Genomic DNA, 72089 nt, shown 5'->3' with positions numbered 1-72089 from the left:
ATAAAGAGTACATTTTTTTATCTATCCAATTTTATAATCAAATTTACATTTTGTGTATTTATTTTATCAATCTATCATTATTAAATACAGTAATTACGTATTTTTTAAACAAATTATTCTGTTAAAATATTCATTAATTAGGATAAAATGAAAATTTATTTGCCAATAAATTTTTTTGATTTGTGTAAAAACACGTACAAATCTAAATACATAGGACGATATCCTTAGGCAGCGTTTGGTAGGTGGGTTTAGGTGAGGATTAGGTAATGACTCAAGCGTTTGACTCGTTTTTAGCCCAAAAGTAGAAACCAACGGGCCCGGTATTGGACACTGTGCACGCTGGAAAACAAGGGGAAATAAATCCCATGTGGACGAAGGTATTCGAGTCCCATTCAGCACAGTAGAAGTGACAATGAAATCTCTTTTCATTTCTACCCTTTTCCCTACATCGTGAGGGTATCATTTAAACACAAAATTTTTATCTCGTCTGTTTTAAGATGGGCGTCGTAGTGGGTTGGGCGGAGGTCTACCGATGTCGCTGTGAATTCCGAACATGAAGAAAGTGTTGGTCCCAGGTGCGGCATCACGAGATAGAAACTATGGAAATTGAAGAATAAAATAGACACCAAGATTTACGTGGAAAACCCCTAAAAATTATTAGGGTAAAAACCACGGGCAAGATCAAAAGATTCCACTATAATATTTTGAGAATTACAACCTCTCTCTGTGTTTCCAAAGAGACACTCACTCTCTTAAAACCTATCTCATAAATATATATAGAAATATAGGAGATGAAATGCACTCAAAAAAACAGAAGAATGCTTGAGGCTGTGATGATTCTGAAATGCCGAGGGAAGAGCTCTATTTATAGAGCTGATCCCTCGTTTGAACATGCAATTTGAACACAAGCAGCAAATTCAAGAATGAATTTGCCACGTTTATTGCACCTGCCAAGTTAGACTTTTCAAACAACATGTGCACATTTGCCGACATTTCTCCCACTTGGAGATTTGATTGAGAATCAAACACATCTTCACGCATCCTTTCAATCTTGCCATTCCCGCTGCTTACGTTCCTGCGAGGCCACTTGAGAATCTACATCATTCAAACTTCTCCGTGTTCACTGGCTTGGTCAGAATATCAACAATGTTATCCTTCGTATGGATTTTCTGCATATCCACATTTTCTTCCTCTACTACCTCTCGTACAAAGTGAAATTGAACTCCAATGTGTTTAGTCCTGGAATAAAAGACTGGATTCCTTGCAATGTGCAAGGCACTCTGACTGTCACAAAACAAAGGAATTTTCTCTTGTTTGTCTCCAAGCTCCTCCAATAACCTTTTAATCTATATTGCTTCCTTGCAAGCTTGAGTACTGCCATGTATTCTTCCTCCGTTGTAGATAACGCCACAACTATTTGCAGTTTTGAAACTCAGCTGACTGCACCTCCTGCAACTGTAAACACATAACCAGTAGTAGATTTTCTTTTATCTGGATCACCCGCATAGTCTGAATCCACATAGCCCCTGAGTGTAAAATCTGATCCTCCAAAACATAATGCAGCATCCGAGGTACCCTTAATGTATCTAAGGATCCTCTTAATCGTGCTCCAATGCTCTTGTCTAGGATTCGCCATATACCGACTGACTGCTCCCACTGCTTGTGCAATGTCTGGTCTTGTACAGATCATAGCGAACATTAAACTCCCCACTACTGATGCATACGGTACTCGAGACATCTCCATCTTCTCTGCTTCACTGGTAGGACATATCTCAGAAGATAACTTGAAGTTAATAGGAAGAGGGGTTGAAACTGGCTTACTATCTTGCATGTTGAAGCGTTGCAAGACTTTCTTCAAATAATTTTTCTGGGAAAGCCAAATCTTCCTATTGCTTCTGTCTCGATGAACTTGCATCCCTAGAATCTTGTTTGATGGTCCAAAGTCCTTCATATCAAATTCCCTAGCCAACTGTGCCTTCAATTCTTGGACCCGATCTTTGTTGAGGCCCGCTACCAACATGTCGTCCACGTACAACAGCAAAATAATATAATCATCATAACCAGACCTCTTGAAATACGCACAAGGGTCTGCACTGAGTCTGTTGTACCCAAGGCTCGTGATATAGAAATCAAATCTCTTGTACCAACACCTCGGCGCCTGTTTGAGACCGTACAGAGATTTGTTCAACCTGCAAACCAAGTTCTCTTTGCCTTTTTCTGCAAAACCTTCTGGCTGGAGCATATAGATTTCTTCTTCAAGATCGCCATGAAGAAATTCCGTTTTCACATCTAGTTGTTTTAGATGTAGGTTAAATACTGCACACAATGCCAATACTACCCTGACTGTTGAAAGTCAAACCACAGGAGAAAATATCTCATTGAAGTCAATACCTTCTTTCTGAGCGTACCCTTTGACAAACAATTTTGCATGATACCGCTCCACTTGGTTATTGTCATCACGCTTGATTTTATAGACCCATCTGTTACCGATAGCTTTCCTCCCTCGTGGTAGTGTAACAAGATCCCAAGTTTTGTTCCTGTCCAATGCTTCCAATTCTTCCTGCATTGCTGTCATCCACAGGGATACATCCGAGCTTTGAGTAGCCTCATGAAAACTCGATGGCTCACCATCCTCTGTTAATAGACAATATGCAATGTTGCTTTCAGTTACATAATCTGAAAGCCAACCTGGTGGTCTTCTCTCTCGAGTTGACTGCATCACTTTGGAAGCCTATGACTCAACTGGTTCTTGTACCTTGTGCTCTGGTACTGCTTCACAAGAAACTTGATATTCGTCTGTCTTATTTTTCACCTGAATGATAGTAGTTTCTGAATTCAGTGTGCCTTTGTCTCCCTTCACTTTATCTTCCTCGAAGATAACATCTCTGCTGATGATAAGCTTGTGGACAGTAGGATCCCACAAGCGAAACCCCTTTACTCCATCAACATAGCCCAAGAAGATACACTTTCTGGATTTAGAATCCAACTTCGATCTTTATTATTCATTGTACAACACGTACACCGAACTTCCAAATGTATGTAACCGAGAATAATTAATCAGCTGGCTTGCCAGTACACACCTCCATCGGAGTCTTCAAATCAATCGCCACTGAAGGAGAACGATTGATGATATAAGAAGCGGTTTTGACTGCTTCTGCTCAAAATGACTTGGCTAGACCCGCAGTACTCAACATGACCCTTTTTCTGTCCAACAAAGTTCTGTTCATCCGCTCCGCCACTCCATTCTGCTGAGGCGTGTAAGCCATCGTGAACTGTCTTTTGATGCCCTCGTGCTGACAAAATGCATCAAATTCATCACTGGTATATTCTCCTCCATTGTCAGTCCTCAAACACTTGATTTTCTTGTCAGAATCAAGTTCAACCCGCGCTTTGAAAACTTTGAAGACTTCAAAAACATCTGATTTCTTCTTGATTGGATACACCCAACATCTCCTAGAGAAATCATCAATAAACGAGACAAAATATCTCGCTCCTCCTAGGGATACCACCGGTGCTTGCCAAACATTAGAATGAACCAGCTCCAATATGCCTTTGCTTTTGGCAGTAGATGTGCCAAACTTTAATCTGTGTTGTTTACTGGTAACACAATGCTCACAAAAGGGTAGAGTCACTTTTGTAAGCCCCAGCAACAACTTCCGTTCTGAGAGAATCTTCATTCCTCGTTCTGATATATGCCCAAGCTTTCTATGCCACAACACTGTTGATTCTTCTCCCGAACCAATTGATGCAACAGCTAGTTCCGCCTCTTTGTGTGTTTTCCCCAACAATACATACAGATTTGCAGCAACCTTTTCCGCCTTCATAACCACAAGCGCGCCTTTCACAATCTTCATGATCCCTTTCTTGATACGGATTTTGCACCCAATACCATCCAATTGCCCCAAAGACAAAAGATTTTTTGTCAGGCCCTTCACATGTCGTACCTCCTGTATGGTGCGAATAGTGCCATCAAACATTTTGATTTTGATGGTACCGACCCCAGCGATTTCCAAGGCATGATCATTTTCCATGAATACAGATCCTCCTGAGACTGGTTCATATTGATCGAACCATTCTCTCCTTGACGTCATGTGCCACGTCGCTCCTGAATCCATAATCCATGCATCACAAAATTTGTGTCTGCCTTCCGCAACTGTTGCTGCTTCGCTGAATAGTATTTCACCACTTCCTGAAGTACTGGCCACATTTCCTTGAGATCCCTTCTCGATGCTCTTCGTACACTCTCTCTTAAAGTGTCCTTTACCGCCACATTTAAAGCAGTAAATATTCTTCTTCTTACTTCTTGACTTGGATCTACCATATCTGTGGCTCCCACTGGAGTCACGCTCCGTCAATCTTCCTCTCGTCATCGGTAAAGCCTCTGCTTGCTTTGACGTTGCCAACCTATCTTCTTTATTCCTTCGACGACTCTCTTCTCCAAAAACCGCAGTTAATACGTTGTCAAAATTTAAATTATCCGAAAGAACATTGTTGGTAACATTGATGATGAGCTGATCGTATGAATCTGGTAGACTCTGAAGTAGAAGCTCCGCACGTTCTTTTTCCTCTATTTTATGCCCCATAGAGGTGAGCCGGGAAAATAGAGTATTCAGTGTGTTGATATGGTCGGTCATCGATGAGGATTCCGCCATTCGAAGAGTATAAAGTTTTCTCTTTAAGAAAATCTTGTTGTGTAGTGACTTGACCTCGTACAATTTTGTCAGAGTATCCCAAATAAATTTTGCGCTTTTTATTTCAGACATACTTGACAAAACTTCATCCGCTATAGCCAAGTGCAAATTGGCAACAACATTGTGATTCATCTCATTCCACTTTTGATCGTCCGCGACGTCCGCCGTTCTATCTCCAATAGCTTCCAAGCAATGCTCCTTTATTAGAATTGCTTGCACCTTCAATTTCCACAGCAAAAAATTGCTCCCATTGAACTTTTCTATCTCGTATTTTTCCGTCATCTTGACTACAAGAATCCTGTCTTATAAAATCTTCAAAAAATCTTTTCTGATGTGGAAGATCAGTCACAGCTGAAACCACAGAGCATACTTAGAATTTTAAGAAATTTTATGCCAAGGCTTTGATACAACTTGTTGGTCCCAGGTGCGACATCACGAGATAGAAACTATGAAAATTGAAGAATAAAATAGACACCAAGATTTACGTGGAAAACCCCTAAAAATTATTAGGGTAAAAATCACGGGCATGATCAAAATATTTCACTATAATATTTGGAGAATTACAACTTCTCTCTGTGTTTCCAAAGAGACACTCACTCTCTTAATACATGAGAAAACCTATCTCACAAATATATATAGAAATATAGGAGATGAAATGCACTCAAAAAACAGAAGAGTACTTGAGGCTGGGATGATTCTGAAATGTCGAGGGAAGAACTCTATTTATAGAGCTGATCCCTCGTCTGAACATGCAATTTGAACACAAGCATCAAATTCAAGAATGAATTTGCCACATTTATTGCACCTGCTAAGTTAGACTTTTCAAACAACATGTGCACATTTGCCGACAGAAAGTGTGAGAAATCTACTTAAGCAGGTGTAGTAATCAATATTTGGTAAATTTGTTTTCAGAAATTTCGTCACTACCTCACTTATTTACGAAGATTGCGGTCGATGAACCACAAATTAATGTATCCAAGAACCGAAAAGGTTGTATTTGGATATTTTCACAAATAACTAATTTTCCTCCGTCTTTTTGGAGGCATATTATTTACATTTGGGAGAGTAGTGATAAATATAATTTTTTGGTTCGTACAGATCTGGGGAAATCTGTAAACGGCAGCAATAAGTTGGTATTTTGTTGCTTTTCTCCGACGGTGAAACAGAGTGTGTAGTTTGGATGTCGTAAGAGAAGGAATAGGAGAAGGAGTTTTGTGATTAGGTTTTGCTCACGGTTGTACACGTATGGGCACAACGTCTAGGGTTAATTTGGGTATAAAATTATTGTCCAACTTTTAATCTTAACATAAAAAACCAACCAAACAAATTAATGTTTTTATTTTTGTATTTAAAATATCATTAAGAAAATATACCTATCACATTACTTATCTTTACACAAATAATTAGAGATGTCAAAACGGACCAGCGGGACGGGCCGGCCCACAACCCGTCGCAACCCACCATTAGGCGGGGCGGGGCGGCCCACCTTTTAGGCAGGTTGGGAAAACATCAACCCAACCCACCTAATTTAGGTGGCGTGGCGGGCCAACCCGGCGGGTTCACGTGTAAATTGGCGGGTTTTTACGGGCCAACCCATAACCCACCACAATCCACCTTTAGGAGGGGCGGGGCGGGCCGGGCCGGGCCGGCCCACCTTTTAGGCGGGTTGGAAAATTATCAACCCAATCCACCAATTTTGTATGGCGGGGCGGACCAACCCGACGGGCCTAACCCATTTTGACACATCTACAAATAATCCCATCACACATACCAAGGCATAAACAAAGCCTTACTATATTATAATAGCTAAACTCATTAGAAAAACTACTTTTGATCAATTCAATAGATTTCTAAATTTACCCTTATCATTATTTTAACATATTCAATAATTAATTGACAAAAAAAGTAATTTATGATTCAAAAACTTCCAACCACCTCTCCCCACTATTCCATTATCCTAATTTATAATTACCACCATCCTTTTACCTATTATTTTAATTTATAAATTTATAAATATATTTAAATTTATAAAACCTAACCAAATTGGCCACATGATATGATAATTAATATCCACATAATTTTACAATTAATTAACTCGAAAGAACTATGATTATATAAAATTGAGGTCAATAATAAAGCAGATTCGGATGTTCAGATGTATCATGTGCTCGTCCACCAAACCAACATTTTTTGAAAACTAAAAATAATACCTATATTAACTTATAACTAATGCCACTAATCACATACAGATTCTCAGTGAGTTGAGTGGGTTTGGGTCGGACTGCCATAATGTACTATTTTAAAATTTATTAATCAAATACGAACGTCTAATCAGATCAATCCAAACTAATCTGGTTTGATTTTTTTTTTCTTTATAACATATAATTACATAAAAAGTTAAAACACTCAATAATAATAATAATATTTTTTAATATAAACGCATAATAATGATAATAATAATTATTATTATAATAAAATATCGCTTAAATATGATCAAATTGTATAAAATTTAAATTATAGCTACTACACAAAATAAACAATGGTTTTAAAAAAATCAATATTTTATAAAATAAATATTTCATGATGAAAATTTGTGATATTAATATATAATTTTTTTCAAATTTACAATATATTAAAATGTATCAAATATTTCTTAATTATTTTTAGAAATAAGTTTTTGAAAAATATTGGGTTATCTAGGTCGATCCGAACCCGATATTTTTTTTTGGGGTCGTATTTTGAGTCCAACATGTAGTGACCCTGTATGGTATCACCTACTAACTGGCAACTAATAGCATGCATTAAACTTAATACAGCAAAATAACTTAACAGAGTAAAACATGCGGAAACAAAACCATAAAATACATATCAGCTTAGTAATAAAATCCAGGCTTAAATCTGTAGTGATACAACCAAATCGAAAACTTAAACAGTAAACATTATACAGCTATATCGAATCCTGCTGTATAATAAAATCCTCAAGGCTCCTGCTCCCTAGTCCTGCCTTGAACTACCAGCTCCGTCCATCCTGCGACCTGCCCCATGGAATAGGGTGTCCAAGATAACAACTAGGACGTGAGCGCTAACGCCCAGTACATAAACATGAGTACACGTAAATATATGATGCATGCAACATGATGACTGGTACAGGGTCATCTGAAAAGTCATGCTCGGTACCGGCGCCACATGAGTGCTGCCACCGCACGGATCAACCTCTGGGTGCAACCACACTCGTCTAGTACACCAGAGTAGACAGACATAAATGCCCCCGCCGTCGCGGTACTCTCAGTGACAGACTATCGAGTATAGAGCTGAGCGGCTCTATAGTCAGGTATAACAAGATATAGGCTCAACGTGTATATGCACATGACATATGAATATAGAAAGCGGTAAATCATATATCATGCCATATAATAATGCCAAATAAATGCAACATATAAACATGTATACTCGCTGGCAATCTCAGTCAATGTGTACGTACCTCTAGGCTAGTTCAAGTAAAGTAGGATCCTAGGTTCCAAGCCTATATTCAAAAGTTCACCGTATCACTACATAAATTCTATAAGCCTTAACTAAGCTAATAAGTACTCCCAAAACTTAAACAGATTTCCGGACCATACCTTCGTCCGTAGTTAGCCCTTTGGAGTCGCTAGTCCCGGATGACTATAACCACACCTTGGTTATTCCAGAACCTCTATTATAACCGATAGGGCCCTCAAGTGTATATCTCACACTATATAACTGAAGAAAGAAACTCGGGAATTCGTATTTCAAAATGAAATCGAACGAGCCCTATTTATAGGCAAAATTCCCGGCCAGGATCGGAACTTCCGATTTCAGGATCGGAGCTTCCGATCCAGCTCACTGCGTGCATGTGTGACACGTCGGGATCGGAACTTCCGATCGGGCGATCGGAGCTTTCGATCTGCTCTACGTTCAACACTTTTCAAAACTCTCGGCTGAGTCATCGAGCATTGCTGGCAACTGGAGATCGGAACTTCCGTTCCAGGATCGGAGCTTCCGATCTCTGTGCTTCCGCTGAGCTTCCGAAGTGGCAAGGATCGGAGCTTTCGATCCGGCCCAAAGTCAAAAGCCCAAATTCTCTTGCGAAGTCCAATAACACTTCGAAATTGATTAATTACCAACTCTTAATCATGTTTAATATATTATTATCTTAAAATGAGTTCTGGGTTACTACATTCTCCCCACCTTTAGATATTTTGTCCGCGAAATAATATCTAAAGATAAATCAAGATAACAATATGAAATATTCAAACCATGTTTTATTACAACAACTGTAATTACATCTTACATGGTAAATCAAAAGTACAAAGCAAACAACTCAAGATATTCCGCTTGCATACGACTTTCAGTTTCCCAAGTTGCTTCTTCAACGCCTCGGCGCTGCCACTGTACCATCACAAGTGGTATAGTCTTGTTCCGAAGAACTTTCTCCTTCTTGTCTAGGATACGGATTGGTCGTTCAACAAAAGACAGATCTGGCTCTAGCTGAATATCAGTAGACTGAATCACATGAGATTCATCAGCTATATACTGTCGAAATAACGACACATGAAAAACGTTATGTATACTGGAAAGATTTGGCGGTAAAGCCAAACGATATGCAACATCTTCGATCTTCTCCAGTATCTGGAAAGGCCCAATGAAACGAGGAGACAACTTGCCTTTCACGCCGAATCTCATCACCTTCCTGAAAGGTGATACTCGAAGGAACATATATTCACCAGGCTCAAACTGAAGTGGCCTGCGACGAATATTAGCATAACTGGCTTGTCTATCTTGAGCAACTTTGATCTTATGCTTGATCAAATCTACCTTGTCTACAATCTGCTGCACCAATTCAGGACCCTCGACTTGCCGTTCCCCGACTTCATCCCAGAATAACGGAGTACGACACCGTCGACCGTACAATGCCTCTAAAGGTGTCATATCAATACTACGATGATAACTGTTATTGTAGGCAAATTCGATCAAAGGTAACTGATCCTGCCAAGATAAGCCAAAATCCATGATAGAAGAACGTAGCATATCCTCCAGCATATGAATCGTCCGCTCTGACTGCCCGTCAGTCTCCGGATGATATGCAGTGCTCAAACTCAGAGTGGTACCCAACGCCTCCTGAAAACTACCCCAAAAACGTGAGGTAAATCGCGGGTCTCTATCACTGACTATGCTCACTAGAATCTCATGTAATCGCACTATCTCCTGGATGTATAAACGTGTCATGCGATCATAAGAATACTCCCGGTTATAAGGAATAAAATGTGCTGATTTCGTCAAACGGTCAACAACGACCCAGATAGCATCACACTGACGTGAAGTCAGGCAAGTGGGTAACAAAATCCATAGTCACGTGCTCCCACTTCCATTCGGGAATCTCAAGATTCTGCAGTAATCCACCTGGTCGTCGATGTTCAGCCTTGACCTGTTGACAAACCAAACATCTCGAAACAAATTGATACACACTTCGCTTCATCCCCTTCCACCAGAATCTAGTTCGCAAGTCCTTATACATTTTCATACTTCCAGGATGAACTGATAATCGACTCCTGTGAGCTTGAGATAAAATATCATTCCTGAGCTCCGCAATATTAGGTACAACCACTCTATTGGATAGGCACAATAAACCATCTGCCTGAAAATGAAATCCAGATGTATTAACTCCATTGGCTAGACGTGCCAAACACTGAGTCTTAACATCAGATATCTGAGCATCTCTGATCCGAGAATACAATGCTGGCTCAGATAGAATAGTATACAATCGAATCCTATTTCTCCCTTTCTTGTGCTTGAGCGTAAAACTCAATGAACAGCACTCTTGAATCATATGAGATACTTCACTAGTCTGAAGTGCAGAAAGTCTCACCTGCCGACTCAAGGCATCAGCAGTAAGATTAACAGAACCTGGATGATATTTGATTTCACAATCATAATCCTTCAAAAGATCCATCCAACGATTCTGTCGCATATTCAACTCCGCCTGAGTGAATAAATACTTCAAACTCTTGTGATCCGTGAATATCTCAAATTTCTCGCCATAAAGATAATTCCTCCAAATCTTGAGCGCAAATACAATGGCGGCTAATTCGAGATCATGTACTGGATAATTACTCTCATGCGTCTTCAACTGTCGAGAAGCATAGGCAATAACATATCCATGCTGTGTCAGAACACATCCTAACCCCTGACCAGAGGCATCAGTATAGACAACATAATCTCCTGATCCAGAAGGTAGAGCTAGCACAGGTGCAGCAGTAAGACGTCTACGCAGCTCGTGAAATGACTCCTCACAATCCGAGGACCAAATGAAGGTAACATCTTTCCGAGTAAGCTGAGTCAAAGGCCTGGCCAACTGTGAAAAATTCTCGATGAACCGATGGTAATATCCAGCTAGACCCAAGAAACTACGAATCTCAGCAACCATCGTCGAACGAGACTAGTTCAGCACTGCCTCTATCTTACTAGGATCAACAGATATCCCTTCATTAGAAATCACATGACCGAGAAACACTACCCGATCAAGCCAGAATTCACACTTGCTCAATTTCGCATACAGCTGCTTATCTCATAACGTCTGTAAAACAATCCTCAAATGTTGTGCATGCTCATCCTTGTCATGAGAATAGACAAGAATATCATCAATGAAGACGATGACAAATCTATCCAGATACTCTCGAAATATCCGATTCATCAGATTCATGAAGACTGCCGGTGCATTCGTCAAACCGAATGGCATCACCAGAAATTCATAATGCCCGTATCTGGTCCTGAAAGCAGTCGTAGTTATATCTGAGTCTCTTACCCGCATCTGATGGTATCCAAATCTCAGATCTATCTTCGAGTAAACAGAAGTACCCTGTAATTGATCGAACAGATCATCAATCCGCGGCAAAGGATACTTATTCTTGATGGTGACACGATTCAATTGCCTGTAATCAATACATAATCGCATCGATCCATCTTTCTTCTTGACAAATAAAACAGGTGCTCCCCACGAAGAAACACTCGGACGAATATATCCCTTATCAAGCAAATCCTGTAATTGCTGTTTCAATTCCCTCATCTCTGACGGTGCCAGACGATAAGGTGCTCGGGATATAGGCGTAGTTCCTGGTACTAAATCAATACCAAATTCAACCTCTCGCACCGGAGGAAAACCAGGAATCTCATCAGGAAATACATCAGGAAACTCGCTGACAACCGGTAACTGATCAATACCCATACTAATCGTGAACATATCAACTGCGTAGATGAGGTAGCCCTCCCCACCTGACTCCAAGACATAACATGCCTTCAGAGCCGAAACAAGTGGCATCGGAGGTCGCGCACCCTCACCATAAAAATACCAGCTATCACCCTCATCCGGATAAAACTGTACCAGACGCTGATAACAATCCACAGTAGCGTGATACAAAGTCAGCATTTCTATTCCCAAGATACAGTCAAAATCTGCCATCGCTAATATCATCAAATTAGCTGCTAACACATTACCCTCAAACTCCAGAAGGCAACCCATCACTAGACGCTTAGTTACTATCTCTTGCTCCAATGGAGTAGATACAACTAAATCCATATCTAATGATACATAAGGTAATCTATGTCTTTTAACAAAACGACTAGAAATAAAGGAATGCGATGCTCCAGTATCAATTAATACAAGTGCAGAAATACCACATAACAGAAAGGTACCTGCCAACATGCGATCGCTTCCCTCAATAGCCTGCTCCTGAGACAGAGCAAACACCTGCCCTTGAGTCTGGGGACGATAACCAGAAGAATTCTGTGGTGCTGGCTGCTGACGTGGAACAATAGAAGCCTGAGATCCAACCTGTGATCCCGATCCACTAGCAGAACCCATGCGCTGAGGACAATCTCTCCGCAGATGTCCCTGCTGACCGCAAATATAACAAGCACCAGTAGCTCTCCGACATGAAGCTGCTGGATGCTTCCCTCCACAATGACTACAAAACTCCTCCTTCTTCTTCTTCTTCCCAAAACGGAACATACCTCGTGAACCACGAGATCCAGATGAAGTAGTAGGAGTAGAAGAAGACGTAGGTCTAGATTACACAACACATTGAGCTCGAGGCTCAAAAGATCCACTAGGTTGTGCTGGCATCATCAATTGTGCCCGCCTGTTGCTGGTCTCCACAAGACGGCAACGGTTCACCAAAGTCTCAAAAATACCGGGTCATCACAGACGACAACCTGAGAGTAGATATCTTGGTTCAAACCTTGTAGAAAGATATCATACTTCGACGCATCACTCTCATTAATATGAGGACTGAAAGATAGCAGATCAAGAAATCGTTGCTGATATTGATCAATAGTCATTGATCCTTGCCTCAGAGTAAGAAACTCCATAGATCGTGCTTGGCGAACAGCCGGAGGAAAATACAATTTCTGGAACTCCCGACAGAAATCCCCCCAAGTCACCTGTCCTCTCTCAGTACGTGCCTGAGCAGCTTTGGCATCCCACCAAAAACGTGCTCGATCCTCTAGAACAAATTCTAGAACTTCCAATTTCTGATCCTCAGTACAATCGAAAGCACAAAAATTACTCTCGAGTTTAGACATCCAACTCCTCGCCTGTTCAGGATTTTCGCCTCCCACCAAGGGTTTCGGTCCTACTTGCATGAACTTATTGATAGAGTGGCGACGTCTACCCTCATGATGACGATGTCGATCATCCTGATGATGATGGCGATGATGATGATGACCACCTCCCTGGCCAACACTACCGTGACTCTCGTCAGCCATATCCTGAAAAGAATTGCACATTAAAATCCCAAATGGGCAAGAATTACTCAAGACTAAACTAAATCCCAAGTACTAATCCCAAAATCTAAGCATGCTCTGATACCAAAAATGTAGTGATCCTGCATGGTATCACCTACTAACTGGCAACTAATAGCATGCATTAAACTTAATACAGCAAAATAACTTAACAGAGTAAAACATGCGGAAACAAAACCATAAAATACATATCAGCTTAGTAATAAAATCCAGGCTTAAATCTGTAGTGATACAACCAAATCGAAAACTTAAACAGTAAACATTATACAGCTATATCGAATCCTGCTGTATAATAAAATTCTCAAGACTCCTGCTCCCTAGTCCTGCCTTGAACTACCAGCTCCATCCATCCTGCGACCTGCCCCATGGAATAGGGTGTCCAAGATAACAACTAGGACGTGAGCGCTAACGCCCAGTACATAAACATGAGTACACATAAATATATGATGCATGCAACATGATGACTGGTACAGGGTCATCTGAAAAGTCATGCTCAGTACCGGCGCCATATGAGTGCTGCCACCGCACGGATCAACCTCTGGATGCAACCACACTCGTCTAGTACACCAGAGTAGACAAACATAAATGCCCCCGCCGTCGCGGTACTCTCAGTGACAGACTATCGAGTATAGAGCTGAGCAGCTCTATAGTCAGGTATAACAAGGTATAGGCTCAACGTGTATATGCACATGACATATGAATATAGAAAGCGGTAAATCATATATCATGCCATATAATAATGCCAAATAAATGCAACATATAAACATGTATACTCGCTGGCAATCTCAGTCAATGTGTATGTACCTTTAGGCTAGTTCAAGTAAAGTAGGATCCTAGGTTCCAAGCCTATATTCAAAAGTTCACCGTATAACTACATAAATTCTATAAGCCTTAACTAAGCTAATAAGTACTCCCAAAACTTAAACAGATTTCCGGACCATACCTTCGTCTGTAGTTAGCCCTTTGGAGTCGTTAGTCCCGGATGACTATAACCACACCTTGGTTATTCCAGAACCTCTATTATAACCGATAGGGCCCTCAAGTGTATATCTCACACTATATAACTGAAGAAAGAAACTCGAAAATTCGTATTTCAAAATGAAATCGAACGAGCCCTATTTATAGGCAAAATTCCCGGCCAGGATCGGAACTTCCGATTTCAGGATCGGAGCTTCCGATCCAGCTCACTACGTGCATGTGTGACACGTCGGGATCGGAACTTCCGATCGGGCGATCAGAGCTTCCGATCTGCTCTACGTTCAACACTTGTCAAAACTCTCGACTGAGTCATCGAGCATTGCTGGCAACTAGAGATCGGAACTTTCGTTCCAGGATCGGAGCTTCCGATCTCTGTGCTTCCGCTAAGCTTCCGAAGTGGCTAGGATCGGAGCTTCCGATCTGGGTTCGGAGCTTCCGATCCGGCCCAAAGTCAAAAGCCCAAATTCTCTTGCGAAGTCCAATAACACTCCGAAATTGATTAATTACCAACCCTTAATCATGTTTGACATATTATTATCTTAAAATGAGTTCTGGGTTACTACACAACATCTATTTGACTTTATCGAAAAACTTTCAACTCTAACTTGATATTTTTCGGAGTTATGTATAAATTACTTGATTAACTGTTTTTTAGCAATGATGGTAGAGGATTTTGTATAACTAAAATAAATTATTACGTCCGAAAATATATGGATTATTCTATGCTATATTTGAAGTCCTTCTTCCCATGATGTACTCAAATGTTAACCCTTAGATCATCAACATAATTGTCAATTTCCATAAAAAAAATATAAAGATCTTACGTAATCTAATGATATTGAAATAGCCAATAGGAGGACAAATATTCCATGCATGTGTAGCATAGACTAACCCAAAATATAAGAACCGCAAATTCGGGGATAAATTTCGCCAACTTACTACTTGAATTTAATATTCAACAGGCTTTAATAAGTATATATATTTCTTTTACCTAACAATTTGGTAATATTCCTGTGTGATTCGTTGCCACTCGATTTCCCAAATTTGGTGGAAGAGAGTTTATATGGATTTGTAACTTGCCAGAGAAACTTACTCGTTAAAGACGAGTCTGCCACATTTATGCATAAACCATATTTAATCTCCATTTGATTGTGATTAAATTAAACAAATTAGTTAATTAGGTGTTGACTATTATATATATAAGAGAAACCACTCCAAATGGGCCAAAGAACAATGAATAGACGTCACAATCACTAATAAAAAGTAATAATTAAAACTCACAGATAGAAAATTTGTTGATATGGTTCATGTAGTTTTTTAAAATAGAAGATTTATGTATCAATTTGTGAAACAAGATATAAATTTATTACAAAGGTAAAAAATTTTCAGTAGAATAATAATGTTTTGATGTATATATTTGGCGTTTAATTATTTGAAATTATTCTTATGCATAATTTTTAAAAATATTTTATAGGTTTAAATTTAAATATGAGAGAAGTGACATCTGATTTCTATTATATTTTATTTTGAGTAAATATCTTGTGAGATCGTTTTACGAATCTTTATTCGTGAGATCAATCAACATCACTCATATTTATAATAAAAATAATTTTTTTTAATAGTGACCAAAATTTGAGGTGTCAATTCGAATGGGCTGGGGGATTCGGGTCGGGGAAAATATTATTTAAATATTTCTTAACTCGAACCCGAACCAACCCGAAAATTGTCAACCCGATCATGAACCCGGCTAACCCGATCAGCCCCAACCAATTCGATTTTATTTTTAAAATAAAATAATAAAATAAAAATTCAAAACACACAATAATAATAATCATATTTAATTTAAACACATAATAACAAAATCTAAGCTCATATAAAAATATAGCATTTTTTTCTTGATTTTACATAAAAATAATAATAATAAAATTTTCGGGTCAACCCGAACCCGTTTAAAATTTTAGGGGTTAGATTTCGGGTCAACCCGATCCGAACCAAAAAATCCACAACCATAACCTGATATTTTTCGGGTCAACTCGTGGTGGGTTGGATTCATTTTTGAGTTTTGACACCCCTAACCAAAATAAAATATCCGCATCACAAATTTTTTAAATACTTATATGTTTAAATTAAATTTATATAGAAGCGATATCTGATTTCTATTATATTTTATTTTGAGCAGGTCTCACGAATTTAATTTATTCGTGAGATTAGTCAATCTCACCCATATTTATAATAAAATAATAATAATTTTTTAAAGTGAACAAAAATTAAATATTTATTTTACAAAATTGATTCGTGAAATTGTTTTTTTAAAAGTGACAATTTTTAGCTAACTAAACAACTGAGTATAAGTGAGACTCGAATCCAAAAGATGTTGGATCTTGGGGCCTGATCACATTTCCCACTGAACCCAGAGATCTTGGCGTGATGGCTAATATTCTGAGAAAATATAACTTGAAAATCTTTAATAAAATGTTAAGAATATTATAACTTTAATTTAATTTGATGAATTAATTAAGCCTCCCCGATTTGACCAATATCCTTAGCCGGAGGCGTGTAAAGTTCCAATTTGCAAGTCATTTTCCCCATTGAAGTCAAAAGTACTATTTAGAACCTTCTTCCCCTCCATTTTTGTAAATCTCCCCTCCTTCCTCTCTCCTTCTTCTCCATTTCCCTTTCTCTGTTAATATCCCTTAGCTTTTTCCCTCGATTTTTTCTCACACAGAAATTCTCCATCCATATCGCGCGAAGTTTGTTAATGGGTTTCTTGAAAGAAGAAAAAGCATTAAAGAAATTAGCATTTCTTCTAGTTCCAAGATGGATGAAGACTCTGTTCTTCTTGATCACCATGTTGGTTTCTTTGCTCTTATTTTCAGCCCCGATTCTTCTGATAATCGCCGACGTACTTCTTCCCTCCGCCCTCTTCTCCGCCTCTCTTCCGCCGCCTTCTTTCACTCTCCAAACCCTTTTGGTCCATCTCAATAGCTACGACTTTCGCCTCTCCCTCATCGATATTCCCCTCGTCTCCATTGCTCGATCAGCTATCATCCTATGTAAGTATATACATAGATATTTCTTGTTTACTCGTACTGTTGCACATGGGCTAGCTAAAATCAAAGCTGCAAGCTGATTTGTTTTGTGTTTCTTATATCGATCTTTCAGGTGTTTACAGTCTCTGCGACGGCCCGAAGTTGTCGAGGTGGCCGTACCTTGGAGCCGCCACCGTCTGCTCGGCGGCGTCGTTGGTGTTCGTGTCATTGAAGGCCTCCTACGTATTGACGAACGGCGGCCATTCAAGCGGCGGCGCGTACGCCGAAGCAACGGAGTTGAGTCTGTTCGTTTCGTCTGTAGGATTGGCCATCGGGCACATAGCAGTGGCATATAGAACCAGTTGCCGGGAACGAAGAAAACTTCTTGTTTACAAAATCGACATCGAAGCCGTAAGTACTCACCAGCTCTTATTTTTTATTTTCATTAAAATTAAACCACAATTTGAGATACAATAAAATTTAAGTTAATTCAGAAATTTAATATAAGAAATGGATTCTAGAAACTAGAAAGAAAAACCCATATTTGAAAAAAAACACAATTACATTTATTTATATATTTTGGTGGACTATTTCAATAGTGCTGATGAATGCCACATTTCGCGACAGGTATCTGCTTGCAAGAATGGGTTTCCTAGATGTCACCAAAAAATACTTCAACAAGCCAACAAGAGATTTTCATACGAATAGCCGAAACCAAGTCAAACACGAAATCATGAATGAGTGACGAATTTTCCGAGATTTTTAAATGGGTAATCTTCAGGGGAAGGGGGGAATTGGTTCGATGCACGCATGCAGGTCAAAAGATCACATTTTACATAGAAAGAAGCAAAAAGTCGGCAAAAGAGGACATTAATTGTAAATATATATTGTGTAGTATTTGTATTGTTTCGAAGAAAATGCACCAATAATCGAGAACTGCTGCAGGTGTTCTCAGAAAAAAAAAAAATGTTTTGAGGTCGTGCTACCGCAGGGTTCTTAGTTCTTGATTAGCGCCCAAAAAAAAAAATTATTTTAATTTGTAAGTTTATGTGAGAATACTATACGATTTTTTTGGTTATATTTGAGATGATGTTAATTTTTTTTTTGGGTATTGTTAGAATTAGAGGTGTCAAAATGAGCTAGGCCCGTCGGGTTGGCCCGCCTCGTTATAAAAAATTGATGGGTTGGGTTGACAATTTTTCAACTCGTCTAAAAGGTGAGCCGGCCCGCACCGCCCCGCCTAATGGTGGATTGTGGTGGGTTGCGGGTTGGCCCGCAAAAATCCGTTAATTTACACGTGAGCCCGTCGGGTTGGTCTGTTTCGCCACCTAAAATAGGTGGGTTGTGTTGGTGTTTTTTCAACCCGCCTAAAAGGTGAACCGCCCCGCCCCACCTAATGGTGGGTTACGACGGATTGTGGGCCGACCCACCCCGCCGGCTCATTTTGACACATCTAGTTAGAATCAATGGATTTGAATTATAGTTCTATTGATGTCTATATTTTACTTATTTACACATTAATTAATTATATAAAGTACGATGAGTTTTAAATAACACCTTTATTACTTGGTGATCTTGAAATCTATTTTGATTAATTTGAAATATTAAACAGAAAATGATGGATTTTGAAGTTTATTATTGCTTTAATTTTATAAATAACAAGAATATATTTAAAATTCATGAATTAAAAATTTTTCAACGCAACATAAAAAGAAAAGAATTGTATATTTTCCATGGATAGTTATTTTGTGGGCTTAAAAATGAAATGGATGATTATAAAGTGTTTGATTGCTTTGTTCAACGGAAATAAAATTTGACAGTACTTTCTTCATTTGTATTAATGATTTTAAAAAAAGGATGATATATCATCCAATCTGGAAAGCCTTATCCATATATACCACCAGCAAGGATTATATTGGAGTCTGCATATATAGGCTCCACAAAATATTCGCTTTTTAAGCTAATGCTAGGCTGGACTCACTCACTAGAGTGTAGAGAACATGGTTCGGGATTTGGGAACTTTTGACAATGAGGATTGAATTTACATCCGTAACATCAAATGAGGAAAAAAAATCTTATGCACGGGATTGATGTTGTGATAATTCTTCGCTCAACAAGCTATAAGCTATAACATATATTCCATTAGTTTCGGGGTCATTCTACACCTATATATAAAATAATTGGTTGATGCAGAAAATAAGATATTAATTGAATATTCATCTTTGTTTTATTCATTATTTGGCTCGAATTATATAGATTAAGTTAATATCATATATCATTAACATCATTCGTCATCTTATTTATGAGCACGATCATCTATTCCCCTACATCATTTGCAACTTAAATTTCAAGATAAGCATCCAATTAGCCCCCACGCTTAATCTTTTTCTTGATGTCATCACAGGATTTTACAGATCATACATCCCATTTTTAAGAATAAAATAATGGCCCAAGTTCTAATATGACAGATTCAAGTGCGTTATAACTATATTGCCACAATCATATTTCAAGCAAGTGCACTCAACAATAAGATCCCCACCGCCGCCAAGTAGAGGACCATTTTCTTATTTTATTTAAAAATCATTTTTTTACATGATCTTTTATTAAGAAAATTGTATATAAAAGTTCACATCTGGTAAAATTTTTTTATGGGCCCGTACCTAATGTGAGTAAGTGATTTTTTTTTTTTGGGCCAATGGGTACGTGAATTTTTGAGAGACAAAAACAAGGACAACTACCAAATCATTTAAAAATGTGGGCTACATTATTTATTCCCCATTGATAAAGAGTGGGCCTTTAAGGTTAAGTATATTAATTATTTGGTGCAATGATAAAACAACAAAATAATTAGGTACACATGAGATGCCTTCATAAAGAATATGTTAGTTCGTAACTTGTAAGAATCTCGAACAGCTGGATTCGGTTCCTGGGCTGTTTTTGTAACTGATAAAATAAAGATAATTACCATTTAGTCCCCTTGATAATGATTTTTTCACTTTTAGTCCCCTAAAATGTAATGTTCTCAAGCTTAGCCACGACGTTTTTACGAATACAGGAGAAAAATAAAATATTAAAAATAATGGTGATTCAAGTGATCAAGTCTATAGATTATTATTATTACTACTAAAAGGCCGGATTTTCTTTTGATAATGGGCCAACATCTGTGTTCTGTGGAAACAGTTTAATTAGTTGGCCCAAGACACACAAGGAAGCCCAAAAACGCAAATATTTAAAATATATAATATAATATAATCGTAAGTAATTTTTATTAATTATCCACAGAACGATTTGAATTTGTGATTAACGAAGCCCTAAGACGACGTCGTATAATTTCTCTGATGCCCTGGAGACGGTGAATAACGTTGTCGAGAGAGAGAGAGAGAGAGAGAACATGAGGTTCAGCTACGAGTTAACTGAAACGGACGGCCGCCAATCTGTTTCCCCTCCGCCGTCGGGTTCGACTCCAAAGGCTGAGCTCCAATGGCTTCCACTTCAAAGCCACCCGGTCTTTTCAACCACCACCAAATCCGCGGTCTCGGCCTCCAAAACGCCGACGAATCTTATGGCATGGGACGGAGCTTCTCGACTCTACGTATGGGACTCGTACAAGAAATGTCTGCACTGGGTGTCGATTCGATTGGGTGACCCCGACCCGGAGTCCATTTCCGCCGGTTTCCCGTCTAAGGTATTTTTTCTGCGAGTTTTCGCGTTCATAATGTTGTCTTTTAGGATTCCTACGCAGTATATGTGTTTCTGTGTGCAAATGATGTTTTCATGTGCTGTGAGTTTTGGTACTGCGGCTTTTTCAAGGAGTTAAAGGTTTTATGAAGTTTATCAAATGAACTGTAAGTGAAATTCTCAAACAAAGCTTGTCGGAAAGCTTAGAAAGTATCCTATCTGTAAATTAAAGATGCATTTGTGGATGGAGGTAGTATAGTTTCGCTCTGCATACTTGGTAATTGAAGTGGTAAATAAACTTTTTAAATAATAAGCTACAGTAATAATGACAAATCACTGTACTATCAATTAAGGCCCATTATATTTGAAGGTATTGAGAGTGATAACCTTTCCAGTCTTTTTTTCCTAATGTGGTAAGTCTATGTGCTAAGCTTATACTCGTTGCGATCGTTTACAGGTGTTGCAAGCAGATGTCCCAGTTTGTTTTGATGTCAATAAGATTTCCATAAACAAAAATGGATCTGCATTGCTTCTTGCTGGGCAGGATGGTTTACGTGTTATATACCTTTATGGGCGAGCATCAAGGGAAGAAAATACTATCATCTGTAGGTAAAATTTAATAAAAACTTCGACTGTTCTTCTAATTAAAAATATTCTGCTTGCTTTACGTGCATTTAGATCAGTCATCAGTACAAAATTTAAGTTTTCTACTGCAGCATATGGGGTGTGTGGTTTCATTCCCGGTGTTCCTGGAAAATATTTCTTGGAATATTTCCTTAAACTGAACTGAGATTTGCTATACGTGTGTGCGTGCGTGTGTGTAAAGTATACATTTTATTGTAAATGTCCATAGAAAGAATATGATGAATCATTAATGGCATGATATATACATCTATGATCTACCTTTCTACTTGTGAATATGAAAAATTCAAAAAATTGAGTATCTTGTAATATGTTATAGAATATAACAATAGTGCTGATTTTGGAATTGATCAAAGTTGAGTTGGGAACAAGGATTGTATAACTAGATATGAAAGTGGAACGGAGGTGTAGTTATGGGCTGTAGAAAGATAAGATTTCTGGAAAGCATCTTCAAACATGCTCGCAGTGTCTTGTTCGAGACTTGATGCTTAACCTCGGCCACTGTATCTGTATTGTATTTGTAAATGTCTCGTATATCTTCCAACTCTCTGGCCATCACATATGTATTAATAAATGAAAATCTTAGTCGGTGACTTCTGCTCAGGCATCGGTGTATGGCTCATAGAAATCTTAATTTCGTTCTTCTGTCTTCCTGCTTGTGTACGTAAACAAACAATACCTTTTGCTTGATGAATAACTGAATATATTGAATGTGATGGGGCATTGTTTAATGTTTTGAGCTATAGAAGAATGAAATGACATTGTCATTTCCCTAACCGTTTACAGGACCGTTTCTATTGGTTCAGAAATTTACTTTGGAAGCAACAATTCCATACGCCTTCTTCGGATATCTTGGCACCCTTTCAGTGACACTCACTTAGGAGTTCTTTCCTCGGATTCTGTTTTCAGGTGTCGCTTCCTTCTTTGACATCTATTGCAAATTACTGATCTACAAGATTTGGCAAATAAACTATGCTTATTGTGGTGCATTTTGTCAGATAATGGTTTGATCACAACCTCAGTTCCTTGAAAGGTTAAGACTGCTATTGTTCTTGACAATTTGTTTATCAGTGAAGCCGGTTTATGAATTACATTTTGATACAAAAATAGCATTCAAGGGACTGTGGGATGCGAATTAGTATAATTGCAAAAGGCTTTCCTCCTTTACATGTGCATGGCTTCTAAAGAAATAAAATTGGAAATTCTTTAATTAATCCTTATCTTCTGAATAATATTTATTCTGTACGATAAAGAATATTTGTAATATGATCCTTTCTTAATTGTCTGGGTGTCATTTATCGTGATATAAAACTTAAAAACGTGCTCTATCATGACGTACTACTCTTTTTTTGCAGAATGTTTGATTTGTCTGCCGCAATTGGGCAACCGGAACAGGAATATTATTTGCAACCTGGAGAACTTGGTCTTTCTGGAAATGCAGCAGCAATATGTCCTGTTGATTTCTCTTTCGGGGCAGATCATTTGTGGGACAAGTTCAGTGTAAGAAATTCTTATGGGTTTTTAGTTCTGCATGGTTGCCTGCAGAATTACTTTGTTCTTTATGGCTGATGTGTGAAGCATGTCATGCAATAAACTTTGTAATGTTTTTCATTGATAACGTAAATATCCATGGTCATGACGGCATGCTAATTATTTGGGATAATGGCTTAAATGTTCATGATCGCTTGCTCTCTACACCTGTTTGATATCATTAATTGCTATGTTTTGGGCAACTGATTGTCTGAAGGTTCTTTTGCTTGTTGGGAGAGCTTGCCTGCCTATTTCGTTGATGTCTTCCAGTGATTATTGCTTATTACATCACTCAATTTTCTGATGAACTGTCTTATTTTTGTGCCTTATAGCAACTTGAATTTTATTTGCCATATAGGTTGTTATCTCCTCTTGAGAACTTGGTTATGTTTAAATATTTATTTTATGTTAATCTGTAAAAATGACTTGTGGTCCTGGTCTTTGTGCAGATTTTTATCTTGTTTAGTGATGGATCCACTTACATCATTTGCCCGATTGTTCCTTTTGGAAGGTAATTCCATTCATCATCTTCTGCGTTTTTCTCCATTTAGGAGATGCCAATTTTATTTCTGCTAACAAACCTGAAAAATGGCACTTCACCAAAAATATTGCCATTTGAGGGTTGCTATTTGTTTAAATGCAAACTATTCTATCATTGAAAGTTCACAACCATCTAGTAGTCAGTTCATGTAGTGCCAAATATTTAATAAAATTTAGTCTGGTGAAAAATCTGCCTTAGTAACATGTTAAATGTTAATGATTAGGCTGATCTGGGTTGTGGTGATTTTGTTTTGTTTTTTTTTTTTTTTTCCGTTGCTCCTTTCCTTTTCTTCTTTTTTTTTTCCCCCACTTATTTTGCTATATTCTCATGCTGTGAAGACTTATACGTGAGTCATTTTTTTACAGTGTGTATAAATGGGAATCACTATTGGAAATGCATAATGATGCCGTTACATTTGGGCTTAAATCTACCAATTCAAAAGCTGTTAATAATTCTAATCTGGCAATCTCTTGGCTGGAGTCAACATTTCCTGAATTAGCTCTCCAAGGAGGAGTCGATGGCAATATATTCGCTGTCAAAGCTCAGCCTTTTGTGTTAATGGATGCATCTGTTTCATTGCAGGTATCTTCTTTTTGTATTTGTGGGCTTGTCAAGTTTTTGAAAAATGGTGCCTGGCACTATAGACACCACCAATGTATACCTTCCATGGAAAAAATGTAATATTTCTTAGTATCAATATGTTGATGCAGGGCCCTCTTCGTAAAGTGTGTGATGGGGTGGCAGAAAAGGCTGTAATTCAGAGAGGAGTATGTGAAGGGCGTGCGGTCAGTCTTCTTTACAACTTAGTTGGAAAAGATACAATTCTTATGACTGCTTGGAGTGGCGGGCAACTACAACTTGATGCTTTAGCTGATGAAATTCAGCCAGTCTGGGAGATGGGTACTGCACCCCGTGTTTGTGTTGATTCACTTGGTCAGATGTTTGGTGCTGCTATGATTTGTGAACTAGCTCCCACTAATCTCTCAATTCTGAAGCTCGACCAACCTCCTAGTGATACTATTTGGTTGGGTTATCCACCTCCTTTACTCCGTCTGGCTATTGTGGATTTAGCTTTGCCTAAGAAAGGTGGTTCTCTAATTTCAATGACTTCTGATCCTCTTGTTCCAGAAAGAATATTTTGCCTTCATGATGGTGGGATAGATTCAATAGTCTTGCATTTTCTCCCTTTCACTAGTCAGACCATTGGCAAGGAAAAACCAATGAAAACTCCATCCGTCTTTTCTGTTCTTAGCACATGCCCTGGAGAATCCTCCTCACCGGAGCCCCTTCATGGTTTCTTGACATTGTCGGATTCATCTGGAGGTTCATGGATTGTGGGACTTACTTCTTATCATGAATGCGTAGTGCTTTGCATGGAGACCTGGAATGAATTGCTTACTCATGCTATTTATAGCGAGAGGGAAACTGTTTCTGTGGAAGAGGCAACAGATGCAGATACTCCCACAGTAATCAGCAAAGAACTCCTTAGCGGGCCTAAAGTAGTTCTATTACCCTCAACCGCACCAAATTTACGCTCTGTGACTGCTGATTCTATTGAAGGACGATCAATGCTTCATCAGTATTTCAAGCTTTTTCACGAAAATTATGTGGAGTACGCACACAAGGTAATACCTCACTATATATGTGCGCATATCCATGATGTATCATGTTTAAAAATCTAGTTATGCTTTCCAATAATTAGATATTACACTTATTCGTATGTGCATGTCTTTGGCTGTGACTGATTTGCGTATCTTTTTAAATGTGAAGCGTTTTTTTTTTGGAAAGCTTTATCTTGTTCTGCCTGACAATGTTTTATCGTTTCTAGGTATACTTCGAACTCCAGCACCATGGGCCTCATTTGAAGAAAATAATTGACAATCAACATTCTCGTTTACGCGAAGTGCAGCAGAAACTTTTGGATGTTGAAAAGAAACAGGAGAAAATTGAGGATCACATAGACTCTGCAGTTAAACTTCACAGTTCCCTAGAAACGCGCTTACAAAACTTGAGGAGTCTGCCAGGTTTACAGAAAAAGCCATTATCAAAAGCAGAACGAGATTTCAAACTAGAACTTGGTAAATTGAGTTTTTTTTTTGTCTACGGTTTGATCTGAAATTGTCTCATGCTTCATTGCATTAGCTCTTTAATAATATAATCTTTATTTTTTCTTAATTTTTTATGAAAGTTTATTCATTATTGTCAATTGAGGTGCAACTGCTTATGCTGCGGTCAAGATTGTGTGAGGCTGGACGTCTGAAAATATCTTTTTTTTAATAGGAGACATCTGAAAATATCTAGGCGTTGCTGGGTTGAACTTTCGACCCAATTCAACCTAGAAGTTATGAAAAAAACTTGAGAAATAGTTTTTGGAATGTTGTTTGGATATAATTTTGAAAGTTGGTGTTTTATGTAGTAAAGTGATGTCTAATCTTGTATAAAAAAAGTGAAATAAAGTATGTGAATAAGTGCAGAAACAAGTATGTGAATGCGTGACAATTATGTGTCAGACAGTTGACTTGATATTTGAGCCGATGATTTGATTGATAACTTTGAAACAAAATTGAGTGGAATTTTGCATGTACAGATTTTATTATGATATTGTGAGTTGAGTGGAGTTGAGTGCATAAGAGTTTGGGAAGCGACCAAATAGGGCCGTAGTGCTTTTAGTCCAGGAGTAAGATAAAACAAAAGACTGAATCTCCGTATGTGCAAGTCATCGATTTCGATTGGATTTGCTAGTAGATTTAAAATTGCATACCTTGGTTATATTTTCCCTGCTTTCCTGTGTCATGTATATCAAAGAGCCAGAATCTCACGCAAAGCTATTTTTGTGAAATACATATTTTTAGTGGACACATGTTTACGTATATAAATAGGATATGATTCCAGTGCAGGGTTATTACTTTGCAGTTTGCAGTGGTTCAATCTTACAAATGCTAAATGGTTGTTGCTCTTAGGCGGAAGTTGACACTTGATAGTGAAATTTAATATAGAAAAGATTCTTGGTTAGGGATGTAGATTTTTTCTAAATAAGAAAATAAATATTTTTCGGACTGGGGTTGTATTTCTTAAATTAGACAATTGCATGTAAACATGAAGTTACAGCTAAATGCATTACATCTTTCTGTGAAACTGTTGAGTATTTTTGCCGTCTGATGTGATGCATGCCTCAAGAATCATGCCTATTAAATACATAGGGGGATCTGACCATACATGTAGTACTTAAATTTGTTTTGGCAGTTTCTCTCTATCTGTGATCGATTCTCTTATTATAGTCGCACCATCGTAGAAATAATGCTTTCTGGGATTGATCCTTTGTAAAATTGAATCTATGTTTTTGCTTATACTCTATGCAGATAAGTTTACTGGAATGGAGTTGGATGCCTTGCACTCTTCAATTGAATCTTTGAATGCGAGATTGACAAGACACAAACATTCTCAGCAGGTTGATTCCTCAAATCGACAAAAACAGATCTCAGAAAGAAGGGTGTCTCGGATCCAAGACAACGAGTTATCTCAGCTTAAATCTTCACTTGAAAAACTCTCACTGATGAACAGTGAGAACAGCAAAAAGGTTAAGCTTGTTGAGTCTGCATTAAGTAGCAGAGGAATCAGCAATTGATGATAGCAATAGAATGTTCAGTAACTGCCAGATCTTGGAAACAAAGAAAGGAGGAAAAAAACAGTCTATTTGTTAAAAAGGTAAGTTTGATTGATCTGGTATTTAACTTACAGAGCTGGGTCGTGCAAAATCTTGAGAAGTATTTTGAAGGTTGCCATATCAAAGGGATCAATTTTGCTATCCGGATTTATAAATGGCTGAACAACCCTTTGGGGTGGGACACGATTGATTAAGGTCCAACATTGGTTCATCTGAGTTTAAGTCGGCTTGTACGTGCTGTCAGCGTTAGTACCTTTGGGAGAAATATATCAAATCAGGTCATCGGTCTTTCTCTCACGAAAGTTTCTCAAAACTCATGTAAAAAACTCTGTTTCAGGTTGCTTGTGATCTCCTTGAGAGACGTTTGAATTGAAGAACATCCAGACGAAAACATCGCGAGGTAATGAGGTGTGAAACCGATCGATTAACCAACTCGTATTGTAATGAGGTGTGAAACCACTATCAAAAGCTTCTATTTTTTTTCACTTCCAATTGTAATGTGTTTATTTTCACTTTTACCCAAACTTTTGTACAAGTTCAACAGTAGAAGTACAAGATTCAACAGTGGAATTCAACTTGGCATGGAAAGATTACTCTTTTAAATGAGACCTTTTTTTGGGTTTCTTTTTTTAGTCATTTTTTTGAGCCATCTTTGGCTCAATCTATCCATTGCCCATTGGTGGGAAAAGAGGGACATTTGCCACTTACTTTCCCTCCCCCAATAAAGTTTCAGTTTTTGTTGCATTCACTTTTCAAAGAGGGTCTATATTATTAAGAATAACATTGGGATCCAAATCCCTTAAATATTAACCAATTTCGTGGATTTGATTCATTTATTTCCTTTCCTTTTTGTGGTTTTGAAAATTTAAAAAGCAAAATCTGAGAATTTGAACCGAGAGAGACTTCGCCAGATCCACCAAATATCCATATATATATATATTTTAAAAAATCCTGTTTCCAAGAATAGGACAAACACGATTTACTCCTACGAAACAAATGACATAAAAAAAACAATGAACTTTACCCTCTTCAGCGAACTGTCAGGTTATGGAAAAAGACTCGACTCAAAGTTGCACTTTGATGAACATAATAAATAATATCCAAATTATTCAGCCATAAATGAAAATATCAATAGTTTCAGGAGCAGATTGTAAATACACAATAATCACCTGAACATTCAAAAACACACCCAATCCGGTAGGGGCAGTCTCGTAATTATAAAGTCCTCAGCTGCCCCGAAACAATTATTATTGGGTAACGTAACTTTAAAGAGAAGACAAGCAGGCGAGAAAAAAATTGAATAAACCCCTTTGATTTCCTGTTATATCCCTCGTTTTCCCTCGAAATTGCGACCGTACCCACCATCTCCGATCTCGAAATTCATTGTTTTTGTATCCCTTCTTACGAAATCTTACGTTTCTGCTCCATTTCCCCCGCTTTTCTTGCTACATTCGAATGCATTCACGTGTGAAAAAATGCATAATGTGTCTTACTTTTCTTCTCCGTAGGTGTTAGCAACTCCGTATGTTGGGGGGAAACGTGGAATTATGGCGTTATAAGCAAAGAATTTGAAATGCGGGTCTCTTTCAGCTGGGTTTTGTTCCTAGTTGTTTGAGGGGGGGTAAAGCTTGAATTTTGATCTGTAAATTCGGGAGAACGAGAAGCTGGGTTTTTCGAGTTTGGAGATGGTAGAATGTCGATGAGCCGTTAGGGTTTTTAACCGTTCTTGTGGTTTTTCTGTTTTATTTTTGTGATGAATCGAAGTTTTAGGGCGCCGGAGAGGGGGAAAATGGGAAGCCTGAGAATGAAAGATAACAAAGACGAGGATTTGGCATTGTTTCGTGAAATGCGGAAGCAAGATAAGGATAGGAATAATCTTCTTTTTCAGAACTCCGACGAGTTGGATTCTTCAATGGGTATTGCTGAATATCATTATCTAACCTTTTATTTTTATTTTTATTTTTATTTTCTATTTTCTAGTGAACTCATGTATACGAGTGTTGATTGGTTGTATTGAGTTAGTTGATAATTGTTTATTAGAATATGGAAATGGGTAACGTGTCGTCTATCATATATTACAGCACTGGTTTGGTATCTTTTTGGTGGATCTGAATGCAGTTCAAGACTGGATTGCATTAGTAAATTACTGTAACAAAATTGAGCTTTCTATACGAGTAGCCTTAAAGTTTTTCATTTGTATTCTTTGTTCACAGAAATGGTATCTGGTGGTTCGCCATTATTTAATATACCCTCGGCTCCACCTGCACCCGTGAGGAAGACAGGCAGTGATGATTTTCTCAATTCAGACAATGATAAAAATGATTATGAATGGTAATTGTAAATATCAGTTGGGTGCTTCTTTATTTATGTATTCTGACTTGCGATGATTGGTAGCGCATTTTTGAAATTTTTTATGTGATTGTGCTTAGAAATACAGTTTGTATAAAAAATGCTGAAGCAAATCATTCACTGGCTTTATGAAGTGTTTCTTTGCAGTTAAAGCTTAAGCAATGTATCTTGTTTTTTCTTTCATGATTTACCTTTGAAAGATTAATGATCGCTACTTGCAATTGGCATATGTTATTTCTCAGTTATGCATCACTTCCACGACAATTTCTTTTTTTTTTTTTTCAAGTTTAATAGGTTTGATTATATGACAACATACTTCTGTCAAATTGACCGGAATTTCCAATTCTTTTTCATTTCATCATCATTCATTCCTCGACACTGTCAAATAATTTCTTATGGTCTCAGGCTTTTAACACCTCCTGGTACTCCTCTTTTTCCATCGCTGGAAATGGAATCTCATAAAACTGTTATGAGTCAGCTGGGAGCTCCAAAAGCTAATCCTACTGCACTGAAGTCTAGAGTAAGATGACATTATATATGCCTGTATTTTTTTTCCCTTTTTTTTCGTGGGGTTTTTTTGGTTCAGATGAACAGAATATACAGCATTCCAATTTACATACTTGCAGAAAATGTGAAATTAATCGAACTTCTATTTTCCATATTTGTTTAGCATAAATTAGCTGAAATATTTGGAGATTGTTCTATCCGTGTTTAAATCCGTGAAAAGGTCAATATCGAATCAGATGTGTGAACATGAACTTTGACAAGTATAGTTGACTTCTAGTGTTTCATTTTTGAAATTATTTGGAAGAGAACACTGAGTGATTCCGAATTGACTTAAATTTTTGTTGAGTGCTATGGACTTTTTCCTCCTAATAGTTGAAATTGTTAGCTAATTTATACACGGAAGGAAACAGCAGTATTGCTAATCTGCTATAGTGTTAAAAGAACTTGAATTTATTTTAAAATATATCTTCAAAAAAGGCTGATTTTGTTATACAAATTGTTTCCCATGGTTGAAGCTGGCAAATCCCCAGCCTGAGTCTTCTGCAAGGAGCAATTTATCCTCCAGACAGCCAACTTCTTCACCTGGATTGAATACCTCTACTGGAGGTCTCCGCCGACCATCTTCTTCTGGGGGTCCTGGATCAAGACCAGCCACTCCCACAGGACGTCAAACTGTTAGTTCACAATCTAGATCCACCTCGATAGTATCAACAAGACCATCGTTAGCCACTTCGACGAAATCAACCTCAACTTCATCATCCAAAATAACATCAACCACATCCAAACCTGCAAGATCTGCAACACCTACTTCTCGTCCTGCCTTAACCTCGACAAAACCTGTTGCGCCTGCAAGATCAATAACTCCTACTTCAAGGTCTACCATAAGATCGTCAACACCTACAAGTCGATCCTCTATACCTGCATCCAACTCTGTTCCTAGGGCCGCGACTCCAACTCGTAGGCCAATGACAGGTTCAAGCATGACAAGCTCGACTGTCATTTCTGTTAAGTCGGTAACTTCTTCTCCTTCAGTTTCCAAGTCCGTTTCTAATTCAGAGAAAAATCTGGCACCGCAGCGGCCAAGTTCTCCTGTTACACGACCAAAACCATGGAAGCCTTCAGACATGCCCGGGTTCTCCCTCGATGCCCCACCAAATCTGAGGACATCTCTGTCCGACAGGCCTCCCTCAGTCACTAGAGGCAGACCTGGAGCACCAAGTTCTCGATCATCATCCATTGAACCGGTTTCAAATGGAAGAATCAGACGTCAATCGTGTTCTCCAGCTAGAGGGCGGCCTCCTAATGGTGTAATTCATAACAGTGGAAGTTCTGTGCCTGTGCCAGCTGTAAATCGGTTGCGTGCTAAAGCTAATGACAACGTGAGCCCTGTTCTTCTTGGGACCAAAATTGTTGACAGGGTAATAAATATGCGGAAACTAATTCCCCCGAAGCAAGATGACAAACACTCACCCCGCAGCAATGTATCTGGCAAGTCTGCTTCACCAGACAGCGCAGGCTTTGGAAGAATGCTCTCCAAGAAATCTTTAGACATGGCTATGAGACATATGGTATCTATGATAGTCTTGTCTTTTCTCCTGCAATATTCATATAATATAGCTATAATAGCCATGGTTTTCTATCATCGTTCTATTTGTATAGGGTAGGGTTGAATTTTCAGCTCATTTTTTCATATCAATTTTTTTTTTCAGCTTATCTTTGAAACAACATCTCACCAGTGGATTTTTATTATGATTGATGAGAACAATTTTAGGGCAATCTTTTATTTTTTCTTTTCTTTTTGGAACAATAACTTCTGGTTTCTACTCTTTATTAGGACATAAGGCGAACAATTCCTGGTAATCTACGTCCACTGACCACCAACATCCCTGCAAGCTCCATGTATAGTGTGAGATCTGGTCCAAACAGAGGCAGAGCGGCAAGTGTCTCGGATTCTCCTCTCGCTACAAGCAGTAATGCTAGCTCTGAGGTGAGCGTCAACAATAATGCCCTTTGCGTCGATGGATCTGAACCATATGATGATGTTAGCAGTGGAAAGGGTATGCAATCTCCTGCCAGCTTTCTTGGACGTTGATGGTCTGTTACACGCAGTTGATTCCTAGCCTAAATCTGCTGGAGATGCGAATGCTAGACGGAAACTAATCAAAGATAAATCGTATTTGGTTGATGTTTCTCTATCTATGGTGAGTATGGGCTATGATTGAGATCTTGCATTATCCGTAGGACTGTGTTACAACTTACATGCTGTGTGGCAATAGAAGTTACTGCAGCTGGAGTGTATTGACTATTAACACTTTTATTTTGAAATTCTGATCAATATTCTAACTTGTAATCTATTTTAATACTCATTGCAGCCTATTAATTAGGAATATTTCATATTAAGAAAGCCTAAATATTACGAATTATGTTTCCATGTCAAATAACATTTCTTTTTCATAAACTAATAATTTTGATTAAAATCCTTTTACAATCCTAAAGTACCATTTACATTATGAATTCATACTTTGTTAGTATCACAAAAATATTAAGAAATATTGTATTTACTTAAAATATGATTTTTTTTTACATGGTTTCAAAATTTCGCATGGGAAATTTTTTTCTCTTGAAGTGAACTAAAGAGTGACTATGTTTTGAGTTAGCTCATGACAAGTCCTTTTAAAATGTAAAACCCAATAATACTAGATTGCAGACTATTACATCTACATTTCTACAATTTCTACTCTCAAATTGCTTTTGTCCTTTAATTAATTTTTACAAATATCTTAAATCATGGGAAGACTAGTGATATCTAGAGGAAAACAGGCTATTACATCCTCATCTTTACTATCCATTGATTTCCAGTGCCAGAAACGAAATTCATTTTAACTGTACAAGTATAAATATGAAAAAATAGTAAATAAAAATATTACGTCACTCTTAAAAAAAAATTTGTCTGACAATGTTTGTCAAAATAGTTTTAAATTTGCATACGTGGGAAAAAAATCATTCCGGGAAAAGACATGCTTACATAATGGAAACAATTCTTATTTATAAACAGAAATAGGATCCTTCTATTTTTACTATTTAAGATATTTATTTTACCCTTTCTATTTAATAAATACTTTATCATATTTCATTGTTATTATTTCTATAGAATTTTAGTGACTTTATCATGAAAATTATGTTTATATAATTAATTCTTTTGGTAATCTAACTTGTTTTATTTTGGGTTTCGATCCATTAAAAATTCAAAAAATTTGTTTTAGTGTATTGATTTTGATTTTTTTTAGTCTTATATCTCAAAAATACTAACGCAACGTCAAAAAGTTTTGGTTAGAATATGAAAAACATAGACATGAGTCACATGACATCGACAATTGATAATGTGTACAACTTCATGTCAATGGCCGGAACAAAATATTTATCATTATATTTCTAAACTTGAGACTTTTTAGTGTCATTCATCACAATGCTAACATTATCATAATTTAATTTAACATACCATATTATATTAAGCATGAATTGGAATTTGGTGCATTAGTATGCTCTTATACTTTTGTTCTTTGATAGCTATTTAATGACAAAAATGTCACATTTTTTTAACATTCGGTTATACGAACACTTTGTTTTTGTATTTTTTTAATTCACAATTTATTTATTTTTTCATTTTTTATTAAATAATAAATTATACAAACATGCAATGCGTGTAACCGAATACTAGTATTTTGAAAATATTTCACCCATCACCCATACTCTTTCCCAAAAACATGAAAACGAGAACAAATTAATTAACCGATAGCTTTTGCTTAATTATTGAATAAAACCCCTCGTCTCTATCGAATATATTACATCCATTGTCCCATTCGTTTTGTTTCCTTTCTCTTTCTCGTTTACGAAGGCAATAAATAATTTGAGCCCAAAAGAGGCCACGAAAAAGATTATGCACGCCGCAATCAAATTACTAAAAATAAGTAAGAGTCTAAATAGTAAATAAATTGATATTGAAAACACGTTATACGTGTTAGTATTGTTTCTTATTTGAGATGCATAATAAAAGGCAGCCTGCAATTTCATTACCGAATCTTGTACTATTAGTACAATGAAGTGGCAAGGAAAAAGGGTAAATTTTAATTTAATTTGGTCTAATATATAACAATTAGTTAGACTATTTTAAATAATTTACTTACCAATTTGATTATTTAATAATAATAATTTCACATGCCAAAATATTTATAATGTTACTGTCTTAAACAGTGCATGAAAGCTCACTCAGTCTCACCTAACCACTTTTAAGGAAAGAAGTTCGATGGTCGAATAAACATAGGAAGGACCATTCAGACTTCATTTTTCACTTAATTTTTTGTGCGTGTATTTCAAAAACAATTTCATATTTTCACATTTCTTAATATAATAGTTACATTTAATATATTTTTTCATCAAAAAAGAAAATTATTACCATTATCATTATTAATTTCTATTGTAACCCGGCCGATAAACTACATTCATATATGATAGGTTACACCTAAAAATTCAACTGGGACTGAGCCCAATCATGAAGGTCCACTCCAAATATTTTTGAGGCCCAAACTTATTTAAATATTATATATATTTAATTCAAGCAGACCCTGAATTCTACAAAAGCCCATAAGAGGCTCAAGCCCATGAAACTCTCTGAATATCTATAAATAACTCAAGTCACCTCATTATTAAGGTACACACTTTCTTAAGCACTATATCGCTCTACTCTCGATTATTATTCCTTGAGTAATCGCTGAATTGAGCATCGGAGCGCCTTCTCCGGGAACCCTCCCGGCTCTTCTGACTTTGTTTTGTGACGTAGGAACAACCCACTGAAGATCTCCCATGGGAACGTACAAGGACTTATTCATACTTCGGACTTTGTGGAAGCAACGTGTCGAGTACAAGTGATTTTTGGCTACATCAGCTTGGCGCCGTCTGTGAAAACCCGTTCACTACGTCATTGAGAACACATATTACTTCAAAAATATCTCAAGGAAATAATAACAATGAAAACGCACCGCCGAGTATTACTCTCACCCGTGAAGACTTGACTGCGCTAATGGAAAACACAGCAGCACTCGCAGCAAAAGATGTAGTTGCTCAGTACCTAGAAACCCGCAAGCGCAAAAGCAGCAAGAAAAAGGCTCAAACTGAAGGCTCGTCATCTCTTGACCCTAATAACGGAGACCCAAATAAAGATAAGTCTAAAGTGAATGATAAATATCAAGGGGGGACCAAGAAAAATACTACTCAGAAAGACGGTGAAGCAAGTGTTCACACAGTTCATGACATTTCTGGCGAAAACAAGATCACTAATCCAGCTCGGAAGGATGGACCTCACACACATGTAACTGGAGAGAATATGTCCGCAATTTTTCCGTCACGTCGAAGCCCCTTCACTGATGACATATTATCTGAAGCATTACCAAAGGGAGTCAAAATCCCCAGCTTACCTGAGTTCGATGGAACGAGTGACCCCCAAGACCATATTGACAAATTCTACGCGAAAGCGGATTTGTATGATATCACAGATGCTGCATACTGTAAAATTTTCCGAACAACATTATCAGGAAGTCACATGGTTCAATAAGTTACCCTCTGGATCTATTGCCAATTTGGAGCAACTTACTGACTGCTTCATCCAGCAATTCTCAATTAACAAAAAATACCCAAAAAAAGCAGCATATTTGTTCACAGTCATTCAAAAAGAAGGAGAATGCTTGAGGGACTATGTTCGGCGATTTACTCATGCGGTGCACGAAGTCTTACACGTGAACCATGATTTGTTAGCTGGAATAATGCAACAAAACTTACGCCATCGGAAGTTCAAAGAATCCATAGCGGGAAGGCCGCCCAAAAACTTAGAGGAATTATTGGAAAGAACTGAGAAATACATACGGGTTGAAGAATCTGTAAAGCCACACTACTTGAATAAAAGAAAGAGAGAAGAAGATAAATCAGATATTAGAAAGCGAGACAAGAAACGAACAACACAGAGCCCCCGCCTCCAAAATACACCCCTCAATGCACGTCTGACCGATATACTGGTAGTGGCTGAAAAACAAGGGTTGTTGCGTCCCCCTCGCCCAATGCAAAATAACCCAAAGCGTCAGCGTTCGGACAAGTACTGCCATTTTCATAAAGATAAAAGTCATACTACAGAAGATTGCTTCAGTTTGCGAGCAGAAATTGAAAAACTCATAAAACGCGGGCATTTGGGAAATTTTGTGGACAAATCCCGCGGTGAAAAACGAGATGACAGACGTCGGGATGAACAACCAAAACGTGAAAATCAAAAGCACCATGATGAAACTGGGAAACAGCATGAACGAGTTGATGAAAATTTGCCCTCGGGAGGGGTAATCGCCGTAATCACTGGGGGGCCTGCTTGTGGCGACTCAAACAATGCAAGAAAAGCCCTTCTACGGGCAGCAAAAGGAACCAACAACTTATCTAGCCCCATATCCTTGTCGATATATGAAATTGGAACCATCCAAGATGGATTAGCATTCAGTGACAAAGATCTGGAGAACCCTCGGGGCACACATAATGATGCTTTAATCATCTCAGCCACAATCTCCAATTTTTGGGTAAAGAAAATTCTAGTGGATTCAGGAAGTTCGGCCGACATAATTTTTCATGATGCATTCGTGAAGTTGGATATTAGTAATGCACAGTTAACTCCAGTCAACACTCCACTAGTCGGATTTTCCGGAGAAATAGTTGAAGCTTTGGGAGAAGTAACGCTCCCTCTTTCCTTAGGTTCTTACCCCAAACGGTCTACTAAGATGGTGAAATTCCTTGTAGTAAAGGCTTCATCTGCGTACAATGTGATATTGGAACGAACAAGTTTCAATATATTCCAAGCCATCGGATCGACATATCATATGAAGCTGAAGTTTCGGACTCCAGGAGGAGTAGGAGAAGCCATTGTGGCCATCGTCTAGCCAGAGAATGTCATGCGGTGACATTGCGGGGTTCATCAGGAAATCGTAAAAGACAAGTTTCTAGTGAGGAAAGAGCACCAAAACCTGGAAAAATTTTACGTGAAAACGGAATAAATTTGGTGGATGAAGAAGCCCAGAACAAAGAGAGAATAACAGCAACCGAAACTCTGAAACATGTGGCAATAATTCCAACTGATCCCAAGAAAACCCTAAAGATCGGGACCGAATTACCTCCTGAGCTGGAAGAGAAGTTGAAAAATTTCCTTGGTCGCAATTTGGACGTGTTTTCTTGGGGTGATGAGCATTTGCCCGGAATACCCAATGAATATGCGCTCCATTACCTCCGCGTTGATCCGAAAATGAGATCGGTGAAGCAAAAGAAAAGAGCATTTGGCCCAGAGAAAAACCGACATATAGCCGCTGAAGTAGAAAAACTCTTAGCAGCAAGATACATCAGACCAGTTACATACCCAGATTGGCTTGCAAATGTTGTCTTAGTACCAAAACCTGGAGGAAAGTGGCGTTTGTGTATAGATTTCACTGATCTCAACAAAGCATGCCCCAAAGATCCGTTTCCACTCCCTCGAATTGACTTGTTAGTCGATTCGACAGCAGGATGCGAGCTGCTCACTTTTCTTGATGCATATCAAGGATACAATCAGATCGGCCTAGCGCCAGAAGACCAGGAAAAAGCAAGTTTCTTCACTGATCGAGGAATTTATTGTTATGATGTAATGCCATTTGGGTTGAAAAATGCTGGAGCTACCTATCAACGTCTGGTAAATACCATGTTCGAACACTTGATCGGGCGTAACATGGAAGTTTATATAGATGACATGCTCGTCAAAAGTATTAAAGCATCTAATCACTTGGAAGATCTTGAGGAATGCTTCAGTATACTCAGAAAATACAGGATGAAACTTAATCCGGATAAATGCACTTTTGGTGTACGAGGAGGTAAATTTCTCGGTTATATGGTGTCAGAACGAGGAATAGAGGCCAACCCTGAAAAAATCAAAGCAATTTTAAACATGAATCCTCCGAAGAGTGTAAAAGGCATCCAAGAGTTGACAGGACGTTTGGCCGCCCTCAACCGATTTATATCAAGATCTGCAGACAAGGGTTTACCATTTTTCAAAATGTTGAGGAGTGGGAAAGGTTTTCAATGGACAGAAGAGTGTCAGCAAGCATTTGACGAGTTGAAAGTGCATCTTACCTCTCTGCCGTTGTTGGTAAAACCAAACGAAGGTGACACCCTATTGATTTATCTGGCAATATCTGCGGAGGCGGTAAGTGCAGTATTGGTCTCTGAAGTAGGACGTGAGCACAAACCAGTTTATTATATCAGTCGAACTTTACACGGAGAAGAATTAAGGTATACAAAGATCGAGAAACTGGCACTGGCTTTGGTAACTACAACGAGAAAACTACGTCCTTACTTTCAATCTCATCCAATAATTGTACTCACCAATCATCCTCTCAAACAAATTATCTCGAGTCCTGAAGCATCAGGAAGAATGGTTAAGTGGGCTGTTGAACTGAGCCAATATGGAATTGAATATCGCCCGCATCCAGCGATTAAAGCACAAATTCTGGCTGATTTTCTAGTAGAGATGACAGTAACTCAAGAAGAAAGCTCCACCCAGACATGGATGGTTTATGTCGACGGGTCATCAACCTCTACAGGAAGCGGTGCAGGTATAGTTGTGGAGAGCCCACAGGGAGATAAATTTCAATATGCCGTCAAATTTCTATTCCCTGCAACGAATAATGAGGCAGAATATGAAGCTTTCATCATGGGAATTAAATTGGCCCTGTCGCTCGAAGCAAAAAGACTGACGATACACAGTGACTCCCAACTTATCGTCAGTCAGGTTAATGGAAATTATGAAGCGAAGGAAGATAAAATGCTTGAATACCTCACTCAAGTGAATGAGCTTCTCTCGCGTTTAGACAGCTATGATATAAAGTAGATACCTAGAGGGGAAAGTGAGTCAGAAGACCGCCTTGCCAAGTTAGCAAGCTCCTTGGCCAACATTGATAATAGGGAAATTACATTCCTAACTTATGGCAAGAAAAAAACTGATGGAAGTGATGTTACAATCTTCTGTGCTGACAGCGAAGAACCTAGTTGGAAAGATGAAATAATCGACTATTTGAAGCAGGAGAAACTACCTGCTAACCAAGTCGAAGCTCGAAAACTTAGAGTGAGAGCTGCTCGGTTTACGATCATTGACGGAGAACTGTACAAAAGAGGTTTCTCTTCACCTTACCTAAAGTGTCTAACGCCAGCTAAGGGAAACTATGTGCTCCGTGAAATTCATGAAGGAATATGTGAAAATCACTTAGCTGGTAGAGCTCTCGCGGGGAAAGCATTGGGCCAAGGGTACTTTTGGCCAACGATGAAGCAAAACGCTACTGAGTTAGCAAAACATTGTCATGCATTTCAAGAGCATGCTAACTTCCATCACCAGCCGGCTACAATCTTACAGCCCCTGGAAAGTCCTCTACCTTTTTCTCAATGGGGAATGGATTTGGTAGGTCCTTTTCATCCTGCTACCGGACAAAGAAAATTTCTGATAGTAGCTGTGGATTATTTCACCAAATGGGTCGAAGCTGAACCATTGGCCAAAATATCTGAGAGAGATGTAATCAATTTCTTATGGAAGAATATAATATGCAGATTTGGCATTCCTCAAAACTTGGTTTCAGACAATGGAACTCAATTCTCTGGAGCGAAGATAAAAGACTGGTGCAAAGGACTCTTTTTCAAGCAGTTCTTCACTTCTGTAGGGAATCCTCAAGCAAATGGGCAAACCGAGGTCACCAACCGAACCATTCTACAACACCTCAAAACACGCCTAGGCAATGCCAAAGGAAAATGGGTGGATGAGTTGCCAAGTGTTCTATGGGCATATCAAACCACTCCACGCTCTTCAGCTGGAGAATCTCCTTTCAACCTGGCCTACGGAGCGGAAGCTGTGGCTCCTACCGAAATTGGAGAGCAATCATGGCGAGTGAAACAGTACACTTCATCTGGGAATGACCAAGCCCTCCGAATTTCATTGGATTTGGTGGATGACTAAAGGGCTACTAAAGCATACAATGACAGAGTGAAACCAAGATCTTTCCAAGTAGGAGACCTGGTCTTGAGAAAATCCGACATCTTGAAGTCTGTGGGTAAATTAGACCCAAAATGGGAAGGCCCGTACAAAGTAATTGAGATTGTGAAGATGGGAACATATCGCCTCCAACATTCAGATGGAAGAATACTTCCCAGACCTTGGAACGTGGCCAACCTGAAGAAGTTTTATGCATAAACTGCAACTCTCGCCAATAATAGGCTAAATCTACCTTTTTTGTTACTAGCATATTTTCTTTATGTTTTGATACTACAATTTTGTTATGTAGTTTTAAACTAATATGATTATTTTGTTATACAAGCAGATCACTTTGTCGAAAGCTTATCATATCTCCTCTCCTATACTAACGCTTACTTATGATGTAAACGTCATAGACCCTAGCAATCATAAAAAAAAAATTCCCAACAATAAGAGGCTTGGCCAGCCCCATGGGACATTTGAAATTATGACGCTGTAAGAGGTCAAGATGAAATAATAACATTACAAGTCCCGGGATACCTCACCACGTACTAAGTGGGTTTAGGACTTCCCCATGAGACAAAATCTTGGGAGACTGATCCCCTCCCAAGTACTCCAATATTAAAGCGATAATATTTTATTCATCAAACAAGTATGCAATAGCAACTTCAAAATAAAAAAAGATATGATAACCGACAAAATTGAATATATAGAAAAAGGGGAAATAACTATTTTTCCTTTGTTCCTCCACCAACTGCTTACGCACTCAAAAAGAGCAAACAAAATCTAAGACTTAAAAGTATTTATTAAAAATAAAAAATATTGCCAAAAAGTGGCAAGAAATAATAAACTAAACTGCTCCATGGCTCCTAAGAGTACTCTCCATGTAGCTTCGACACGCACCCGTCGTCGTTATTCAAGCTAAAAGTTCGAACGCAAAGCTTTGATCATCTCCTCGTCACCCAGACCTCCCAATAATTTTTATAAGTGCGGGTCTGAGTCATCTTCAACTCTTTCAGACGCAGTCCTAGGCTCCGAAATTTTAGGGTAAATCTTCATAATAATTTCCTCCGGAACTAATTGTGTTTTCTGAAGTTTTTTGCGACAATCCACTACAAATTCATCATGAATAATGATCGCTCGCTGAATCACTTCATCTCTAAAAGCTATGGACTCTCTGTAACCTTCAATTGCTTTTTCTCCGATACTTCGTAAAAGATTTTTGCCTACTGATGAGTTGAGAAAAGTCTCACCGGTCTCTGATTCACGGGAATATTTCCCTCTAAGTTCTTCCATCTCCCGGCACAAGAAATCATACCTTTTGGTTTTGTCTTCAAGCTCCTTTTGCGACTTGAGAAAATCATCTCTAGCCTTAGTGTTTTCCTCGCTAAGTCTTTTGCACTCTCTACTTAATGACGCCAGCTCGTCATCAAATTTTTTCTCGGAGTTTCGAGACCTTTCTTCTCAAAATTGAAAAGTGTGAGCAAGCGATAAAATCTGTAAACACCCATAGATAAATAAAATTATTTATTATGTAAAAATCATAATAAATAACAAACAAGCAAGTAATCGTATACCTGGAAGGCAGACGAAGCAAGAGACCGAGTTAACACTTCAGTAGGTTGAGGCAATAGATGCAACCTATCATGATCTCCAATCAGGTCCGCTCCCGTTCTCCAACCAATCTCCGGGTCTTTCAAATCCCAAAAAGATCCATCATTATTATTTTGGTTCACTCCTTCCACGAACAAGTGGCGACCCTCGAGAGCTCCCAGATCAACTACTCATTCGTCGTCACGTTTTTTCTTCGGATCTCTCAGATCTTCAACCTTTTTACTACGTGCATCGATGTCGGGTCCAGCTGCAACATCTTTCCTTTTGCCGCCAGTCTTTTTGTCATGCACATCGGATCGTTTGGAAGATGGGCCAGAACGCTGAGCATGATTTGAAGGCCCGGGAGACTTCCTCCTTCGGGGAAGCTCTTGAGAACCAACGATAGCTCGCTCCTTTGTGGAGTCTTTTCTTAGCATTTTTGACGCATCTTTCTCATTTTTCTCTATGCACGCCCGGACCTCCGCCAAACTTATTTTTTTTCCTATAAAAAAAAACAAGGAGAATAATACATAAATAAATACAATAAATTCTCAAATTACATCGAGCAAGGTACATTTATTTATTTTTTTTTAAAAAATACAATAGCATGCAAGAGAATGAAAAATCAAATACCGGCAGGAAGCAAAGTTTGTGGATCAACCAACTTTTTGAAAAGACCTAAGGAGCGACATTCAAGTTGCAACTCACGATGAGTTTTGCTAAAAAATATTCTCCGGTGGCCCGGACTCCATACTATGGGAACCTCCCAATCATAATCTCAGACATAAAAAAACTTTTTCTCCAATTGATTTTCGAAGATGGACAACGAGATAAAAACTTACAATATCCGCGAGGTATAAAATAAGTATAGGAACCCGGCATGGAACGACGCACCGATAAGAGCGCATAAAATAAGTCTATAGTTGGGGACATTTTAATTTCGCTCACTCTACATAGGAAGCACGTAAAAAGAAGAATCGCACTTGGTGTTAATTGACTTAAACTCACCCCAAGACTATCTACAATTTCTATCAAAAGGGCATGAGGAGGAAGCGAGAAACCAAAATTAAAGTACTCCAGATATACAGTAAAATATCCCGGAGGCGGTTCTTGACATGAATCTCCATTTTTTGGAATCTTAAGAATATTTCTAGATGATAATTCAAGTTCTCGGAATGGTCTTAAAATCTCAGACTCGTCCAGAAGACGCTCGCTCACTCCTCCCGAAGACTCTTGAGAACCACTATTATTGCAAGAATTCAAATAAATCATAGGAGATAAACACACGTCAATTTCACTATCATCGCCAAACTCCGATGGCGAGGAGGGATAGATATCTCGGTTAGCAACCAACATCGTAAGTACCTTACCCCGCGAATGACACCCTGCAGTTATTTTTAAAAGAATAATATAAAAAATATATTTTTTAAATAGTTTTTTCTTGCGCAGTAGTAAAGTCGAATTGCACATAAATCGACTCGGTAATAAAAAAGCGCATCTTCAAAAACTTTATTGCAATAATTATTGGTATATGTCATAACGTGTATATGTTTATGTGTAAATATATATGTATGCATATATCTCCATCATGATCCGGGTTCAACATCATCACCATCATCCACTGCCTTCGGCCTCACTACACCTCCGACGGCCGCCATCTCCGGTGACATATCATCGGTCGCCCAGTCACTCCATCATGTATCACGCCTAAGGTAAGAGAAGAGACACAAAGCCCAACCCACCATCTTTCCAGTATATCTCCTCAATTTGCAAGACCGCAAAGCCCCTCTTCCGTCGATCCAAAACACGGTTGCGAACTTCATAGCCCAACCCGTGCACTCAATGACCTAGTCCCGTCGAATCCGGATTTGGAAAGCTCGATAGCTTGTCCATGGCTGGAATCGACATAGGCACTTACACAAGACTTGATATCGCCGCCTCCAATCCACCCATCATCCGAATCTACCAACCCAACTCGAGTCCAGATTTGGGTGCACCCACGAACCGCGGATGCATCACCATGGCTGGGACTTGGCAAGCCGAGTCAACAGTTTCGACTCCAGATCAGGAATTATCCGCGGTCGATGGACACACCTTGGCTGGAAATCGAACTCGCCGGAGTCACTATCCCGATGTCGCCGCCCCTTGCCAACCACTCGCCCTTGCACATCCTTTACCCGACCACCACCGACGGCTCACCATGGAGTGGGGATTAATGAACATGGAAAGAGACGGAAGATACCACACATACATACGATATGCATATAGATTGGTAATTTTGAATATCAAGCATACAAGACAACGACAAAACATTGAAAGACAAACAATCATGGAAAATAATAATAAAGAAAGAAAATAGTTGACCGAGAACTTTGACCAAAATTTGGGTGGAGAATGATGTGTTACCAGCCATGTATATCTGTTTGGAAATATCTCTTTGTCAATTGTTGGAACGCTCACGAGCGAATACTGCACCAAAAATTCAGAAATAATCTTGTTAGTAAATTGTGACGAAAACATACTGCGGTGCTAAATTTATAGTTAAAGTAGTTGATTGAGTTCTATTGGGTTTCTACAATTAATGTTCTATCAGAACTTTGATTCCTATCCAGTTACACTGTAATTATTATTTTACCAGGATTTTAATTTCCTTGCATCACAGTCCTACTACGGTTTTTCCATCATGATATCTCTATATCTGAAGAGCTTTCTGGGGCGTTGCCCCCGAGCCCCCACGAGGTGGCTCTGCCCCCTCGATCTCCGTAATTTTCGCAGTGGCAAACAATATTCGTTCTCGACAGCTAAATTTTTGACAATACTCCGATAAAAATTCTACTCTCGGTCCTCTCAACACACGCGACATGCCTGAGACTGGGGGGCCTATGATAGGTTACACCTAAAAATTCAACTGGGCCTGAGCCCAATCATGAAAGTCCATTCCAAATATTTTTCAGGCCCAAGCTTATTTTAATATTATATATATTTAATTCAAGCAGGCCCTGAATTCTACAAAAGCCCATAAGAGGCTCAAGCCCGTGAAACTCTCCGAATATCTATAAATAGCTCAAGTCATCTCATTATTAAGGTACACACTTTCTTTAGCACTATAATGCTCTACTCTTGATTATTATTCCTTGAGTAATCACTGACTTGAGCGTCAAAGCGCCTTCGTCGAAAACCCTCCCGGCTCCTCTGACTTTGTTTTGTGATGTAGGAACAACCCACTGAAGATCTCCCAAGGGAACGTACAAGGACTTATTCATATTCCGTACTTTGCGGAAGCAACGTGTCGAGTACAAGTGATTTTTGGCTACATCAGCAACCAACATCGAAAATACCTTACCCCGCGAATGACACCCTGCAGTTATTTTTAGAAGAATAAGCATATAAAAAATATATTTTTTAAATAGTTTTTTCTTGCGCAGTAGTAAAGTCGAATTGCACATGAATCGACTCGGTAATAAAAAAGCGCATCTTCAAAAACTCTATTGCAATAATTATTGGTATATGTCATAACGTGTATATGTTTATGTGTATATATATATGTATGTATATATCTCCATCATGATCCGGGTTCAACTTCATCACCATCATCCACTGCCTTCGGCCTCACTACACCTCCGACGGCCACCATCTCCGCTGACATATCATCGGTCGCCCAGTCACTCCATCATGTATCACGCCTAAGGTAAGAGAAGAGACACAAAGCCCAACCCGCCATCTTTCCAGTATATCTCCTCAATTTTCAAGACCTCAAAGCCCCTCTTCCGTCGATCCAAAACACGGTTGCGACCTTCATAGCCCAACCCGTGTACTCACCGACCTAGTCCCGTCGAATCCGGATTTGGAAAGCTCGATAGCTTGTCCATGGCTGGAATCGACATAGGCCCTTACACAAGACTTGATATCGCAGCCTCCAATCCACCCATCATCCGAATCTACCAACCCAACTCAAGTCCAGATTTGGGTGCACCCACGAACCGCGGATGCATCACCATGGCTGGGACTTGGCAAGCCTAGTCAACAGTTTCGACTCCAGATCTGGAATTATCCGCGGTCGATGGACACACCTTGGCCGGAAATCGAACTCGCCGGAGTCACTATCCCGATGTCGCCGCCCCTTGCCAACCACTCGCCCTTGCACATCCTTTACCCGACCACCACCGACGGCTCACCATGGAGTGGGGATTAATGAACATGGAAAGGGACGGAAGATACCACACATACATACGATATGCATATAGATTGGTAATTTTGAATATCAAGCATACAAGACAACGACAAAACATTGAAAGACAAACAATCATGGAAAATAATAATAAAGAAAGAAAAAGTTGACCGAAAACTTTGACCAAAATTTGGGTGGAGAATGATGTGTTACCAGCCATGTATATCTGTTTGGCAATATCTCTTTGTCAATTGTTGGAACGCACACGAGAGAATACTGCACCAAAAATTCAGAAATAATCTTGTTAGTAAATTGTGACGAAAACATACTGTGGTGCTAAATTTATAGTTAAAGTAGTTGATAGAGTTCTACTGGGTTTCTACAATTAATGTTCTATCAGAACTTTGATTTCTATTCAGTTACACTGTAATTATTATTTTACCAGGATTTTAATTTCCTTGCATCACAGTCCTACTACGTTTTCTCCATCATGATATCTCTATATCTGAAGAGCTTTCTGGGGCGTTGCCCCCGAGCCCCCACGAGGTGGCTCTGCCCCCTCGATCCCCGTAATTTTCGCAGTGGCAAACATTATTCGTTCTCAACAACTAAATTTCTGACAATACTCAGATAAAAATTCTACTCTCGGTCCTCTCAACACACGCGACACGCCCGAGAGTGGGGGGCCTATGATAGGTTACACCTAAAAATTCAACTGGGCCTGAGCCCAATCATGAAGGTCCACTCCAAATATTTTTGAGGCCCAAGCTTATTTAAATATTATATATATTTAATTCAAGCAGACCTTGAATTCTACAAAATCCCATAAGAGGCTCAAGCCCATGAAACTCTCTGAATATCTATAAATAGCTCAAGTCACCTCATTATTAAGGTACAAACTTTCTTAAACACTATATCGCTCTACTCTCGATCATTATTCCTTGAGTAATCGCTGACTTGAGAATCGGAGCGCCTTAGCCGGGAACCCACCCGGCTCCTCTGGCTTTGTTTTGTGACGTAGGAACAACTCACTGAAGATCTCCCAAGAGAACGTACAAGGACTTATTCATATTCCGTACTTTGCGGAAGCAACGTGTCGAGTACAAGTGATTTTTGGCTACATCAATATATAAAATTCTAAAAAAAAAACTCACAAACAATAAAAAATCACATAATACTAATTTGGCGTCATAAACTTAATACACTCATACATATTATATGATGTTTTTCGTACAAATTATTTTCTCCAAAGAATCAAAATAAAGTAGAGAATATATTAGAGTTATTTACACCAAACATTCCTTTGAAATATTGAAAATGCGCACTTCTCCCCTGTGAAATTTTAATAGGCATCTTCAACCCTAACTTTTTAAAAAATTAGCACACTCGCCCCTTCAGATGAGTGATTGTTGCGCACGCGCTCCTCATGCGACTGGGCAAAGATTTTGATATTTGTTTTGCACCAAATACCCCTGTGAAATATTAAAAATGCATATTTGAACCCTGTGAAAATAATTTTTAAATCTATTCAACCCTTAATACACCATTTTTATTAAAATCTAATTATAAATATTTAGCAAACACTTTTTGTTTTATTAATTTTATTTTTATTTTTATTTTTATTATGATTATATAATTATTTTCTAAAAAAATATTATTATTTTATTTTGTTATCATTATTTTATTAAATTTTTTTCTTGTTTCTAACTTTTCCATTAAACATGCATTCATAAACAAGTATTTAAATAATTTCAAGTACCAAAATATTAAACTAAACCGATAAGTTTAAAAATATTGCTTTTTTGATTTAGGACTATATATTATTGAACAAAAATTTAAAATTTTCGAGAATATGCATTGCACAATTTGTAATAAATAATAAAAAAAATAACATGCTTATATAATTTTAAATCGAAAAAGTAACATTCATGAACTTATCATTTGGTTCAATATTTTTGTATTTTTAAATATTTAAATCCTTATTTATTAATCATGTTTAATGGAAAAGTTAAAAACACGAAGTGATTTGATAAAATAATGATAACAAGATAAAATAATAATTTTTTAGAAATAAATTAATTATAAATTATAAATTTAAATTAAAAATTAAAAATAAATAAAATTAAAAATGTTTGGAAAATATTTTATAATTAGATCTTAATAAATATTGTATATTATTATTTAATGAAAATTCTGCAATGCATTTTAAAAAATTTTGATTTTGGTTCAAAAATCTATAATCCTAATTGAAAAGTAATATGCATGAAAATATCATTTTGATTTAATATTTTGGTACTTTTAGGTATTTAAATCTCGTTTATGAATGTATTTTTAATTGAGAAGTTGGAAACAAGAAGAAAGTTTAATAAAATAATGATAACAAGATAAAATAATAATATTTTTTAGAAAATAATTATATAATCATAATAAATTTAAAAATAAAATTAATAAAACAATAAGTGTTTTCTAAATATTTTATAATTAGATTTTAATAAAATGTATTTTATAATTAGATTTTAATAAAAATGGTCTATAACGCTCTACTCTTGATTATTATTCCTTGAGTAATCACTGACTTGAGCGTCGGAGCGCCTTCGTCGGGAACCTTCCCGGCTCCTCTAACTTTTTTTTGTGACGTAGGAACAACCCACTGAAGATCTCCCAAGGGAACGTACAAGGACTTATTCATACTCCGGACTTTGCGGAAGCAACGTGTCGAGTACAAGTGATTTTTGGCTACATCAGCTTGGCGCCGTCTGTGGGAACCCGTTCACTACGTCATTGAGAACACATATTACTTCAAAAATGTTTCAAGGAAATATTAACAATGGAAACGCACCGCCGAGTATTACTCTCACCCTGCGCTAATGGAAAACATGAAAGAGTGGGTGCCCGGTGAGCCAACTTGTGGCTAAGGGCTTTGATGACTCTTTGTATAAGCAATCTTTTGTTTAATATAATTTACACTTTTATTAATGGCAATGACTTTATCTTTCTTCATATTGTTATATTGTGATATACTATTGTTGTTTTGATAAAGACCTTGAATATACTATAGTGTATGTAAGATGTGGTAGTACATGGGGATGACTATCATGAAACACATCTTATAGTCACTGTATATTCTAAACAGTTCCTAGTCGATTGAGCCGTCCGATAATAAGGATAAGGATCGCTCGAGTTTGAGACTAGCATTTACGATGCAGAGTACCACGTTTCATTGGTAGGGAACATAGAGATGTTCGAAGCATGCAAATGGATATTCATATGATGAATGATCGAACTACCCTATCTGGACTTTCCAAGTGGTTATCAATTATCGAGTGGATAAAGTCCGCGGTTTTGGTTGTACACCATTAGTCCTTACTACTTGAAACATCATTGAGACTCTATATGCTAGTACTGTGCTTTGACTCGTTTACCGACTCTATTGGGGTCATCAGGTATCGGGATTGGGTACAGTTACAACACATATAGGAGTCGATGCTTTGTTGTCAAGGATTCACCACATACTTGCGAGTGTGGATATCCTATGCAATCTGAGGAGATATTAGTGTGACGAATCTCTGGCCAGAGTACATGATGTGTTTTAAGAAAAGGTTTCTTAGTAGCACATGCGATGTCACTATTTGATCTTCAAGATGCGTTGCATAGTTATCGAATCTAGAACGACTCTCGATTTACCAATGGTTGTTGATTCGATCGGGATATATGGATGAAGGGACCGTACTGTACGCTAACCAAAATCTATTGGTTCCTGTAGGCACTATCAGTGATAACTAGGGAATCATGGGGCGATGTTGCTAGGCGCTCTTACCATGATTCGATGGGCAAGTCGGAAATTGTTGTTCCGAGTCACAAGGAGTTGTGAGCCCACGGCTAGCTGTATCCCTGAACCATTGAGGGTCACACAGAGTAATGGATTTTTAATCCCCGTTGAGATAGTTAAATTTAAAGAGTTAAATTTAATGAACAAAGAAGTTGGACTTCTTATTTAAGAGTAGAGAAGTAAGATTTCCTAAAATGACATAGGGATGGGCATTTTTGGAAATCACTGAATTCGGATTCAGAAAAATTTATCTTGACTTTAAAAGATGCAGAAATGGTTTCTGTACACATTGGTGAAATTGGTTTATCAATCTGAGTCACGATGAATTTTATATTAATTTCTGAACATGCGGGCTTTGCTTGTCAGGCTTGAACTTATGACTAATGGGCCCTAAGCTGTTAGCAGCCCACATTATAAATAAGTTATTGCAGTACAGAAATTACACAACAGAGGTCACAATTTTTGAAAACCCTAGCTGATTTTCTCTCTAAGTGGCCGCCCCCCTCCCTCTCTACTCGGGAAAATCCAGCCTGTGAATTTTGAATTTGCAGTCTGGTTTAACGGATCAAATTCGTTAATTCTCTCCGTAGAAACTTCTGATAGATTTTCTAGTGCAATCTATCAGAGGGATTAAATCTCTGTTCGTGGACCTGATTGAAGAACAGTTCGTCCATCATTTCCAGGGATATACAACAAGAGCAGAGTAATCTGTTGGTGTCCATAATCTCAATTCGAGATTGGAGGTAAAAATTTATAATTGTTATTTAATTTTTACACACACAATTTAATCGTAAAGTTTTGATACCCATTATGGAATCGTTCCATATAAAATTTTTAAACTTCCGCTGCACCGGGTATCAATTCTGATTGATCTGATCGCCGTTCTCCAACAGTGGTATCAAAGCCAGGTTGCTCAGATCAAGCGATTAAATTAATCGGTTGTACAAAAATTTTTTAAGCCTCGGTTTTTGAAACAAAATAAATTTTTTAAAATAAAATTTTTTTTTTCCGGGCAATACCCGGGCAGCGATTGGAGCGCTGCGCTGGGCAGCGCTGTGCGTTGCCCTAGGCAGCGATCGTCGCTGCCCTAGGGGCAGCGACGGGCTGCCCGTCCCGAGCCCCTTTGGGGCGCGGGCAGCCCGGGAGCGTCCCGGGCGGCCCGGGAAAAAATTAATTTTTAATTTTAAATTAAAATTTTAACATGTTAAAATTCTATTTTTGGTCCGATCGAAAATTGTTTTTGATTGGTCCACGAGGCATCGGATCGAATTGTTCGAGTCCGAAAATTTTAAAATTGATTTTTGGATAAATTTGAATTTTTGGAAAATTTATAGATTTTATCCGTTAAATCAGATTTTATGAAATTAATTATTTTTGGTACATTTGATGATAAGATATGATCTTATGGAAATATTGAGTAAAATATGATTTTATGTATAAAATTGGATTTTATATGTAAAATATGATTTTATTTGATAAAAAGATAAAATATGATTTTGTATGTAAAATAAGATTTTATATATGGAATATGATTTTATCCTTTTAAATTTAATTGCCATTGCATGTTATCCAATAAATTAATTTTGAATTAAATGTTATTGGATAAGGATGATCGATTGCCATGACCAATTTTGTAGGTGTATGTTAGGAATTTACATTTGTTTTTATTGTTGAATTTATTAATGGGCCTGGTTTATGGCCCAATATGAATTGTCATATGTAATAAAAGTGGGCCTGGTTTATGGCCCGTTCCCACCCCTTAAAATGTATCCCCTACTTGTCATGGTTATTTATTGTAAATACATTAGACTTAGTGGGAGATGAAGATTTGAAGACGGAGGTGGGCTCAGCAGACAATAAAGACTGAAGAAATGTAAATTGGAAGCTCAATGTAATAGGATTGCATTGCATACCTGCATATTACCTAGGATTGGACTTAGACTCGTGATTGGCAACCACAGGTCGATTAGAAATGGAATCGATCATCCTATATAATATATGATATTATAGTTGTATGCATGTTTTAGACAAAATTGTATGAATCTCGCAAGCATACAAATTTTTAAAATGATGAGACAAATTTTCAAAAATTAAAATCCCTCATTTTAAATATGATTTAAAATTGATATCAAGATAAATAAAGGAAATTTAAAATTATTTAAATGTTCCTACCTTCCATGAACGATCAATGTATGAGATGCTACCCGCGAATACGGTCCGGCTCATATTATTGGGGGGGCTCGTTCGTCGGAAAGCTGTACATTGGATCGACACATGTTGTAAGTTGGGTGGAACTCCCATGGGATCGACTCATATTATTGGGGGATCCACATGGCGACCGTCCATCACAACTTAATATTGATGGGTCATCTTGACATGTCACAATAAATGGCGTCATATTATTGGGCCCTTATTGGACATGAGGTAAAAACGTGGAGGTTGCTTTGGAAGCAATTGGGCTATACCTTTTGAAAATTATGGTTGACTGATATTATTCGGGACCATAGTTTGTCAATTGGACTCCATGTTCTCACCAAGGAAAACAGTTTCTCGTTTTCACTAGAGGGTAGTGAAATCGTTAAAATAGTGGGAGTGAGATTCATAAAATAAATTTCGCCTATTTTATGTCTTAGTAAATTAATTAAACAATCACTGATTATTGTCTGTTTCTTTTCAGTATTTCATAAAGATGAATTCGCGTAATCCACTATTCTCTATCCTCGAACAAAATAAACTGACTGGCGCAAACTATACGGAATGGTTCCGTAAGTTGAAGATTGTCTTGACTTCGGAGAAGATGCTCTACGTGTTAGAAAAATCTCCTCCGAAGGAAGCACCAGCTGATGTAAGTCCAGAAGAGTTGGCCAAACTTGATACATGGTGGGACCATGACATCAAGGCCAAATGCTATATGCAAGCCTCGATGTCTGATGAACTCCAGAGGCGATTTGAGGATACCGTGAATGCTGCTGACATTCACGTACAACTCAAGGAACTTTTTGGGGCTCAATCGAGAGCTGAAAGGTTCGCTACTATAAAAAAGCTAATGACATGTCGCATGCGTGAAGGGACTTCGGTCCGTGATCATGGGGTACGAGTGATTTGGCTCATACAGAAGTTGGTAACGCTTGATTTGGTGTTAGAGCATGAACTCAACGTGGATTTATTACTTCTATCTCTTCCTTCTTCGTTTGACGGATTTGTGGTGAATTTCAATATGAACAAGATAGAGGCCTCCCTTGAAGAGATGGTCAATATGCTTGTAACATATGAATCCACTTTAAAGAAGGATAAACCGGCTTTCTTGGTGGGCTCCTCTTCTTCTGCTAAGAAGGGGCCAAGTACAAAGGGTAAGAAACGTTCTGCCCCACCCAAGAAAACCGAACCCGAGAAGAATTACAAGACAAAGGCTTCAAACATGGAAAAGTCCAAGGATGTTTGCCATTACTGCAAGAAGCCCGGTCATTGGAAAACGTAACTGCAAGGAATATCTAGAGCAGTTGCGAACTGCGAAGGGTATGTTCTATATTGAAATAAATGTTTCACTTAATACTACTTCTTGGGTATTGGATACCGGACGTGGATCTCACATTTGCAATGATTTGCAGGTGATGACAAGAAGTCGCAAGCTTAGAATGGGTGAGACCCAGCTGAGGCTCGGAAATGGTTCCAGAGTTGAAGCTAAAGCTGTGGGAGATGTTTATTTAATTTTGTAGAACGATTTTAAGTTACTTTTGAGAGATGTTTTATTTGTTTCAGATTTGATTAAAAACATTATTTCTGTTTCTATGCTTGATAGAGATGGTTATTCTTGCAATTTTGTGAATGGGATTTGCAATATTTACAAGAATGAATGTTTGATTGGAAATGGACAACTTGAAAACGATCTATATAACTTAAAATTAAAAGACGTTCCAATAAATTATGTTGATAAACCGGTAACAACGAACAAAAGGAAAATCGATAGTCAAAACCCGGCAAACCTTTGGCATGCTAGGCTAGGTCATATTTCCTCAAGGAGGATGAACAAGCTAGTGGGAGAGGGCATGTTTGATATGTCTGATATTAACTCTCTACCTACTTGTGAGTCCTGCCTGAAAGGAAAAATGACTAAATCTCCTTTTAAGGGGAAACCTGAGCGTAGTCAAAATCTGTTGGATTTGATCCATACAGATGTTTGTGGTCCATTTAGAATTGGTACTCAATATGGCCACACCTACTTCATTACCTTTACTGATGATTATTCAAGGTATGGGTATTTATATTTAATGAAATATAAGTCTGAAGCATTTGAAAAGTTCAAAGAATTCAAGGCTGAAGTAGAAAACAAGCTAGGTAAAAGTATTAAAGCACTTCGATCGGATCGAGGTGGAGAATACTTAAGTACCGAGTTTTTGGACTATCTGAAAGAGAATGGGATTCTCTCTCAGTGGACTCCTCCTATGACACCTCAGCTGAATGGTGTATCGGAGCGTCGTAATCGAACTTTGTTGGACATGGTTCGATCCATGATGAGCTTCACTGAGCTTCCACCTTTGTTTTGGGGCTATGCGCTTGAAACGACGGTGTTGTTGTTGAACAACGTCCACACCAAAGCAGTGGACAAAACACCATACGAGTTATGGAATGGCAAAGCTCCTAAGTATTCGTACTTGAGGATTTGGGGATGTCCTGCTTACGTGAAGAAGACAGTGGGAGATAAGTTGGATAGTCGATCCACCTTATGTTATTTTGTAGAGTATCCGAAGAATTCAATCGGATATTATTTCTATCATCCTGCTGAAACAAAGGTGTTTGTTTCAAGGAATGCCACCTTCTTGGAGAAGGAGTTCTTATTGGATAAGAAAGGCGAGATGATGGAACTCGAAGAAATTCGAAAAGAACCCGAAATACAAAATAATGATCCTACACCTCAGGAACCATTGTTAGACATGCCTATACCTAGAAGATCCGAGAGGACTTCTAGACCTCCTATTCGATATGTTCTTCTTCTTGAAGGGGATCAAGATGAACCCAATGTTGGATGTGATCCAAGAAACTTCAAGGAAGCAATTTCTGATGCGGATTCAAATTTATGGCTTGAAGCTATGCAGTCGGAAATAGATTCGATGCATACAAAGCAAGTTTGGTCTTTAGTAGATCCTCCCGATGGAATTGTTCCAATAGGGTGTAAATGGATCTACAAGAGAAAGTTTGGGCCTGATGGTAAGGTATTGACCTACAAGGCGCGATTGGTGGCGAAAGGTTATACTCAAAGACAAGGAGTTGACTATGATGAAACCTTTTCACCAGTTGCAATGTTCAAGTCCATAAGAATCCTTATTGCCATAGCTGCTTGGTATGACTATGAGATATGGCAAATGGATGTGAAGACTGCATTTCTTAATGGAAACATTAAGGAAGAGATCTATATGACGCAGCCTGAGGGATACACATCCATGGAAAGCGAGCATAAGGTATGCAAGCTTCAGAGATCAATCTATGGTCTAAAACAAGTATCAAGAAGTTGGAACCAGAAATTTGATGAAACAATAAAGGATTTTGGTTTCATCAAGAACCCGAAGGAACCATGCGTGTACAAGAAAGTAGTTAAGGATGCTGTGACATTCTTAGTACTTTATGTTGATGACATCCTACTCATTGGGAATGATGTAGGGATGTTGCAGTCAACAAAGATATGGTTATCAGGTAGATTCTCGATGAAGGATTTGGGTGAGGCATCCTATATTCTAGGGATACAGATCTATAGAGATAGATCTAAGAGAATGATAGGACTCACTCAATCAACTTACATCGAAACCATATTGAAAAGGTTTTCAATGGATGGGTCCAAGAGAGGACATCTACCCATGTGTCATGGAGTTTCTCTATCCAAGTCTATGTGTCCCAAGACTGATGAAGAGATAGAGAAAATGGCACATGTACCATATGCGTCAGCCATAGGTAGTATCATGTATGGGATAATATCTATCAGACCGGATGTAGCATTTGCTCTGAGTGTCACGAGCAGATATCAAACTAATCCCGGTCAAATGCATTGGAAAACCGTGAAGGACATTCTTAAGTACTTACGAAGGACTAAGAATATGTTCATGGTATATGGAGGAAGAGAACTAAAATTGAAAGGCTATACCGACTCTAGCTTCCAAAGTGACGTGGATGACTCGAAGTCAACCTATGGATTTGTGTTCATGCTCAATGGCGGTGCTGTCTCTTGGAAGAGTTCCAAGCAGGACACCACAGCGGATTCCACCACTGAGGCAGAATACATTGCAGCATCAGCTGCTGCTAAAGAGGCCGTTTGGATGAGGAATTTCGTCCAAGAGTTGGGCGTTATTCCGGAAGTTGTTGGTCCAGTCCCGGTGTACTGTGACAACACGGGTGCCGTTGCTCAGGCAAAGGAACCAAGGTCTCATCAAAGATCCAAACACGTACTGAGGAAATACCACATCATCCGGGAGATCGTGAAAAGAGGAGACATCACTGTCGAAAGAGTGGCCTCTGCAGACAATATCGCTGATCCACTTACTAAGCCCTTGCCAGGACCATTATTTGACAAACATCGCGAAGCAATGGGTCTACGTAGTATGACTAGTTGGCTTTAGGGCAAGTGGGAGATTGAAAGAGTGGGTGCCCGGTGAGCCAACTTGTGGCTAAGGGCTTTGATGACTCTTTGTATAAACAATCTTTTGTTTAATATAATTTACACTTTTATTAATGACAATGACTTTATCTTTCTTCATATTGTTATATTGTGATATACTATTGTTGTTTTGATAAAGACCTTGAATATACTATAGTGTATGTAAGATGTGGTAGTACATGGGGATGACTATCATGAAACACATCTTATAGTCACTGTATATTCTAAACAGTTCCTAGTCGATTGAGCTGTCCGATAATAAGGATAAGGATCGCTCGAGTTTGAGACTAGCATTTGCGATGCAGAGTACCACGTTTCATTGGTAGGGAACATAGAGATGTTCGAAGCATGCAAATGGATATTCATATGATGAATGATCGAACTACCCTATCCGGACTTTCCAAGTGGTTATCACTTATCGAGTGGATAAAGTCCGCGGTTTTGGTTGTACACCATTAGTCCTTACTACTTGAAATATCATTGAGACTCTATATACTAGTACTGTGCTTTGACTCGTTTACCGACTCTATTGGGGTCATCAGGTGTCGGGATTGGGTACAATTACAACACATATAGGAGTCGATGCTTTGTTGTCAAGGATTCACCACATACTTGCGAGTGTGGATATCCTGTGCAATCTGAGGAGATATTAGTGTGACGAATCTCTGGCCAGAGTACATGATGTGTTTTAAGAAAAGGTTTCTTAGTAGCACATGCGATGTCACTATTTGATCTTCAAGATGCGTTGCATAGTTATCGAATCTAGAACGACTCTCGATTTACCAATGGTTGTTGATTCGATCGGGATATATGGATGAAGGGACCGTACTGTACGCTAACCAAAATCTATTGGTTCTTGTAGGCACTATCAGTGATACCTAGGGAATCATGGGGCGATGTTGCTAGGCGCTCTTACCATGATTCGATGGGCAAGTCGGAAATTGTTGTTCCGAGTCACAAGGAGTTGTGAGCCCACGGCTAGCTGTATCCCTGAACCATTGAGGGTCACACAGAGTAATGGATTTTTAATCCCCGTTGAGATAGTTAAATTTAAAGAGTTAAATTTAATGAACAAAGAAGTTGGACTTCTTATTTAAGAGTAGAGGAGTAAGATTTTCTAAAATGACATAGGGATGGGCATTTTTGGAAATCACTGAATTCGGATTCAGAAAAATTTATCTTGACTTTAAAAGATGCAGAAATGGTTTCTGTACACATTGGTAAAATTGGTTTATCAATCTGAGTCACGATGAATTTTATATTAATTTCTGAACATGCGGGCTTTGCTTGTCAGGCTTGAACTTATGACTAATGGGCCCTAAGCTGTTAGCAGCCCACATTATAAATAAGTTATTGCAGTACAGAAATTACACAAGAGATGTCACAATTTTCAAAAACCCTAGCTGATTTTCTCTCTAAGTGGCCGCCCCCCTCCCTCTCTACTCGGGAAAATCCAGCCTGTGAATTTTGAATTTGCAGTCTGGTTTAACGGATCAAATTCGTTAATTCTCTTCGTAGAAACTTCTGATAGATTTTCTAGTGCAATCTATCAGAGGGATTAAATCTCTGTTCATGGACCTGATTGAAGAACAGTTCGTCCATCAGTTCCAGGGATATACACAAGAGCAGAGTAATCTGTTGGTGTCCATAATCTCAATTCGAGATTGGAGGTAAAAATTTATAATTGTTATTTAATTTTTACACACACAATTTAATCGTAAAGTTTTGATACCCATTATGGAATCGTTCCATATAAAATTTTTAAACTTCCGCTGCACCGGGTATCAATTCTGATTGATCTGATCGCCATTCTCCAACAAAACACAGCAGCACTCGCAGCAAAAGATGCAGTTGCACAGTACCTAGAATCCCGCAAGCGCAAAAGCAGCAAGAAAAAGGCTCAGACTGAAGGCTCGTCATCTCTTGACCCTAATAACGGAGACCCAAATAAAGATAAGTCTAAAGTGAATGATAAAGATCAAGGGGGGACCAAGAAAAATACTACTCAGAAAGACGGTGAAGCAAGTGTTCACACAGTTCATGACATTTCGGGCAAAAATAAGATCACTAATCCAGCTCGGAAGGATGGATCTCGCACACATGTAACTGGAGAGAATATGTCCGCAATTTTGCCGTCACGTCGAAGCCCCTTCACTGATGACATATTATCTGAAGCATTACCAAAGGGAGTCAAAATCCCCATCTTACCTGAGTTCGATGGAACGAGTGACCCCCAAGACCATATTGACAAATTCTACGCGAAAGCGGATTTGTATGATATCACAGATGCTGCATACTGTAAAATTTTCCGAACAACATTATCAGGAAGAGCACTCACATGGTTCAACAAGTTACCCTCTGGATCTATTGCCAATTTGGAGCAACTTACTGACTGCTTCATCCAGCAATTCTCAATTAACAAAAAATACCCAAAAATAGCAGCATATTTGTTCACAGTCATTCAAAAAGAAGGAGAATGTTTGAGGGACTATGTTCGGCGATTTACTCATGCGGTGCACGAAGTTTTACATGTGAACCATGATTTGTTACCTGGAATAATGCAACAAAACTTGCGCCATCGGAAGTTCAAAGAATCAATAGCGGGAAGGCCGCCCAAAAACTTAGAGGAATTATTGGAAAGAGCTGAGAAATACATACGGATTGAAGAATCTGTAGAGCCACACTACTTGAATAAAAGAAAGAGAGAAGAAGATAAATCAGATATTAGAAAGCGAGACGAGAAGCGAACAACACATAGCCCGCCTCCAAAATACACCCCTCAATGCACGTCTGACCGATATACTGGCAGTGGCTGAAAAACAAGGGTTGTTGCGTCCCCCTCGCCCAATGCAAAATAACCCAAAGCGCCAGCGTTCGGACAAGTACTGCCATTTTCATAAATATAAAGGCCATACTACAGAAGATTGCTTCAGTTTGCGAGCAGAAATTGAAAAACTCATAAAACGCGGGCATTTGGGAAATTTTGTGGACAAGTCCCGCGGTGAGAAGAGAGATGACAGGCGTCGGGACGAACAACCAAAACGTGACTATCAAAAGTGACATGATGAAACTGGGAAACAACATGAACGAGCTGATGAAAATTTGCCCTCAGGAGGGGTAATTGCCGTAATCACTGGGGGGCCTGCTTGTGGCGACTCGAACAATGCAAGAAAAGCTCTTCTGCGGGCAGCAAAAGGAACCAACAATTTATCTAGCCCCACATCCTTGTCGATATATGAAATTGGAACCATCCAAGAGAGATTATCATTCAGTGACAAAGATCTGGAGAACCCTCGGGGCACCCATAATGATGCTTTAATTATCTCAGCCACAATCTCCAATTTTTGGGTAAAGAAAATTCTAGTGGATTCAGGAAGTTCAGCCGACATAATTTTTCATGATGCATTCGTGAAGTTGGGTATTAGTAATGCACAGTTAGCTCCAGTCAACACTCCACTAGTTGGATTTTCCGGAGAAATAGTTGAAGCTTTGGGAGAAGTAACGCTTCCTCTTTCCTTGGGTTCTTACCCCAAAAGGTCTACTAAAATGATGAAATTCCTTGTAGTAAAGGCTTCATCTGCATACAATGTGATATTGGGACGACCAAGTCTCAATATATTCCAAGCCATCGGATCGACATATCATATGAAGCTGAAGTTTCCGACTCCAGGAGGAGTAGGAGAAGCCATTGGTGACCATCGTCTAGCCAGAGAATGTCATGCGGTGACATTGCGGGGTTCATTAGGAAATCGTAAAAGACAAGTTTCTAGTGAGGAAAGAGCACTGAAACCTGGAAAAATTTTACGTGAAAATGGAATACATTTGGTGGATGAAGAAGCCCAGAACAAAGAGAGAATAACAGCAACCGAAACTCTGAAACATGTGGCAATCATTCCAACTGATCCCAAGAAAACCCTAAAGATCGGGACCGAATTACCTCCTGAGCTGGAAGAGAAGTTGAAAAATTTTCTTGGTCGCAATTTGGACGTGTTTGCTTGGGGTGATGAGCATCTGCCAGGAATACCTCATGAATATGCGCTCCATCACCTCCGTGTTGATCCGAAAATGAGACAGGTGAAGCAAAAGAAAAGAGCATTTGGTCCAGAGAAAAATCGGCATATAGCCGCGGAAGTGGAGAAACTCTTAGCGGCAAAGTACATCAGGCCAGTTTCATACCCAGATTGGCTTGCAAATGTGGTTTTAGTACCGAAACTTGGAGGAAAGTGGCGTTTGTGTATAGATTTCACTGATCTCAACAAAGCATGCCCCAAAGATCCGTTTCCACTCCCTCGAATTGACTTGTTAGTCGATTCGACAGCAGGATGCGAGCTGCTCACTTTTCTTGATGCATATCAAGGATACAATCAGATCGGCCTAGCGCCAGAAGACCAGGAAAAAGCAAGTTTCATCACTGATCGAGGAATTTATTGTTATGATGTAATGCCGTTTGGGTTGAAAAATGCTGGAGCTACCTATCAACGTCTGGTAAATACCATGTTCGAACACTTGATCGGGCGTAACATGGAAGTTTATATAGATGACATGCTCGTCAAAAGTATTCAAGCATCTAATCATTTGGAAGATCTTGAGGAATGTTTCAGTATACTCAGAAAATACAGGATGAAACTTAATCCGGATAAATGCACTTTTGGTGTACGAGGAGGCAAATTTCTCGGTTATATGGTGTCAGAACGAGGAATAGAGGCCAACCCTGAAAAAATCAAAGAAATTTTAAACATGAATCCTCCGAAGAGTGTAAAAGGCATCCAAGAGTTGACAGGACGTTTGGCCGCCCTAAACCGATTTATCTCAAGATCTGCAGACAAGGGTTTACCATTTTTCAAAATGTTGAGGAGTGGGAAAGGTTTTCAATGGACAGAAGAGTGTCAGCAAGCATTTGATGAGTTGAAAGTGCATCTGACCTCTCCGCCGTTGTTGATAAAACCAAACTAAGGTGACACCCTGTTGATTTATCTGGCAATATCAGCGGAGGTGGTAAGTGCAGTATTGGTCTCTGAAGTAGGACGTGAGCACAAACCAGTTTATTATATCAGTCGAACTTTACACGGAGCAGAATTAAGATATACAAAGATCGAGAAACTGGCACTGGCTTTGGTAATTGCAGCGAGAAAATTACGTCCTTACTTTCAATCTCATCCAATAATTGTACTCACCAATCATCCTCTCAAACAAATTATCTCGAGTCCTGAAGCATCAGGAAGAATGGTTAAGTGGGCTGTTGAGCTGAGCCAATATGGAATTGAATATCGCCCACGTCCAGCGATTAAAGCACAAATTCTGGCTAATTTTCTAGTAGAGATGACAGTAACTCAAGAAGAAAGCTCCACCCAAACATGGATGGTTTATGTTGACGGGTCATCAACCTCTACAGGAAGCGGTGCAGGTATAGTTGTGGAGAGCCCACAAGGAGATAAATTTCAATATGCCGTCAAATTTCTATTCCCTACAACGAATAATGAGGCAGAATATGAAGCTTTCATCATGGGAATTAAATTGGCCCTGTCGGTTGGAGCAAAAAGACTGACGATACACAGTGACTCCCAACTTATCGTCAGTCAGGTTAATGGAAATTATGAAGCGAAGAAAGATAAAATGTTTTAATACCTCACTCAAGTGAATGAGCTTCTCTCGCGTTTAGACAGCTATGATATAAAGTAGATACCTAGAGGGGAAAATGAGTCAGCAGACCGCCTTGCCAAGTTAGCAAGCTCCTTGGCCAACATTGATAATAGGAAAATTACATTCCTAACTTATGGCAAGGAAAAAACTGATGGAAGTGATGTTACAATCTTCTGTGCTGACAGCGAAGAGCCTAGTTGGAAAGATGAAATAATCGACTATTTGAAGCAAGAGAAACTACCTGCTAACCAAGTCGAAGCTCGAAAACTTAGAGTGAGAGCTGCTCGGTTCACGATCATTGACGGAGAACTGTACAAAAGAGGTTTCTCTTCAACTTACCTAAAGTGTCTAACGCCAGCTAAGGGAAACTATGTGCTCCGTGAAATTCATGAAGGAATATGTGGAAATCACTTAGCTGGCAGAGCTCTCGCGGGAAAAGCATTGCGCCAAGGGTACTTTTGGCCAACGATGAAGCAAGACGCTATTGAGTTAGCAAAACATTGTCACGCATGTCAAGAGCAAGCTAACTTCCATCACCAGCCGGCTACAATCTTACAGCCCCTGGAAAGTCCTCTACCTTTTGCTCAATGGGAAATGGATTTGGTAGGTCCTTTTCCTCCTGCTACCAGACAAAGAAAATTTCTGATAGTAGCTGTGGATTATTTCACCAAATGGGTCGAAGCTGAACCATTGGCCAAAATATCCGAGAGAGATGTAATCAATTTCTTATGGAAGAATATAATATGCAGATTTGACATTCCTCAAACCTTGGTTTCAGACAATGGAACTCAATTCTTTGGAGCGAAGATAAAAGACTGGTGCAAAGGACTCTCTATCAGGCAGTTCTTCACTTCTGTAGGGAATCCTCAAGCAAATGGGCAAACCGAGGTCACCAACCGGACCATTCTACAGCACCTCAAAACACACCTAGGCAATGCCAAAAGAAAATGGGTGGATGAGTTGCCAAGTGTTCTATGGGCATATCGAACCACTCCACGCTCTTCAACTGGAGAATCTCCTTTCAACCTGGCCTACGGAGCGGAAGCTGTGGCTCCTGCCGAAATCGGAGAGCAATCATGGCGAGTGAAACAGTACACTTCATCTGGGAATGACCAAGCCCTCCGAATTTCATTGGACTTGGTGGATGAACTGAGAGATGAAGCTGCGACACGAGCCGAGAGATATCGAGCTTGTATGACTAAAGCATACAATGACAGAGTCAAACCAAGATCTTTCCAAGTAGGAGACCTGGTCTTGAGAAAATCCGACATCTTGAAGTCTGTGGGTAAATTAGACCCAAAATGGGAAGGCCCGTACAAAGTAATTGAGATTGTGAAGATGGGAACATATCGCCTCCAACATTCAGATGGAAGAATACTTCTCAGACCTTGGAACGTGGCCAACCTGAAGAAGTTTTATGCATAAACTGCAACTCTCGCCAATAATAGGCTAAATTTACCTTTTTTGCTATTAGCATATTTTTCTTATGTTTTCATATTACAAGTTTGTGATACATTTTTCAACTAATTTGATTATTTTATTATACAAGCAGATTACTTTGTCGAAAGCTTATCATATCTCCTCTCCTATACCAACGCTTACTTACGATGTAAACGTCATAGACCCTAGCAATCATAAAAAAAAATTTCCAATAATAAAAGGCTTGGCCAACCCCATGGGACATTTGAACTTATGATGCTGTAAGAGGTCAGGATGACATAATAATATTATAAGTCCCAGGATACCTCACCACGTACTAAGTGGGTTTAGGACTTCCCCATGAGACAAAATCTTGGGAGACTGATCCCCTCCCAAGTACTCCAATATTAAAGCGTTAGTATTTTATTCATCAAACAAGTATGCAATAGCAACTTCAGAAAACAAAGAGATATGATAACTGACAAAATTGAATATATATAAAAAAGGGGAAAATAATTGTTTTTCCTTTGCTCCTCCACCAACTACTTACTTACTCAAAAAGAACAGACAAAGTCTATGACTTTGACTTTGTTACAAAAAAATTTTGCCCAAAAGTGGCAAGAAATAATAAAGCTAAACTGCTCCATGGCTCCAAAGAGTAGACTCTATGTAGCTTCGACACACACCGTCATTATTGATTGTATAAGCTAAAAATTCGAACGCAAAGCTTCGATCATCTCCTCATCACCCAGTCCTCCCAATAAATTCCCTAAGGGAGGATCCGAGTCATCCTCAACTCTTGCAGTTCTAGGCTCCGGAATTTTAGGGTGAATCATCATAATAATTTCCTCCGGAACTAGTTTAGTATCCCGTAGTTTTTGGCGACAATCCACGACAACTTCATCATGAATAACAATCGCCCGCTGAATCACTTCATCTCTAAAAGCTGTGGATGCTCGATAGCCTTCAATTGCTTTTTCTCCGGTACTTCGCAAGAGATTCTTGCCTATTGACGAGTTGAGAAAAGTCTCACCGGTCTCCGATTCATGGGAATATTTTCCCCTAAGTAGCTCCATGTCCTTGCACATTGCATCATACTTTTTGGATTTCTCTTCAAGCTCCTTTTGCAACTTGAGAAAATCATCTCGGGCCTTAGCACCTTCCTCGCCGAGTCTTTTGCACTCACCCCTTAATGACGCCAGCTCGTCATCAAATTTTTTCCCGGAATTTCGAGACCTCTCTTCTCGAAATTGAAAAGTATGGGCAAGCGATAAAATCTGCAAACACCCATAAATAAAGAATATTATTTACTGCATAAAAATCATACCGAGTAACAAAAGATAATAATATACTTGGAAGGCAGACGAAGCAAGAGACCGAGTTAACACTTCGATAGGTTGAGGCAGTAGATGCAACCTATCATGATCTCCAATCAGGTCCGCTCTCGTTCTCCAACCAATCTCTGGATCTTTCAAATCCCAAAAAGATCCAGCTTTATTATTTTGGTTCACTCCTTCCACGAACAAATGGCGACCCTCAAGAGTTTCCAAAGCAACTACTTGTTCGTTGTCACGTTTTTTCTTCGGATCTCTTGGGTTTTCAACCTTTTTATTGCGTACATCAAGGTCGGGTACAGCTGCAACATCTTTTCTTTTGCCAACAGTTTTTCTGTCATGCACATCGGATCTTTTGGATGGGGGGCCAAAACGTTGAGCATGATTTGAAGGCCCGGGAGACTTCCTCCTTCGGGAAAGCTCTTGAGAACCAACGACAGCTCGCTCCTTTGTTGAGTCTTTTCGTAGTGTTTTTGAAGCTTCCCTCTCATTTTTATCTATGCACGCCCGGACCTCTGCCAAACTTATTTTTCCCCCTATATAAAAAAAAACAAACAAGGATAATAATACATAAATAAATACAATAAATTCTCGAGTTACACCAAGTAAGGTACAATAGCATGCAAGATAATGAAAAGGCAAATACCAGCAGAAAGCAAAGTTTGTGGATCAACCAACTTTTTGAAAAGACCTAAGGAGCGACATTCAAGTTGCAACTCACGATGAGTTTTGCTAAAAAATATTCTCCGGTGGCCCAGACTCCATACTATGGGAACCTCCCAACCATAATCCCAGACATAAACAAACTTTTTTCTCCAATCGCTTTTCGGAGAGGGACAACGAGATAAAAACTTACAATCTCCGCGAGGTAGAAAATAAGTATAGGAACCCGGCATGGAACGACGCACCAATAAGAGCGCATAAAATAAGTCTATAGTTGGGGACATTTTAATTTCGCTCACTCTACATAGGAAGCACGTAAAAAGAAGAATCGCACTTGGTGTTAATTGACTTAAACTCACCCCAAGACTATCTACAATTTCTATCAAAAGGGCATGAGGAGGAAGCGAGAAACCAAAATTAAAGTACTCCAGATATACAGTAAAATATCCCGGAGGCGGTTCTTGACATGAATCTCCATTTTTTGGAATCTTAAGAATATTTCTAGATGATAATTCAAGTTCTCGGAATGGGCTTAAAATCTCAGACTCGTCCAGAAGACGCTCGCTCACTCCTCCCGAAGACTCTTGAGAACCACTATTATCGCAAGAATTCAAATAAATCATAGGAGATAAACACACGTCAATTTCACTATCATCGCCAAACTCCGATGGCGAGGAGGGATAGATATCTCGGTTAGCAACCAACATCGTAAGTACCTTACCCCGCGAATGACACCCTGCAGTTATTTTTAAAAGAATATAAAAAATATATTTTTTAAATAGTTTTTTCTTGCGCAGTAGTAAAGTCGAATTGCACATAAATCGACTCGGTAATAAAAAAGCGCATCTTCAAAAACTTTATTGCAATAATTATTGGTATATGTCATAACGTGTATATGTTTATGTGTAAATATATATGTATGTATATATCTCCATCATGATCCGGGTTCAACATCATCACCATCATCCACTGCCTTCGGCCTCACTACACCTCCGACGGCCGCCATCTCCGGTGACATATCATCGGTCGCCCAGTCACTCCATCATGTATCACGCCTAAGGTAAGAGAAGAGACACAAAGCCCAACCCACCATCTTTCCAGTATATCTCCTCAATTTGCAAGACCGCAAAGCCCCTCTTCCGTCGATCCAAAACACGGTTGCGAACTTCATAGCCCAACCCGTGCACTCAATGACCTAGTCCCGTCGAATCCGGATTTGGAAAGCTCGATAGCTTGTCCATGGCTGGAATCGACATAGGCCCTTACACAAGACTTGATATCGCCGCCTCCAATCCACCCATCATCCGAATCTACCAACCCAACTCGAGTCCAGATTTGGGTGCACCCACGAACCGCGGATGCATCACCATGGCTGGGACTTGGCAAGCCGAGTCAACAGTTTCGACTCCAGATCAGGAATTATCCGCGGTCGATGGACACACCTTGGCTGGAAATCTAACTCGCCGGAGTCACTATCCCGATGTCGCCGCCCCTTGCCAACCACTCGCCCTTGCACATCCTTTACCCGACCACCACCGACGGCTCACCATGGAGTGGGGATTAATGAACATGGAAAGAGACGGAAGATACCACACATACATACGATATGCATATAGATTGGTAATTTTGAATATCAAGCATACAAGACAACGACAAAACATTGAAAGACAAACAATCATGGAAAATAATAATAAAGAAAGAAAATAGTTGACCGAGAACTTTGACCAAAATTTGGGTGGAGAATGATGTGTTACCAGCCATGTATATCTGTTTGGAAATATCTTTTTGTCAATTGTTGGAACGCTCACGAGCGAATACTGCACCAAAAATTCAGAAATAATCTTGTTAGTAAATTGTGACGAAAACATACTGCGGTGCTAAATTTATAGTTAAAGTTGTTGATTGAGTTCTATTGGGTTTCTACAATTAATGTTCTATCAGAACTTTGATTCCTATCCAGTTACACTGTAATTATTATTTTACCAGGATTTTAATTTCCTTGCATCACAGTCCTACTACGGTTTTTCCATCATGATATCTCTATATCTGAAGAGCTTTCTGGGGCGTTGCCCCCGAGCCCCCACGAGGTGGCTCTGCCCCCTCGATCTCCGTAATTTTCGCAGTGGCAAACAATATTCGTTCTCGACAGCTAAATTTTTGACAATACTCCGATAAAAATTCTACTCTCGGTCCTCTCAACACACGCGACATGCCCGAGACTGGGGGGCCTATGATAGGTTACACCTAAAAATTCAACTGGGCCTGAGCCCAATCATGAAAGTCCATTCCAAATATTTTTCAGGCCCAAGCTTATTTTAATATTATATATATTTAATTCAAGCAGGCCCTGAATTCTACAAAAGCCCATAAGAGGCTCAAGCCCATGAAACTCTCCGAATATCTATAAATAGCTCAAGTCATCTCATTATTAAGGTACACACTTTCTTTAGCACTATAATGCTCTACTCTTGATTATTATTCCTTGAGTAATCACTGACTTGAGCGTCAAAGCGCCTTCGCCAAAAACCCTCCCGGCTCCTCTGACTTTGTTTTGTGATGTAGGAACAACCCACTGAAGATCTCCCAAGGGAACGTACAAGGACTTATTCATATTCCGTACTTTGCGGAAGCAACGTGTCGAGTACAAGTGATTTTTGGCTACATCAGCAACCAACATCGAAAATACCTTACCCCGCGAATGACACCCTGCAGTTATTTTTAGAAGAATAAGCATATAAAAAATATATTTTTTAAATAGTTTTTTCTTGCGCAGTAGTAAAGTCGAATTGCACATGAATCGACTCGGTAATAAAAAAGCGCATCTTCAAAAACTCTATTGCAATAATTATTGGTATATGTCATAACGTGTATATGTTTATGTGTATATATATATATGTATGTATATATCTCCATCATGATCCGGGTTCAACTTCATCACCATCATCCACTGCCTTCGGCCTCACTACACCTCCGACGACCGCCATCTCCGCTGACATATCATCGGTCGCCCAGTCACTCCATCATGTATCACGCCTAAGGTAAGAGAAGAGACACAAAGCCCAACCCGCCATCTTTCCAGTATATCTCCTCAATTTGCAAGACCTCAAAGCCCCTCTTCCGTCGATCCAAAACACGGTTGCGACCTTCATAGCCCAACCCGTGTACTCACCGACCTAGTCCCGTCGAATCCGGATTTGGAAAGCTCGATAGCTTGTCCATGGCTGGAATCGACATAGGCCCTTACACAAGACTTGATATCGCAGCCTCCAATCCACCCATCATCCGAATCTACCAACCCAACTCAAGTCCAGATTTGGGTGCACCCACGAACCGCGGATGCATCACCATGGCTGGGACTTGGCAAGCCGAGTCAACAGTTTCGACTCCAGATCAGGAATTATCCGCGGTCGATGGACACACCTTGGCCGGAAATCGAACTCGCCGGAGTCACTATCCCGATGTCGCCGCCCCTTGCCAACCACTCGCCCTTGCACATCCTTTACCCGACCACCACCGACGGCTCACCATGGAGTGGGGATTAATGAACATGGAAAGGGACGGAAGATACCACACATACATACGATATGCATATAGATTGGTAATTTTGAATATCAAGCATACAAGACAACGACAAAACATTGAAAGACAAACAATCATGGAAAATAATAATAAAGAAAGAAAAAGTTGACCGAAAACTTTGACCAAAATTTGGGTGGAGAATGATGTGTTACCAGCCATGTATATCTGTTTGGCAATATCTCTTTGTCAATTGTTGGAACGCACACGAGAGAATACTGCACCAAAAATTCAGAAATAATCTTGTTAGTAAATTGTGACGAAAACATATTGTGGTGCTAAATTTATAGTTAAAGTAGTTGATAGAGTTCTACTGGGTTTCTACAATTAATGTTCTATCAGAACTTTGATTTCTATTCAGTTACACTGTAATTATTATTTTACCAGGATTTTAATTTCCTTGCATCACAGTCCTACTACTTTTTCTCCATCATGATATCTCTATATCTGAAGAGCTTTCTGGGGTGTTGCCCCCGAGCCCCCACGAGGTGGCTCTGCCCCCTCGATCCCCGTAATTTTTGCAGTGGCAAACAATATTCGTTCTCAGCAACTAAATTTCTGACAATACTCAGATAAAAATTCTACTCTCGGTCCTCTCAACACATGCGACACGCCCGAGAGTGGGGGGCCTATGATAGGTTACACCTAAAAATTCAACTGGGCCTGAGCCCAATCATGAAGGTCCACTCCAAATATTTTTGAGGCCCAAGCTTATTTAAATATTATATATATTTAATTCAAGCAGACCTTGAATTCTACAAAATCCCATAAGAGGCTCAAGCCCATGAAACTCTCTGAATATCTATAAATAGCTCAAGTCACCTCATTATTAAGGTACAAACTTTCTTAAACACTATATCGCTCTACTCTCGATCATTATTCCTTGAGTAATCGCTGACTTGAGCATCGGAGCGCCTTAGCCGGGAACCCTCCCGGCTCCTCTGACTTTGTTTTGTGACGTAGGAACAACTCACTGAAGATCTCCCAAGAAAACGTACAAGGACTTATTCATATTCCGTACTTTGCGGAAGCAACGTGTCGAGTACAAGTGATTTTTGGCTACATCAATATATAAAATTCTAAAAAAAAAACTCACAAACAATAAAAAATCACATAATACTAATTTGGCGTCATAAACTTAATACACTCATACATATTATATGATGTTTTTCGTACAAATTATTTTCTCCAAAGAATCAAAATAAAGTAGAGAATATATTAGAGTTATTTACACCAAACATTCCTTTGAAATATTGAAAATGCGCACTTCTCCCCTGTGAAATTTTAATAGGCATCTTCAACCCTAACCTTTTAAAAAATTAGCACACTCACCCCTTCAGATGAGTGATTGTTGCGCACGTGCTCCTCATGCGACTGGGCAAAGATTTTGATATTTGTTTTGCACCAAATACCCCTGTGAAATATTAAAAATGCATATTTGAACCCTGTGAAAATAATTTTTAAATCTATTCAACCCTTAATACACCATTTTTATTAAAATCTAATTATAAATATTTAGCAAACACTTTTTGTTTTATTAATTTTATTTTTATTTTTATTTTTATTATGATTATATCATTATTTTCTAAAAAAATATTATTATTTTATTTTGTTATCATTATTTTATTAAATTTTTTTCTTGTTTCTAACTTTCCATTAAACATGCATTCATAAACAAGTATTTAAATAATTTCAAGTACCAAAATATTAAACTAAACCGATAAGTTTAAAAATATTGCTTTTTTGATTTAGGACTATATATTATTGAACAAAAATTTAAAATTTTCGAGAATATGCATTGCACAATTTGTAATAAATAATAAAAAAAATAACATGCTTATATAATTTTAAATCGAAAAAGTAACATTCATGAACTTATCATTTGGTTCAATATTTTTGTATTTTTAAATATTTAAATCCTTATTTATTAATCATGTTTAATGGAAAAGTTAAAAACACGAAGTGATTTGATAAAATAATGATAACAAGATAAAATAATAATTTTTTTAGAAATAAATTAATTATAAATTATAAATTTAAATTAAAAATTAAAAATAAATAAAATTAAAAATGTTTGGAAAATATTTTATAATTAGATCTTAATAAATATTGTATATTATTATTTAATGAAAATTCTGCAATGCATTTTAAAAAATTTTGATTTTGGTTCAAAAATCTATAATCCTAATTGAAAAGTAATATGCATGAAAATATCATTTTGATTTAATATTTTGGTACTTTTAGGTATTTAAATCTCGTTTATGAATGTATTTTTAATTGAGAAGTTGGAAACAAGAAGAAAGTTTAATAAAATAATGATAACAAGATAAAATAATAATATTTTTTAGAATATAATTATATAATCATAATAAATTTAAAAATAAAATTAATAAAACAATAAGTGTTTTCTAAATATTTTATAATTAGATTTTAATAAAAATTGTCTATTATGGGTTGAAAAGATTTAAAAATTATTTTCACAGGGGTCAAATATGTATTTTTAATATTTCACAGGGATATTTGGTGCAAAAAAATATCAAAATCTTTGCCCAGTCGCATGAGGGGCGCGTGCGCAACAATCACTCATCTAAACGGACGAGTGTGCTAATTTTTTAAAAGGTCAGGGGTGTAGGCCTACTAAAATTTCACAGGGGAGAAGTGTGCATTTTCAATATTTCACTATTATTTGGTTTCGGCTCGATTCGGGCGATTAACCAAACCATGAACACCCC

At 38.5% G+C, this 72089-nt stretch overlaps 3 protein-coding genes across 4 annotated transcripts; all 3 read left to right on the top strand.

Moving 5' to 3' along the window:
• The first annotated feature begins 17133 nt into the window (after positions 1–17133).
• LOC140883612 (uncharacterized) lies at positions 17134–18593 on the top strand. Its single transcript, XM_073290155.1, has 3 exons — positions 17134–17539; positions 17649–17926; positions 18143–18593. Exons 1-3 carry the CDS (start codon positions 17245–17247, stop codon positions 18221–18223), a joined length of 654 nt encoding a protein of 217 aa, XP_073146256.1. The 5' UTR covers positions 17134–17244; the 3' UTR covers positions 18224–18593.
• A 2225-nt stretch (positions 18594–20818) lies between these two features.
• Positions 20819–28178, top strand: LOC140880573 (nuclear pore complex protein NUP88). Of its 2 annotated transcripts, none has more exons than XM_073285135.1 (9): positions 20819–21200; positions 21651–21802; positions 22622–22744; positions 23191–23335; positions 23815–23876; positions 24272–24488; positions 24617–25531; positions 25735–25984; positions 27266–28178. In XM_073285135.1, exons 1-9 carry the CDS (start codon positions 20907–20909, stop codon positions 27529–27531), a joined length of 2424 nt encoding a protein of 807 aa, XP_073141236.1. In that variant the 5' UTR covers positions 20819–20906; the 3' UTR covers positions 27532–28178. The 2 variants fall into 2 exon arrangements, with proteins under 2 accessions (XP_073141236.1, XP_073141237.1); XM_073285136.1 differs by having other exon boundaries at positions 21062–21200; positions 22642–22744.
• A 646-nt stretch (positions 28179–28824) lies between these two features.
• On the top strand, positions 28825–32811 carry LOC140882620 (uncharacterized). Its single transcript, XM_073288730.1, has 5 exons — positions 28825–29486; positions 29784–29901; positions 30325–30439; positions 30942–31994; positions 32261–32811. Exons 1-5 carry the CDS (start codon positions 29324–29326, stop codon positions 32516–32518), a joined length of 1707 nt encoding a protein of 568 aa, XP_073144831.1. The 5' UTR covers positions 28825–29323; the 3' UTR covers positions 32519–32811.
• The last annotated feature ends 39278 nt before the right edge of the window (positions 32812–72089 follow it).

The sequence above is a fragment of the Henckelia pumila genome, chromosome 2 (genome assembly GCF_033568475.1).
Source record: "Henckelia pumila isolate YLH828 chromosome 2, ASM3356847v2, whole genome shotgun sequence".
In the NCBI taxonomy this organism is placed as follows: domain Eukaryota; kingdom Viridiplantae; phylum Streptophyta; class Magnoliopsida; order Lamiales; family Gesneriaceae; genus Henckelia; species Henckelia pumila.
This window is presented reverse-complemented; position numbering and strand designations above follow the sequence as displayed.

Bases quoted from the DNA above. Each gene is read 5' to 3' on its own strand.
- LOC140883612 (XM_073290155.1), top strand. From the start codon at position 17,245: ATGGGTTTCTTGAAAGAAGAAAAAGCATTAAAGAAATTAGCATTTCTT. The intron at 17,540-17,648 runs GTAAGTATATAC...TCGATCTTTCAG, and splicing joins TCGATCAGCTATCATCCTAT to GTGTTTACAGTCTCTGCGAC. The intron at 17,927-18,142 runs GTAAGTACTCAC...ATTTCGCGACAG, and splicing joins ACAAAATCGACATCGAAGCC to GTATCTGCTTGCAAGAATGG.
- LOC140880573 (XM_073285135.1), top strand. From the start codon at position 20,907: ATGAGGTTCAGCTACGAGTTAACTGAAACGGACGGCCGCCAATCTGTT. The intron at 24,489-24,616 runs GTATCTTCTTTT...ATGTTGATGCAG, and splicing joins ATGCATCTGTTTCATTGCAG to GGCCCTCTTCGTAAAGTGTG. The intron at 25,532-25,734 runs GTAATACCTCAC...TATCGTTTCTAG, and splicing joins ATGTGGAGTACGCACACAAG to GTATACTTCGAACTCCAGCA.
- LOC140882620 (XM_073288730.1), top strand. From the start codon at position 29,324: ATGAATCGAAGTTTTAGGGCGCCGGAGAGGGGGAAAATGGGAAGCCTG. The intron at 29,487-29,783 runs GTATTGCTGAAT...CTTTGTTCACAG, and splicing joins CGAGTTGGATTCTTCAATGG to AAATGGTATCTGGTGGTTCG. The intron at 30,440-30,941 runs GTAAGATGACAT...CCATGGTTGAAG, and splicing joins CTACTGCACTGAAGTCTAGA to CTGGCAAATCCCCAGCCTGA.